Source organism: Anoplopoma fimbria, chromosome 2 (genome assembly GCF_027596085.1).
Source record: "Anoplopoma fimbria isolate UVic2021 breed Golden Eagle Sablefish chromosome 2, Afim_UVic_2022, whole genome shotgun sequence".
Classification (NCBI taxonomy): Eukaryota; Metazoa; Chordata; class Actinopteri; order Perciformes; family Anoplopomatidae; genus Anoplopoma; species Anoplopoma fimbria.
In genome coordinates this window covers 32,809,420-32,881,508 of record NC_072450.1, presented here as the reverse complement: position 1 = coordinate 32,881,508, position 72,089 = coordinate 32,809,420, and the positions used below count along the sequence as shown (strand labels likewise).

Here is a 72,089-nt window from a genome sequence, read left to right as displayed (position 1 = left end):
GCTCTCCCGTTCGCCGTGGAAACAGCATCCACACCATCAGCCAATCAGCTTCTAGAGCCGACCTGAACAGAGGAAGCGTGGCTGGATCGGTCCGAAGTCCAACAGTGACCATACTGCCCAAACACCGGCTGGAGCACATACCTAACAGGTCTGACACACACTGATACATTGGTTTAGCCAATCAGATTGTCTTCAGACAAGAGGCAACCTCTTTTCTTTTTTCTTTTTTTAAAATGTATTTATTTTTTACAGAATGGCTTTTATGTGATGTCGTCGTTTTAATGTTTCATTTTCATTTGGTCTTAGTATTGTATCTTATATTCGTTTACTATATTTGACCTATTTCACTTTATTTTATTTATTTTATTTATTTTATTTATTTTTTTATTTATTTTATTTATTTTATTTATTTTATTTATTTTATTTATTTTGTTCGTTTATTCGATTGTCACTTGTTATTTCATTTTTTTTGCTGGCTTGTCTGTCGAAGCACTTTGTAAACCTTTGTTTTTAAAAGGTGCTATATAAATTAAGTTATTATTATTATTATAATAATTATTATTATTATTATTATTATTATTATTATTATTATTATATGATAGATATATACAATTTCACTGATAAATGGTGAAGATATGGCCAATAGGGATGTCTTAAACTACATCGTGGTTTTAGGGTGCGTTCACAACCTAACCTGCTTGGCTAGGTTAGAACCAACTCTGTTAGCCAGCTTTAGTACTGTTTGGTCTCGTTTTTTTTCCCTGCAAATAATTATCCTGTTAATGTCTGTTTTAAAAGTGTCGTTTTTGTCATTGGTACTTTCATACAGAATGCAGAATAGGAAAAAGTAACGCAATTTCTCTCAGCGTTCCCACCTAAAATAGAGGCATGTGTGTTCAAAAACATGCACTATAATAATAATAATAATCAATCCTTTATTAGTCCCACAATGGGGAAATTATTTCTCTGCATTTAACCATCCCGGAGGAGCAGTGGGCTGCAATGAAGCGCCCGGGGAGCAACTTGGGGTTAGGTGTCTCGCTCAAGGACACCTCGGCATGTTGCCGGTAGAGGGGCTTGAACCACCAACCTTGTGGTTACGGGACAAGCGCTCTACCTCATGTGCCACAGCCTATAGTGTGCAACAACACGGGGGCGCCAAAGCAACACACTTTATTAACCCTTTCGACCTTGGCAAAGGCAGCCAGACCAGATCCACTCCTTCAGGTTATACCTTTTAATATAGATCCTTGTCCCCAGAGGCTTGCTGTTTACCAGAAAGGAACTGACTCAATACATTAGCTTACAGTAGCTTCAACTGTACAAAAATGGACCCACCTCTGGATTGATCATTTTGAACAGCTTAAAGCTTTTTCAAACGTCATAATGTTAGTGCTTCTCGTCAAAGTGTTAATAGTGGCAGCCTATACTGTATATATTACAATATTACTTTGACTATTTTATTGTTAAGATTATTACAAAAGTTTAGGGCAAGAAAAATTATTTCAATATAAGGTTGGAATTCTAATACATTTATAAATATTTGAAAAACTATTTGACTTTGAACTCCGAATTCTGACTTACAACTCTGAACTAAAATAAATTTTAGATTATAGATTTATAGATTGTAAATAATTTCATCCAACGTTTAATTAAAATGGTGACTTCTTTGATTTGGTTTTTGGAATTTTGCAATTTTGATTTGAAAACAATTCATTGTTCATTTTATTAAAACCTGGGTTTTTTTTTCTAAATGCCGTTCAGTTTGTTTTTTCAAAAATATTTGACTTTGTGAACTGTTTTTTGGCATGAAAAAGGGACCAATTTAAAGTGAATATTGGCTTAAAGGACATACTCTTGTTGCATGTTTAAAAAACTTTTGTCACTGCTGAAAAATATAAATCATAAATCAGTTTTTTTTTATGTATTCATTTAAGTTTTGAACCCTATTTAATGACCCACTACAGTGAACAATGTGTCGCCTTACATGTTGTCAAAAATTGTGGCAATGCATTGCAAACATTTTCATGAAGCGTTATGCAATGATAACATACCAACAATAATATCACATGCCAGTCATCTGAGCTCATTCTCATGTGTTGTCCTCTCTTGTAACAGGCCCCGCCCCTTTCTTGGTGGCCCGAGTGGCACCTGCAGGTCCAAGTCCTACCACATGGGCTACAATCCCCGGCTCGCTTTTCTGACGACATCCACTCTGACCCCCTGTACAGGAAGGCCATACGCTCCATACATCCAGTGGAGGCCGCCGGGATCATCGCTGCCCAGAGTTACGGAGGCCGGCGTGGTCACACCACCCGCTACGTGATCGTCAATGAGCACGAGCCCAGGAAGAAGCTGCTGCGCTCATCCACGCGGATCCCACGCCATTACCTCATGGAGGAGCCTGCGGAGATCCTGGAGCTGTACCCACGCAACGTTAAACGCTACACGCCCCGCCCCGCTCACCACAATGCACATCCTCACCGCGCCCACCCATCGCACCAGCATCTGAGCGAAGAGGAGGAGGAGGAGGAGGAGGAGGAGGAGGAGGAAAAAAAAAGCAGGAGAAGGATGGCATCGGGGAAGGCCCACCGTCCCCGATCCCTCTCCGACCTTCACCAGCCGGCACACTTCTACATCGGGGACCGCGTAGAGGGCCATGCGTCTGCGGTTAAAGAAGGTCACGCTCGAGCTCGAGGAAGGCAAGGAGCGCAAGAACCGAATGAAGGGGAGGAGGAGGGTGAAGTAGAAATGGACTGTGGAGATTTAGAGCCAAACTCCCAGGTCCGGGCCAAGGTGAGAGGAGCAGACTCGCTCCTCGTGCGAACCAGGCGTCACATCCATTCCCCGGGGAGACACTGCCAGTCCCCAGCCAGGACCCGGCACATGGAGTCTTTGGCGAGGCCCAAGACGAGACCAAAGCTGGAGACCCCCGTGACCGAGTCGGACTCGGCTTCCCTGGCCTCCAGCAGTGACCAGCAGAACAGCAGCACTGACCAGTACATTCAGGTCATCCACAACAAGGAGCACCACCTCAAGACTGATGCCAGACAAGGGAAGATGGGCAAAAGAAGTCCAAAACCATCATTGATCTAAATGTCGTTGAATCGAATGACCTTGTCTGCTCCAATGTATGAAATCTTTGCTAAAAATGATGTATTCTGTTCAAATGTTTCTCAGAGTATCAAAGATATATACATATATATATATATATATATACACACACACTACTAGGGGTTAATAGGCTTCAACGCTTTGAAAGCACACAGAGATGTCCGTGGTTTTGTAACATAAACAGCTTCATGTACCTCCGATAATGAAATGGGTTATTGTAGCATTGTGTATAACAATGAAACCAGACCACACTGAATCTATTATATATATGTATATACAGTGGGGGAAATAATTATTTGATCCCTTGCCGATTTTGTAAGTTTGCCCACTGACAAAGAAATGAACGATCTATAATTGTTATGGTAGGTTTATTTTAACAGTGAGAGACAGAATATAAAAGAAATAATCCAGAAAATCACATTATATAAAAGTTATGAATTGATTTGCATTTGATTGAGTGAAATAAGTATTTGAGGAGGAGAGCAGTATAATAATATAATATATATATATATATATATATTTATATATATATATATATAAATATATATATATATATATATATATATATATATATATATATATATATATATACATATATATATATATATATATATATATATATATATATATAAATATATATATATTATATATAATATATATATATATAATATATATATATATATATATATATATATATATATATATATATATTTATATATATATATATATATATAATATATATAATATATAATATATATATATATATACACATACATTGAACAAGCTGCCTCTCGGATGGAGTTGAACACTACATTTCCCAGGTGTCTGTGCGGCCAAACATGCGAGGACTCCAGCTGCAGGTGCGTGACGTCATCAGGCGCTGTGTCCATTCAAATAAGACACATGGTACTTTACGCTGACATAAATGTTCTGCTGTGTGGACAGAAACAACATAAATGTTCCTCATACTGAATAAATGAATAACGCAATGAAAACGTTACAATATGGTACGTGTTCATGAACGCGTATACCAGCTATATAAAGCTATTATATATTCTGAAGGACCGAGAAACTACTATATATATATAAATATATATATATCCATATAATATATATATATATATTATATATAATATATATATAGATATATAATATATATATATATTATATATTATATATATATATACATATATATAGATATAAATATAAATTATATATAATATATATATATATTATTATATATATATATTCATATATATATATATATATATATAATATATATATATATATATAGTACACATACATTGAACAAGCTGCCTCTCGGATGGAGTGAGGTGAACACTACATTTCCCAGGTGTCTGTGCGGCCAAACATGCGAGGACTCCAGCTGCAGGTGCGTGACGTCATCAGGCGCTGTGTCCATTCAAAATAAGACACATGGTACTTTACGCTGACATAAATGTTCTGCTGTGTGGACAGAAACAACAGAAATGTTCCTCATGGGGTCACTGAATAAATGAATAACGCAATGAAAACGTTACAATAGTGGTACGTGTTCATGAACGCGTCGGTGTGAGAGACCAGCTTTTATTCTGAAAAGCTGAGCCGGAAGTCACTTTTCTTCTGAAGGACCGAGAAACTACAACGAGGGACACGTCCACCTGAGGACAGGAGACAGACAGGAGACAGGAGGAGACACACAGGAGCCGTCTGCACGTCCACCTGAGCCGGTCTGTGTCAGTCTGTGTCAGTCTGTGTCGGTGGAGGATGCCCCGTTAGCCCCGTTAGCTCACATTAGCTCGGTTCATTCATTCATTGTGCTAACGCTAGCTGTAGCAGCGGCTGTGCTAAGCTAACAGGCTAACAGGCTAGCATGGAGTACGAGCAGAGGGCCCGGGCGGTGGGAGACTGTCTGCTGGGCTACCGGACCGACGAGGCCGGCTGGAAGGTCTGCAAGAGGTCGGTAAGTGTCCGAGGAGGAGTGACGTCACAGCAGGTGAGGCGGACACGTGGCCAGAACACACGTGACGTCAGAGGAGACACCTGACACTGCTCCTCTGGTGACTCCTGCTCCTCCTGCTCCTCCTGCTCCTCTCCTCCCTCCTGCTCCTCTCTCTCCTGCCTCCTGCTCCTCTTCTCCTCCTCCTCCTGCTCCTCTTCTCCTCTCCTCTTCTCCTCCTCCTCCTGCTCCTGCTCTCTTCTCCTGCTCCTGCTCCTCTTCTCCCTCCTGCTCCTCTTCCCTGCTCCTCTCCTCCTGCTCTCCTCTCCTCCTCCTCCTCCTCTCTCCTCTCCTCCTGCTCCTCTTCTCCTGCTCCTCTTCTCCTCCTCCTCCTGCTCCTCTTCTCCCTCCTCCTCCTCTCCTCTTCTCCTGCTCCTGCTCCTCTTCTCCTCCTCCTCCTGCTCCTCTTCTCCTCCTCCTGCTCCTCCTCTCCTCCCTCCTCCTCCTCTCCTCCTGCTCCTCTTCTCCTGCTCCTCTCCTCCTGCTCCTCTTCTCCTGCTCCTGCTCCTCTTCTCCTCCTGCTCCTCTTCTCCTGCTCCTCCTGCTCCTGCTCCCTCTTCCTCCTCCTGCTCTCTCTCTCTCCTCCTGCTCCTCTCCTCTCTCCTCCTCCTCCTCCTCCTCCTCTCCTCCTCCCTCCTCCTCTCTCCTCCTCCTCCTGCTCCTCTTCTCCTCCTCCTCCTGCTCCTCTCTCCTCCTCCTGCTCCTCTTCTCCTCTCCTGCTCCTCTTCTCCTCCTCCTCCTGCTCCTCTTCTCCCTGCTCCTCCTCCTCTCCTCCTCCTCCTCCTGCTCCTCTTCTCCTCCTCCTGCTCCTCTTCTCCTCCTCCTCCTGCTCCTCCTCCTCCTGCTTCTCCTCCTCCTCCTGCTCGTCCTCTCCTCCTCCTGCTCCTCCTCTCCTCCACCTCCTCCTGCTCCTCTTCTCCTTCCTGCTCCTCCTCTCCTCCTCTCTCCTGCTCCTCCTCTCCTCCACCTGCTCCTCCTCCTCCTCCTCCTGCTCCTGCTCCTCTTCTCCTCCTGCTCCTCTCCTCTCCTGCTCCTCCTCCTCCTCCACCTCCTCCTGCCCTGCTCCTCTTCTCCTCCTGCTCCTGCTCCTGCTCCTCTTCTCCTCCTCCTCCTCCTGCTCCTCTTCTCCTCTCCTGCTCCTCTTCTCCTCCTGCTCCTCCTCCTCCTCCTCCTGCTCCTCTTCTCCTCCTCCTGTTTCTCTTCTCCTCTTCCTGCTCCTGCTCCTCTTCTCCTCCTCCTCCTCCTGCTCCTCTTCTTTTCTCCTCCTCCTCCTGCTCCTCTCCTGCTCCTCCTCCTGCTCCTCTCTGCTCCTCTCCTCTCCTCCTCCTGCTCCTCCTCCTCCTCTCTCTCTCACCATGTCATCGTCTGCATACAGTGTGTCTCTTTAACCTGGTTCCTCTGCTCCATGATGGCTGACGGTCACGACCTTTGACCTTTGACCTGTTTGTTCTGACGTGTGTGTGTGTGTGTTTAGCAGCGCCGTCACTAGGCCGAGGTCAGCGCCGCTCACCGTAACCTCTGTTTCCTTTGGCAGAATGACGTGGTTGTGTCTTGGCGTCCCTCTTCAGAGTTCCCCGGGAATGTGTGAGGAAGACAACTTTTATTCTTTCTCATCTTCACATGTAGATAACACAACACATCACATGTAGATAACACAACACATCACATGTAGATAACACAACACATCACATGTAGATAACACAACACATCACATGTAGATAACACAACACATCACATGTAGATAACACAACACATCACATGTAGATAACACATCACATCACATGTAGATAACACAACACATCACATGTAGATAACAACACATCACATGTAGATAACACAACACATCACATGTAGATAACACAACACATCACATGTAGATAACACAACACATCACATGTAGATAACACAACACATCACATGTAGATAACACAACACATCACATGTAGATAACACAACACATCACATCACATGATAACACAACACACATGTAGATAACACAACACATCACATGTAGATAACACATCACATCACATGTAGATAACACAACACATCACATGTAGATAACACAACACATCACATGTAGATAACACAACACATCACATGTAGATAACACAACACATCACATGTAGATAACACACATCACATGTAGATAACACACATCACATGTAGATAACACATCACATGTAGATAACACAACACATCACATGTAGATAACAATACATCACATGTAGATAACACAACACATCACATGTAGATAACACAACACATCACATGTAGATAACACATCACATGTAGATAACACAACACATCACATGTAGATAACACATCACATCACATGTAGATAACACAACACATCACATGTAGATAACACATCACATCACATGTAGATAACACAACACATCACATGTAGATAACACAACACATCACATGTAGATAACACAACACATCACATGTAGATAACACAACACATCACATGTAGATAACACAACACATGTAGATAACACAACACATCACATCACATGTAGATAACACAACACATCACATGTAGATAACACAACACATCACATGTAGATAACACAACACATCACATGTAGATAACACAACACATCACATGTAGATAACACATCACATGTAGATAACATCACATGTAGATAACACACATCACATGTAGATAACACAACACATCACATGTAGATAACACAACACATCACATGTAGATAACACAATCACATGTAGATAACACATCACACAACACATCACATGTAGATAACACAACACATCACATGTAGATAACAACACATCACATGTAGATAACACAACACATCACATGTAGATAACACACATCACATGTAGATAACACAACACATGTAGATGTAGATAACACATCACATGTAGATAACACAACACATCACATGTAGATAACAACACATCACATGTAGATAACACAACACATCACATGTAGATAACACATCACATGTAGATAACACAACACATCACATGTAGATAACACATCACATGTAGATAACACATCACATGTAGATAACACAACACATCACATGTAGATAACACAACACATCACATGTAGATAACAACACATCACATGTAGATAACACAACACATCACATGTAGATAACACAACACATCACATGTAGATAACACAACACATCACATGTAGATAACACATCACATGTAGATAACACAACACATCACATGTAGATAACACAACACATCACATGTAGATAACACAACACATCACATGTAGATAACAACACATCACATGTAGATAACACAACACATCACATGTAGATAACACAACACATCACATGTAGATAACACAACACATCACATGTAGATAACACAACACATCACATGTAGATAACACAACACATCACATGTAGATAACACAACACATCACATGTAGATAACACAACACATCACATGTAGATAACACATCACATCACATCACATGTAGATAACAACACATCACATGTAGATAACACAACACATCACATGTAGATAACACAACACATCACATGTAGATAACACATCACATGTAGATAACACAACACATCACATGTAGATAACACAACACATCACATGTAGATAACACAACACATCACATGTAGATAACAATACATCACATGTAGATAACACAACACATCACATGTAGATAACACAACACATCACATGTAGATAACAACACATCACATGTAGATAACACAACACATCACATCACATGTAGATAACAACACATCACATGAGATAACACAATACGCAGAGCTGTGAGAGAATGTATGAGGGGTGAAAGAAACGTAAATTCACTGATTTAAAAAAAAAAAAAAATTGATTATGATTCTTTCTATAGAAAAACATTTTTACAGATGGGTGTATTAAATCAGTTCATCACTCATTCATTCGGTAGGTGCAGGCTGTAGATCCACGGATCATTAAACCATTCAAGCAGCAGTGTTATTTGTGCTGATGAGCCAGAACTATTCCATGAACTTAGATTTATTTATCTTTTAAAACCAAGAAATACGGCTTGAAGCTGAATATTTTGTTCGATAAAACGTGTTATTTTTTGGAGTCGATTATGTGAATCGTCTTTCAATAAATGTTGACATATGGACTTTGCAACACTTCTTATTTGTCTAATTTAGTTTGACTTTGACTTCAAATATATGCCAATGTACTGACAGCATGTTTGTGATTGGTCACATGCTGCAATAAACGACAAATGCCACTTTCTTTTTTCTTAAAAGATGAATGAGTGCTTTGAATTATGAATGATGAATGAGCGACAGGGAAAATAATGAAACATGGCTCTGTGTTCAATATCACAACTCATCACTTACATTTTTTCATACTTTACTTAAACTTGGCTTTCTTAACTATGTAAAATATCTAAATGTACTTATGAATGTACCGATACCAGTGTCGGTTTTTTAACATGCATCAAATGACAGACGGGTAGTTAAATGACAGACGGGTAGTTAAATGACAGACGGGTAGTTAAATGACAGACGGGTAGTTAAATGACAGACGGGTAGTTAAATGACAGACGGGTAGTTAAATGACAGACCCAATGTTCTTGTTTTCATGGCAGACTTAAGTCATGATTTGTAGCTATTATTTCCTGGTGACACTTTATAATAACCCTCATTATAACTGTTAAATTAAATGCTAAGTAAGCTACAATAATAGTTAATTTACTGTAACAAACAATTCAATTACAATTATTAACGCTTATTATTATTATTATTATTATTAGTAGTAGTAGTAGTAGTAATGCCATCATTTCTTTTATTTTATGTTACACTCTTAATGTTTAATTAATGGTTTGTAAGTCATTTATGTAAAGTTGATACTGATGTTGAAATGTCTGGTTTAATGGTTAATAAATACTTTGTAAAGCATCTATAAAGCTTATTTAGATAGAAGGGTTATTCATTTGTTTCTGGTAATTAAATTAAAAAACTATTTCTTAAATGTTTACACATACATTTTGTAATCATTACAATAAACAGTAAATAGGTAAGTGTGCTATTGTCTCTTTTATCAGCTAAAATACAATATATGGTTATTAAAGTAATTATTTCATATTACACAACTTGTTATAAAAGAAAAAAAAGAAATACGCTTTCAATTAGTAAACATCATTAGTTAGTGTTTATCTGTTTATCTGATGCATGTAACTGACAGCAGTGATGCCCTATAAGCTGCTCTCCTGACCATGTCCTCGTCTATGTTCCTCTGCAGTTATAAGGGGGAGGGGGTTGTCAACGGCAGCCCAGAGAAAGTGTGGGAGTGTCTGAAGCCAGTACCCAATGGGCTCCGAGTCAAGTGGGACAATAATGTCAAAAAGTTCGGGCTTTTGGAGCAAATCACAGAGGTGTGTTGCTAATTTCTCTTTTCTGATTACAGGATGTTTTGTCACGATCACACTGAATATCTAAACCCATGTTTCACGCCATACAGCAGACATGTTTCTTTTTGATTTTTAATCAAAGTTGTCTGAGTTATTTTAAAGCTGCACCAGGTGTCCTAACGTATTAGTTGCTTCGAATGGGAACAAAACTGTTTAAAAACCTATATCCTATATATCCTATAATGAGAGGTTCTGACTCAGACGCCTCTGATAATAAAAGTGTCGAGCCAGTGTCATTGATGGAAGAAGTACTTTGATCATTCAATTCAGTTTATTTTGTATAGCCCAAAATCACAAATTCTAAATTTGCCTCAGAGGGCTTTACAATCTGTACACATGCGACATCCTCTGTCCTTAAAATTATGACTACTTATAATAAAAGCTGCAATTATTATAGTATAATAATGATAAGAGCAGTAATAGTACAGGGAATATAAATAGTAATGTGACTAATAATAATAGTAGTAGCAGTGGGTGTCAGCAGGGCCTCAGTAGGTGGCACGATGACAGTCCAAATATAACCCCGATTCCTGGGAACCTGCGAGGCGAGAAAGCACAAAGACTCCAGGGTAGAAGCAAAGCCAATAAGCGTAATAGTACAGGCAATAATAATAGTAATGTGACTAATAATAATAGTGGTAGTAGCAGTGGGTGTCAGCAGGGCCACAGCAGGAGGCACGACTACGGTCCAGATATAACCACGATTCATGGAAACCTGCGAGGCGAGAAAGCACAAATACTTTGGTAAAGAAGCGAAATCCGTAATGTGCATAAATAGGAGATTAATACATAAAGATGGAGGGAGAGAAGAGGAGAGAGGAGCTCAGTGTATCCTAGGTAGTCCCCGGCAGTCTAGGCATATAGCAGCATATCTAGGGGCTGGACCAAGGCCAACCTGAACCAGCCCTAACTATAGACCTGAACCAGTCCTAACTATAAACCTGAACCAGTCCTAACTATAGACCTGAACCAGCCCTAACTATAGACCTGAACCAGTCCTAACTATAAACCTGAACCAGTCCTAACTATAAACCTGAACCAGCCCTAACTATAAACCTGAACCAGCCCTAACTATAAACCTGAACCAGTCCTAACTATAAACCTGAACCAGTCCTAACTATAAACCTGAACCAGTCCTAACTATAAACCTGAACCAGCCCTAACTATAAACCTGAACCAGTCCTAACTATAAACCTGAACCAGTCCTAACTATAAACCTGAACCAGCCCTAACTATAGACCTGAACCAGTCCAACTATAGACCTGAACCAGCCCTAACTATAGACCTGAACCAGTCCTAACTATAGACCTGAACCAGCCCTAACTATAAACCTGAACCAGTCCTAACTATAAACCTGAACCAGCCCTAACTATAGACCTGAACCAGTCCTAACTATAGACCTGAACCAGTCCTAACTATAAACCTGAACCAGTCCTAACTATAAACCTGAACCAGTCCTAACTATAAACCTGAACCAGTCCTAACTATAAACCTGAACCAGTCCTAACTATAAACCTGAACCAGCCCTAACTATAAACCTGAACCAGTCCTAACTATAACTACCTGAACCAGTCCTAACTATAGACCTGAACCAGTCCTAACTATAAACCTGAACCAGTCCTAACTATAAACCTGAACCAGTCCTAACTATAAACCCCTATCAAAAACTATATAGGAACCAGTAACTATAAACCTGCTATAGACTTGAACCAGTGGTAACTGTAGTCTGAACCAGTCCTAACTATAAACCTGAAACTAACTATACCTGAACCAGTTCCACAGAAGAACCAGCCTGATAACTGAAGGCTCTGGCTGAACCATCCTAACTTTTACATACTCTAGGAACCACAAGTAACCCTGCATTGATGGAGCGCAGCTCTCTAGTTGGGTAATATGGAACTATAAGTTCCTTAAGATAAGACGGTGCCTGGCCAGTTAGAGCTTTGTAGGTGAGGAGAAGGATTTAAGATAATTTTCTTGCTTTAACAGGGAGCCGGTGCAGAGAAGCTAAACTACTTAAGTAAAAGTACTAATATTGCGATTTTAAAAAAAACCTATGTAAGTGTGAAATCAAGAAAATGTACTTAAAATATGAAAGCAACAGCAGTCGTTGTGCAGACAAATTATAATTAGATTATTATTATTATTGATTTTAATGTTGTAGCGGTATGCAATAGAGCTAATTTTATTCATTCTAATAGCGTCGCTGGTGTAATATATACGGTGAAACAAAGCACAGTTTTCCATTAACTCACTATAAACCAATGTAGTAAAGTCAAAAATATGTCCTTCTGAAATACTATGGAGTAGAAAGTAGCATAGAAAAATGTACAAAAGTACCGTACTTGGGTTAATGCACTAATGCACAATGCTCAAAAACGGTCCACGTACTGAGAAGCTCCTGCCTGGTGCAGCTTTAAATGCATACATGTGACATGAGAGGTGTTATTCACGCTTTGCTCTTCTGCAGGACATCTCTATCTGCCGGACGGTCACGCCCTCAGCAGCTATGGGGATCATAGCGCCGCGAGATTTTGTGGACGTGATTTTAGTTAAGCGCTACGACGACGGCGCCATTTCATCAAATGGTGCGTAACGACTCGTCCTCGCCTCCTCTACTTCCTGTGCTGGTTTCCGCTTTTACCTTGAACACAAGGCTGTCTGAGATTTATTATTTATGTTGCAGATGCACTGACTGCATGAACGGAATAAATGGATTAAAAATAAAAGGATAAACATTTGACCTACATTAATACAATTATTTTTCTGTAAAGCGGTAACTGTTGGTGAATTCAGGAGACACAACTAGACTGTCTGTACATATTATATTTCATATAAGATTTATTCTTTTACTGGGGTTTTTTTTATTGCTTATTTATAATACTTTTTTTTTAATTTCATTTTATTTTATCTCGTTTTTCTTTTACTACGTCTCTTGTTTTGCACTTTACCCTATGCTGCTGTACGCCTGCAAATTTCGTCTCTTATCTTATCTTCTCTTATCTTATTGTCTCTTATCTTCTCTTCTCTTATCTTATTGTCTCTTATCTTCTCTTCTCTTATCTTCTCTTATTGTCTCTTATCTTCTCTTCTCTTATCTTATTGTCTCTTATCTTCTCTTCTCTTATCTTATTGTCTCTTATCTTCTCTTATCTTATCTTCTCTTATTGTCTCTTATCTTCTCTTCTCTTATCTTATTGTCTCTTATCTTCTCTTCTCTTATCTTATTGTCTCTTCTCTTGTCTCTTATCTTCTCTTATTTATAATCTCTTATCTTATTGTCTCTTATCTTCTCTTTATCTTATTGTCTTTATCTTATCTTATCTTAGTCTCTTATCTTCTCTTATCTTATCTTATCTTATTGTCTCTTATCTTCTCTTCTCTTATCTTATTGTCTCTTATCTTCTCTTCTCTTATCTTATTGTCTCTTATCTTCTCTTCTCTTATCTTATTGTCTCTTATCTTCTTATCTTATCTCTTATTGTCTCTTATCTTCTCTTCTCTTATCTTATTGTCTCTTATCTTATCTTATCTTCTCTTATCTTATCTTCTCTTCTCTTATCTTATTGTCTCTTATCTTCTCTTCTCTTATCTTATTGTCTCTTATCTTCTCTTATCTTATCTTCTCTTATTGTCTCTTATCTTCTCTTATCTTATCTTCTCTTATCTTATTGTCTCTTCTCTTGTCTCTTATCTTCTCTTATCGTATCTTATCTTATCTTCTCTTATCTTATTGTCTCTTATCTTCTCTTATCTTCTCTGTCTCTTATCTTCTCTTATCTTATCTTATCTTATCTTATCTTCTCTTATCTTATTGTCTCTTATCTTCTCTTGTCTCTTATCTTATCGTATCTTATCTTATCTTATCTTATCTTATTGTCTCTTATCTTATCTTCTCTTATCTTCTCTTCTCTTATCTTCTCTTCTCTTATCTTATTGTCTCTTATCTTCTCTTATCTTCTCTTATCTTCTCTTCTCTTCTCTTATCTTATTGTCTCTTATCTTCTCTTATCTTATCTTATCTTATTGTCTCTTATCTTCTCTTCTCTTATCTTATTGTATCTTATCTTCTCTTAAAGCAGTAAAATACTCACTTAAAGTTTTCTTTCCACTAGTCTGAGATTTTCGGGCTATCTGGCTTCTTTCAAAGTTTGATCCGTGCATAAAAAAAAACAAAAAAACCCTGAAATCCTGCAGGCATTCTGTTTAGTTTGGGTGCTCACGTGGTATAATGTAGACACAATGTGTATGAACGTGTGTGTGTGTGTGTTTTGTGTCGTGTCAAACAGCCACCAACGTGATTCACCCGGGCTGTCCGCCCCAGTCGGGCTACGTGAGAGGATTCAACCATCCGTGTGGCTGCATCTGCGTCCCCATCTCAGGGTGAGTGCTCCGCCACCGCCGAGGCCTGTGTGTTTCCTGTGGGCACGCTCTGTCCAGAGTTCACGTTCTTGTGTGTTTTCTTTCTTTCTTTTTCTTTCTAGAGAGCCCAACAAGACCCAGGTGTTCAGCTTCTTCCAGACCGACCTGGGGGGCCTGCTCCCTCGCTCCGTGGTCGACTCCTTCTTCCCCTCCAGCATGGCTGAGTTCTACAGCAACCTGGCCAAGGCTGTCAAATCCCTCAAGGACCTTTGACACTTAAGAGTTAAGACCTCTCTCTCTCTCTCCCTCCCTCTCTCTCCCCCCCTTCAAACCTGAGCACTGCCGCCGCTGCTCAGGTTTGTTTGTATTTTAAACAGTCCAAAACTCAAAAGCAATCGGCAAACTGAGATTATCCATCGCTGACTTCGAATAGGTCCAATCCCCAGTTTTTTGTTTTTTTTGGTTTGTACATTCCTATATTGCAGGAGGAGTCCCAGAATCACAGCGAATACTCATGTCCTCTAAATCTAAATCTAAATGAAGATAGAAGTGGCGATCCGTATTTGTACATGTGTGATTTTCGGACCTCGCTGATGAGGCCCCAGACCCTCCCTCCTCTTCTGATCGCATACTTCAGTGTGTACTGTAAAACATGCATGTTGCATGGACCTTATTTACCCTACGCTGGTATCGGGTGGTTGGTTTTGGAATACTGGCTCATACCTCATGTTTAGTTGTTTGTGTTGTACTTGAACTGCCATTTGCTCATCTCCAGCCCGCCTGTAAACCGTGATAAATCTTTTTTTATTTTAATCCGTCACACTGAAGCACAGGTGGGATGGTATAGGTGTCCTCTTAACACTAAGGCAGCTTTTTTCCCCCGCCTTTTTTAAATAGAGCATGTTTTATGTTGCTCTATGGAGCAGAAAAAGTGTCTTCTCCTTTTTTTATTTTGAATGGCATCAGTTTCCAAGTACATTTCCCTTTTTTCCCCCTGTTTCTTCACATGCAGTCCCTGAACTCCTCATGCAGCCCAGATAAGAACTTAACAAGGCTTTTCTGACTAACTGGGCTCATAAACGTGGTCACCAGCTGACCTTTCACAATAAAAGACGATGCGGTGTGGGTCACATGTTATAGGATAACACTATTGTGTTGACATGACATGACTAACTGCTGTCTATAGCTGTTAGTGAGTGAGGAAGGGGGTTAGCTCCTAGGCCAATGTGTCCATCAAACTTGAGGCAAGCTTTTATTTTCTTGCCGTGCATTAATCTTGTTGCCTAGTGGCCAAAGAGCAGAATTACAACTTCTGGAGTCTCAAGTGACGCCATGGGGCCCAAAGAGACTTACATTGGGACAGAGACGCCTGGAACTCGGTGGATAAATATATATTTTTTAAGGCGAATCAATTTATGAACTATTGAATGGCCCTTATTTTAATAATTAGGTTCTAAAAGTTGGGGGGGGAGAAAATGGGGGGAAAAGTACTTGTGGAACTTGAAGTGGTATTGTGTATATAATAAGAGTACTTCCACTAAGACGCATGTAATACCTGGACAGAAGTCCATCCACACTGACCGCGAGCTCTATTTAATCATGTTGTCCTTTCATTGTCCGGGTCAGACAGACGGGTCACACACTACTACTACTGCACACTCAAATCACGTCCGTATTTAAGAACTCAACAATGTACAAGTCGCTATGGCGTTTATAATCGCAGATATTGCATATTTCAAATATTTCCATGTACGTTTTTTTTATTTTTTTTTATTTTTTTCCCCCACAACTGCCAGTAAGTTCTTCAGGTATTCAGGAAAAAAAAAAAAAAAAAAAAAATCGACCACAAATGTACTGTACTTCACCTTGGTTGGGGGAAATATGAAAATGCTACATCTCGAAAAAGAATCACGTCAGCCTTCCCTTAATCCCCTTTTATCACGGTTCCTTAACTTATGGATCCGTCTTTTATTAAATGGATGACAACGGCGCGTTTCTGCTCGGAGAAGGCTGGAACGAGGATTTGGTTGTGTAGTGAACTGTCGGTGGCCCCCGCTGTCTCCAGAGCCTTCATGTGTACGATAAGCCATACACAGAGTTATACGTGTTGAACTAGTCTTTCTTTAAGGTTCCGAGACTTACAACCTGTCACCTCTTTTAACCAGTAATATTAACGAAAGACCTCGTCATCGCATTCCACCATTTCCAGGTCACGTGTGTTTTAGGAGTTATGGCTAATGGCTCTTAAAGGCATTTTCCAAACCGTTGTGTTGTATCTCACCAGCAGCTTTTTTTATTACATTTCTAATTCCACAAGTTTTATCATTTGGAAAATACGTTTGCTGAAGAATTCCAAAAAATAAATTCTGCCCCCCTTATGTGTTTGTTAAAATGCAAGCAGCGAACATGAAACGCGCTGCTTCAGATTCTGAACCTCTACAATGACCGCGTGGTCAAAGAAGCGTGTCCACTACGGCACAAGCAGTCCCGGTTTAACCCCTTTAAACGGTTGAGTTGTTGTTGACTGTGATGAACACTAATGAGACCGATTCCTCAGAGTAAAACGTACTCCTCTGTGGACGAGATTCAGATACCAGTCCTACCTTTCTAAAGATGTGCTTTTTGCGGAAAGTTCTGGTCCAACAGTCACTTCGGTCACTTCCTGTCTCCTGCGTTACGCAACATCTTACCGACGTAACAGAACACGTGTTTTAAAAAAATAAAAATGACACGTCAGATGTTTCTAATTGCATTTTTTTTACATGTCTAGTGAGAATACATGAAAGTGTTAATCTTGTTCTGTTCTGCACCCTGTTAGTTTTGTATTTCACCAGCATTCAAACAATAAAGAACATCTTGTTGTCCACCACTTGCTCTTCTTTATGTAACGCCAACATTTTTGCACACACGTCAAGTTATTTAGAATTCTCAAGGCTGATATTTGCAGTGGTGCCTTCAAGGTATTCAGAGAAGGCCCTGCAATACTCAGATAAATAAAAAAAAACCATCTAATTAATTCTATAAATAAAATAAGATCTAAAATGACGCCGACTTGTTTCTGTTGTTTTTCGTCCACGCTTTGTGCGTTTGAGTGGTTTAATGTTTGGAGAAGAAAAAAAAAAATGCAACCAATCAGAGAGCGTATACGTTTGGAGTGACAATTTGATCAACCAAATCACATTTTGGGGTTTGTAGCCAGTGGGCGTGTCCTCTCGGAACGTTCCCGCTCCAGGGTGTTCTAGAAGAGCCGCTCGCGAAACCTAGCTTAATGCTAGTTAGCGATGGATGGACTCTGAAAATGGCAACAGGTGGAGAGGATATTATTCAATTATTAAAAGTATTTAAAAGTATACAGGAGGTCGTGGTTGAGTGAAACTTTGACATTTTTGGTCAAATTTTTGGTCAACTGGTTGAACTGGTTGAATTGGTCCAGATACGACCATGTTTCTAGTTAGTATTTAGTTTTATTTGTCGGTACAGAAGGGCCCGTTCCGATAGTTCTGATTCGCCACTGGATATCAGTGACTCTATAAACATTGTTTTGAATTGATATATTAAACGAGCCATAATAGATTAATATTTGTTTAGACATCGTGAATATATATATATATATATATATGTCGATGAATATAAATGATTGAATTTCTTTACGCATTGACATTAATATGCAAAAAAAAAATCTCCTGTGATCAAGATGTCCCATTGAATGATCATAATTTAAACTCCATAACATTGTTACGGCTGATATTGAAGGAATTGTTGAGAGGAACATAGTCTACATTCAAGATAGTGAGCAATGAGCAGCTTCCAACGAGGCCAAACAATAATAATATATCAATAACTCAATGACTTTCAACTTAACGCTCTGGGTTTGTTTTTTTTTTTTGGAAAAGTTTGGATCACGTGGGTAGGTTGCTAAGCCCCGCCCCCTAACGCTACTCCATCATCACCTGGAGACGGAAGAGACCAAAAAATAAATGGACTGTTCCTGTAAAGCCGGGTAGATCTTTATTCACTGTTACAATCATTCAAAGACATTCAGTAGCTCACGTAGCAGAGACGTGCTAATGCTAGTGACTGATATGCTAACCGTGGAGGCAATCAAACGTGGACGTAGTCTTCATCGAGAGCCAGAGTGAAGCTCTGACTGTTCTCCGTATCTGGGTTCATGGTGAAGCGAGTGGGGGTTTTTGGGAGGATGTGGGTGAATTGAATATTCCATATTTGATCATAAATGTTCTATAAATATAATAGAAATGTATTCTGAAGGCCAACATCTGTGTGCTATTGTTGTTTTTTTTTTTTTTTTATTTCTTTGGAAGAATCTTCATTTGTAAGTGTGTGTGTGTGTGTGTGTGTGTGTGTGTGTGTGTGTGTGTGTGTGTGTGTGTGTGTGTGTGTGTGTCACTCCCCCCGCCCTGCCTCCCCTGATCACCACGGTGACGGGGCCCTCAGGTAAGGCCTTGATCAGGCTCCAGGCCTCGAAGCGGGTCATGTCCTGCAGACTGACTCCCTGGACCTGCAGCAGCTCCTGTCCATGCTGCAGACCGCTATGCTCTGCTGCTCCACCTGGAACACACACACACACACACACACACACACACACACACACACACACACACACACACACACACACACACACACACACACACACACACACACACACACATCATTCAAATCTTTCTGAGTTACTTTTGTTTTTTTGGTATCGGGATCATTTGTGGTGTTAGTTGTTGTAATACTGAATTTGGCCACAAGAGGCTGAGCTGCACCACTAGCCCACGTTCTGACTGACAGTTGTGAATTACTCCATGTGCTCTAAACACACTATTACTGTCACCTTCTTTTGGAAAGAAATGCCCCCCCTTCAGTCAATAATCAGAATCACGAGTGTACCTGCAAAGATCCTGTTGATGACTAGAGGTCTGTCTCCGTGGATGGAGCCCTTTCCTCCCTCCAGAGTAAAGCCAACTCCTCCAGCTCCTTTCTCCAGCTCCACAGCTAGTGGAGCTCCCTGCTCCTCCACTGCGACACAAAACACAGCTGCCCAGATGTTAACGGGGCCCCCGCGTGAGCCACGGGACGTATGTCTGGGCTTCAGAAAAGCAAAGTGTCGGACTCACCTGCAGGGTTGGGCCCTTCGCTCCTGCAGCCGCCGCCGCCGCCGCCGCCCCTCCCCTCCGTCCTCCAACTCCTCCGCTCGCTTGCAGACGACCACCACCGCCTGCTCCAGGTCGCGGGCCTGCCGTAGAGCGGCGGTGGCGTCGGCGTGCGTGACGCCGCGCAGCGTCTGTCCGTTTATAGACAGCACCTCGTCTCCTTTCTCGATGGTGCCCTCCTGACCCGCCAGGCCGCTGGGGAACACCCTGTGGACCTGCAGCAGACAAGGAGAGGCTTTACGCTGAGAGGTCACCGCGGACCCTGGTACTGGGTCTGTATTACTTTATGTAGACCCGGAACACACAATTATAGCTTTAATAGTTTTTCTGTCTGTACATATAATATTTCAGTTATTGTGGATTTTTTTACTGTTTTTTTATTGCTTATTTATAATGCATATAATTATTTTTATCTTGTCTTTCTTCTACTTCGTCTCTTGTTTTGCACTTTACCCTACGCTGCTGTAAGCCTGCAAATGTCCCCCTCTGCGGGACTAATAAAGGATTATCTTATCTTCTCTTATCTTATCTCTTAAGAGGTGTAAGTATACAGCTCAACGAATCAGCAAATGCCACACATTTCGTCACATTTCCCCAGAGGTGTCGACATTCTTCATTTTTTTACAACCAGAAGAAAGAACATTGGCTTCACTTTTTAGAACCACATGTTGCTGCTCTGACCTCTTCTGAGAGCAGCTTTTTGGGGGGGATTCACACTCTGTCTTTAGGGGTGAAGAGGTGGAGAACTTCACACCACGGCCTTTCTGATCCTTCCTCCGCCCAATGCAGACCTCATTTCAGCAGATTTAGCTAGAAACTCCGGTATAAAGACCTTTCTGAGACTTTGGTGCGTAGTTGGATAGTGAATATTAAACGACAGTCCACTAGGTTACCATCATCATAGCCAAGCACAAAGTTTAACCTCGATAACACGATGGTAAAAAAAGCAAATGGACTGTACTTGTGTAGCTCTTTACTAGTCCTCAGCCACAGTCGCCACTATGCCCGTTGGCTTCCCAGTGAGCGCCGGCGGACGTTTTAACGTAGATTTCTGGTTCGAAAACTGGGTGATATTCAGTCTGAACCTCTAAGACCTACTTTCTTCGTCTTTTTCAACCGACTAAATTGGATAACGTGTCACAAAACGCTGATGATTTGCTCAGTTGTCGCTTAAAAGACGGACTACGCTGGTTACTGTAAACGTATTTAAGACGGTGAAACGTGGTCTACACAAAGACGCCATTTTATGTTTCATATCAAATGTTATAAATATAGAACTGTATAGACGTTGTGCTGCCAACAAGAAAATGTAAATGCATGTTAAATACGCGTGTGTGCGCTAACTGCTCGAACACGCTAACTGCTCGAACACGCTAACTGCTCGAACACGCTAACTGCGTACTTTATAAGTCATCAAACTGTCGGGTTCTATTGATGGAAAGCAAAATTAGCACCATCGGTATCATTTTATGCTGCTCACGATGCAGGCAAGGCTGCTAGCTTGTAGCGTTAGCGTGTTAGGTCGTAGCTTAGCACGTTAGCAACAGGAAACGTGTATAAGTCAGTGTTAATAACTTCTGTAGGCCTTTTCACAGCAACAATAGAAACTAGAACGCCTGCTGTTTAAGAATTTTGTGGGGGGGTTTTTGTGTCATGTTTTTCAAATAAGTTGAAAAGTGTTGCCATGACTACATATGGGGAACGGCTACATGTTTTTACTATGAGCATTTTTAGGTTTAAAAGTCGTTTAAAGATACAGTTGTGGTTAAAAAAAGACGTTAAAAAGTGAAAGTTTCTTCACCGACGTTGATTAAACATTAAACATATGTCAGCCATATTTGCAATATTTTGCCTTTCAACTGAGAAATGTGGTTTTTTTAGCACAATGTATATGAAATATGGTCTAAATGTCAAAGTTCAATCAGTGACCAAAGTCTTTCTGTTTAAATGCTCACCGGGTTTATTTCTTTATTTAGCTTATTGGTTTATTTTTTATTGAAACCTTTCTTAAACCCATTTCCTTATTAAAAAAAGAGGAATTTTTATTAATTTTGCAGATCGCTCCGTTATTATTAAGAAGGCATTTGTGTTCTGTGGTTGGGAACTGGGAACTGGGAACTCAGGCTTCTTTCAGACCAGCTGAAATCATGAGAATCAGCAGCACCACAATATATTCAACAGCGCTGCTTACTGTGAGTGCTTTGCTCTCCAGGTCAGAGCCTCCGGCGATGCTGAAGCCCAGACCAGCTCCCTCCTCTTTATGTAGAACCACAACATGGATGTCCACCAGTTGCTATGGAGAAAAGAGGCCCAGTTACTACTGCAGTGTATCTGTTCTTTACTGTCTTATTGCCACCAAGCGTCGTTCACAGCTGTACGGCCAAGGCCACGCTGGGTTCAGATGTTTTCACTACATCTAAACTTTAAAGCTGTGCAGTCTGTTTAGCTCCTCATTCTTTGATGACATTCACCTGATATCACTCATCTTTTCATTTCAACTGCTACAACCCTGACACACTGTTTAAAGAGCTAATTATTAAGAACATTCTCTTGCATGTCATATCATGAGTGGGTTTGTGTTTATATAATGTATGTCTTCTTTTGTGTGTGTATATATATATATATATATATATATATAAATGTATGTCTTCTTTAATATATATATACATATATATATAAATGTATGAATATGTATAAATGTATATGTGTTATATATATATAAAAATGTATGTCTTCATTTATATATATATATAAATGTATGAATATGTATAAATGTATATGTATTATATATATATATATATATATGTATGTCTTCATTTATATATATATATAAATGTATGAATATGTATAAATGTATATGTATTATATATATAAATGTATGTCTTCTTTGTGTGTGTGTATAACTATATATATATATATAAATACTATATATATATATATATATATATATATATAACTATATATATATAACTATATATTATATATATATATATATATATATATATATATATATATATATATATATATATATATATATATACACAGTACCAGTCAAAAGTTTGGACACACCTTCTCATTCAATGGATTTTCTTTATTTTTACGTGTTTCTACATTATTAGATTAATATTGAAGACATCCAAACTATGAAGGAACACATATGGAATTATGTGTTAAACAAACAAATGCTCAACAAACCAGAATATGTTTTATATTTTACATTCTTCAAAGTAGCTGAATGAGAAGGTGTGTCCAAACTTTTGACTGGTTCTGTATATATATATAAATGTATATGTATTATATATATATAAATGTATGTCTTCTTTAATATATATATAAATGTATGTCTTCTTTTATATATATATATATATATATATATATATATATATATATAAATATATAAATGTATGTCTTCTTTTATATATATATATAAATATATATATAAATGTATATATTATATATATATAAATGTATGTCTTCTTTATATATATATATATATATATATATATAAATGTATGTCTTCTTATATATATATATATATAAATGTATGTCTTCTTTTATATATATATATATATATATAAATATATATGTCTTACCTTACCTTCAGCGTCTCTTCGTCGAGCCCCTTGACTTCCTGGATCATCCTCTGTATTTCCTGCGAGGGGATGGCTGAGATGACGGAGTGAGCACAAGCGGAAGTGACTGCTGCCTCGTCGCGACACCCCGCCCCCCTCCTCTCGCTCGATGGTACACTCCCTCAGTGTGGCCAAGCTGAAAACACACATCCGAGATTGAGGATGTAATGTCAGTTACGCGGCGCTGAGCGCGGCATTTACCGTCTACGCTGCAATTGGTCAATTCTAAACTGTGCCACTGCTTCTCTGGTAAAACAGGAAGTGAGTTGTGTTTTTTTTCAACCTGAACCACTTCCCTATAAATACAAAAGAGGCCTGTGTGCCTTGCGGTGGTGGGTAGTCCCTGGTTAAATAATCAAGCTCTACATGTCAGTCTTACCTGACAGAGTACCCTCTGTCGGGGCCGTCCGGGGCCGGCTCAACCCGATGAGGGTTAGTGCTATCCCCAGCGGAGGAGTCCTGCGGGTTGGGGGAGTGAGGGTTTCCCTGGCGCATCAGCGCTTGTGAAACCTGGAACAAAAACAACATGGAGTAAAAAAAAAAAGAAAAGTAGTTTTTGTTATCATTTCTCAATTCAAGTATGGACATGAAGGGAACTGCTCAACCATAAGCCAAAGCGTCCACTGTTGAACATCCAGAATCCAGTTTACAGATCTGACTAGTTCACAGAATGCTTGTTTAGTCAAATCACTGATGGAAACGGAACAGTTGCAACGGAGAGCCGTGCAGACAACGTGCAACTGAATTCAAAGTTGGGCGCTTTTTATCCCATTGGCTTGTGTTGTACATTAAACCATCACATGACATGTTCAAAGTGGTTGGTTTGTATCAGTCACGTTGCGAGAATTGGACAATTTCTGTAAAACGTCTGTCAATCTCCATCTGGGACAGCTCGGTGTAAAGGAACCGTAGTGGTGTGGAACAAATAATACAAAAATACAGAATCATGTTGCAGCACGGACCGTGGCATCACCCATTGGTTGCTCGACTACGGTTTTAAAAGCCCTGAGTTCGGCATTTATCTGGTTTTTTTTGTTATACGCTAAACAAGCACAAACAAGTAAGGAAGTCCACTAATGGACGGGATGGATGGGTCAAACAATCACAGGATTTAGCATAAACATCAATCCCAAAAATAGTATTTGACTCTAATGGAGCATCGTTTACTAAATGAACATCATGCTGTGTTGAAGAAGACTTGAAACTAGAGATTGAGACCATAAACTCATGTTTACAATGTTTACTGAGGGAATAAATCAAGAGAGAAGTAGAGTCATTTTCTCATAGACTTCTATACAACCAGAGGAGTCGCCCCCTGGTGGACAGGAGAGAGAATGCAAGTTTTAAGACACACCCAGAGGTTCTGCCTGTATTTCAGTGAGCTTACTTCCCTAGATAATCTGGATTGTTGCTTTTACAACCTTGTGATTTCACCGATTGTGTTTCTTGACCCAATAGAACTACATTGAAATAATTCAAATTGAATAAATAAACTGAATTTGCCACATATGGACATGACCATAGTTACCTGGTTACTGAAGGCAAGCACTTTCCCTAAACTCTCCCCCTCCAGGCCTCTCAGAGGGTTACTGTCTGTGGGTGGAGCAGCGCTCAGAGTCGGGCTCTGCAGCGTTCCTTGGCTCTGGGCGCCGTCTTCCTCCGTCCCCTCAGGAGGACTTCCCTCCTCCACTGTGACGGATGACGCCGGGGGCAGCACCGCGCGCTCTGCGGACCCGGCGTGATCCACTGTTTCTAGCTCGGACTCCTGCTTTGTCAAAGAGACATTCCTGTCATCGTGGACTTGAGCTGAAGGAAAGTCCAGATCAGTGCTGATGGCGTCAGAAAGGGGGAGATCTGTGGGGGATTGGATGGAGGGAGGTTCATCATCATCATCATCATCAGAGGACTTGGCTGGTGTTTGACTACAAGCTTCAGAAGAGGAGAAGGTGACAGACACATGTGTGTCGTTTGTCTCCCTAACAGCTGCAGACTGCTTTTCCTGGATCTCTTCTGGGGTTTCATGGTTGCTCTTCCCATGGTCTCTACGTGAGGCAGGGGGGCTCTTGGGCGCCGTCTGCAGAGGAAGACAGGTGGAAGGGTCCACGTGCTTCCTGTTGCCCCCCTTTTCTGGACCATCTGGACTGGAAAAAGTCTCAAATGAGTGGATCTTTTGTTTGATTGACAGGTTGGCTCCAGAAGAAGAGGCAGATCTGACGGCGAAGTTTCTGCTGAAGCCCACAGCAGGCCTCTGCTCTGCAGGCCTCGCTGGGCTCTTCTTGTCCTGGTCATCGCGAATTTTCCTCAGACTCTTGCGAAACCAGACGGGCTTGGGCGCCACGGGGGGCCCCGACTTTGCTTCTGAAGGAGTTTCCGACGCGTTTCCGCGGGTCACGCTGGACGGAGGTTCTGAAGTCCCATCAGTGGCCGAGCCGTTGAGCTCGGACGCGTTCTCTTCGTCGCTCATGGCGGCGGGCTCGGTGTGGCAGTTGGCGGGCTGCGTTCGGTGGCGGTGGCGGTTGTGGATCTTGGTCTGCTCTTCAGGGGAGCTGTCTGAGAGGCGAACCCAAGGATCCTGAAGCTGTTCTTGGGCGCGCTGGTCGATACGAGCCTGCCTCCTTAGAGCTGCTCTCTTCGGCTGCGAGCAGAGCACAGCTGGTGAATCACCTGACCACCAACACAGAGGAAAGTAGGAAAGTGAAAAACACGTTCATGTCTCGAACTCAGGAATCGATATTGGTTGTGTCTTCACACTTAGAACTACACGATAGTTGTAATAGTTATCATCCAGGCCCTGCTTGTATTAATGAAGGTAAAAAAAACATCAAAAAACAATAAAAACAGGTTGTCATGGAAGTAAAACAACTTTGGTCCAACCGAAGCAAGTTATGGTCAACAATGGTCGCCAAACAATGTTGGTATTGTGCGTTTCTGAAAACCAAAGATACGTTGAACAACGACGTTTCTGAACCAGAAATATCTTCCATGAATACGTTCATATCAGCCATGTATCAAACTTTCAGGGACATGTAATATCAAGGGAGTTAACGTTGTACTACCTAGTTAAGGTAAGAAATAAATGAATGGTCTGTGTTCAAATTATAATGCAACAACATAACTTGATAATTAATAAATACCAAGCGCTGTTGGCAGACGTTCTAACAAGCGTAACAATGTTGTGTAATAGCCAACATTTACTTTTTGGTTGCACTTGTGACACACCCCCATCCCCCAAGCCTGTCTCGTTTACTTGACTCTGTTTTCTACCATTTTTCTTTCAATGTATCGGCCAATCAATATACTGCGTCACCTACTTGCTCGTTGTACTACTCCATAGTAAGACCCGTCCCTTTCACTGCAGCCTGCATCAACTACTAACTCTCACTTGCTGTGACTAAATGCAGAAATGTCCACATTCGATACATCTATGGTTTGCTGAAACGTGCAATGCCTGACGATTTGCTGTTTGCTGCAGCTCCAGTTGGGCTCCGTCATCTGATTCAATTCTAATTACTGACCCATAAAAACCCTGCCTTCGACAGGAAGTGGAACTTCAGTTGCTTTTCCACTAAAACACTGATAACCACAGCACCAAGTCGCCTCGAACTGCCCGACCAATCTGATGGTTCTAAAGTTGCATTCAGGCGCTAAAATGTAAGATGGTGGAACGCGTGTCCTACCTGTGTGCAGTCTGTCGTTGGTGCAGGCTACAGGACGAGTGAAATCTTCCTCGATCCCCTCCGACTCTTCTCTTATTCGTTCTCCTTCCTGCAACGCAAACAGGAAGTATTGTGTCACGACAGCTTCTCTTGTACCAACCACAAAGAGGTGCAACAACGCAGCCGGCTTCCGCTCAGACTTTCATCCACGCCACTGCAACTGCTTTCACAAGCCTTTCATTGAGTTAGCAAGCATGCCTATAAAGTAATGAACAAGCGTGATGCATACAGGCGGCAGTCAAACTGAGCTTTTTTGAGGAAGGGGGAGGCCTCGTCCAATGAGATGGGGCGGTTTAGTGAAGGTGGGGTTGTTACAACAGAGCACTATTCACAGTTTTGATGTGAATAGTGCCAAAGACTACCATTTGTAAACTATCTAAGTGACCAGATGCCACTAAGGTGAAGCGAGAATATTTTTATTGGTCATTTACATGAAGCAACCCCTTTTTTTTTTTTTATGAATTTGATGGAAAAATAAAAGCTACAAATATAATTGCATTAAAGCAGCTAAAGTGAAATCTCCCTGTTAGAACACACTTACAATGCTGCAACACTGAAACAATTGGCTCCTCCCCAATTTGGCCACATGACATGCATCGCTTTCATGCACCCCTCACCGCTGTCATGCACACAGACGTGTAAAATCATGCACCATAAGCATGACTGGAGCTTAAGATTGGTATTTCAGGCACTGTATTAATTTCAACACCTGAGCATTCAAAGCCAGAGATGCATACACACTTATACTACACGGCCAATGGTGTATATATATGTACACGTTAACAACGCCAATTCGTTTTTTTATAATGTTGATCATTAGTTCAGTTGTCCAACGTTAAATTATACTTGGTCAGCAAAATGTGTTCTACACGAAGATGTAGTTTCTAAGCATTAAAAAATGTATTGTAAAATGGCATAAATATGGAACTATATAAACATTGTGCTGCCAGAAAGACATAAAAAAAAAAGAGTGCGCTTCAGACTGCATATGACCAGTTTTACTAGAAATCCTTGTTGAACTCCTGGTTGGTGCTCACTGAGAGCCCTTAGGTTCTTGTATAGAATAGTAAGTAAGTAATATTAAGTTTTCCAAATGGCTTATAACTGATTTACCCGTTTTTAAAGCCCATTCATTAACCTTTAAAAAGGGGGCGCTTTATTAAAGCGGTGCAGTTTAACACTCACACGCTAAGCTGACGGCGTTACTTGTCATTAAATCATAAAAAGCCAAAAGGTGTTCAGCATACAATCAGCAGCAAAACACTGGAAGCCACATCACTTCACATACATTCCTTAAGAGTAACCTCAGGATCTTTCTCAAGGCCTTGTACAGACTGCTGAAGAACTGCCGGCAGTGGGAGGAGAGTACATTGATGGAAACATGATTAATATAGGGGGGGGCAGTACATACAGAGAAAGTAGCAGTCTCTCAGCGTGGACATGATAACACAGACTGTGATGCACATCCTGTTGTGGTCACTGTACCGAGATACTGTCTGATAAAACAGATGAGCTTTATGAGCAGCACCTCTCAACAGCTCTCCAATCCAACAGATTTATATTTGAGAGCGATGGAAGGGTAATTGCGATGTGTGTATATATATATATTCTTCAAACGTTGTGTACATCTCGACACTGAAATGGCAAACGTTCGAATAACACAAGAGTTCTGGAGATTTCTGACAGATTCAGACGAAGGATATTTTCAAATCTAATATTTCATTTCTCTGACTTTGCCAGATGGCTGCATCCATGCATACATGTCAGATCAGCAAGTTGCTAGCTAGTAATAATGGATGAAAACAAGGCAAATGACCATATTTACCCTCAAAGCAAAGCCTGACAGGTCAAGGGACAATTGCAAATGTGTGGCATAGTAGATAAATGTATACTCGTATTAAAATGAAAGTTTTTAAACAAAAAGAAATCATCGAGATGAAAATACTAGCAAATATACTCAAAGTGAAACCGTATTCAGAGTGTACCTGGCAGCTGGTGTGCGATGAGGACTCCAGTCCTCCATCTCTAACTGGGGATCCTCTGCTGGAGCCGCTGGAGTCTCCATTATAGCCCTCCTCACTGGTCACATCCTGAGGCCAGCAGTTCCGGCGTTGAGCAGCACGCACCCTACAGGTGGACTACAGAAACAGCAGCTGCGTTACAGGCATTGAAAGGTGACATTAAACATGGAGTGTCTGGTCAGGAATTTGACTTTAAAACATTCAAAAGAATGTGAAAAAAGAGGATAGTGCAAACGAGAGACATAGTACATAAAAAAAAAAACAATAAGTATTATAAATAAGCAAATGAGCTATATTAAAAACAGTTAAAAAAACACAGTAAAGAAGAGTAGAGAATCCACAGTAACTGAAATATTATATATATACAGACAGAAACTATTATACATATTGTATTGCACAGTGTATTGGTGTCATGTGGTCTACTGGGAGCAGAGCTGGTTGTGCAGCCTGACAGCAGCAGGATAGAAAAGTGACTTTAACTGTATAGTGACAATTTGTGTATTCCCAGGAGCAGTGTGAATGGGTATATATATCGACTGACAAGACTATTCATCTGGAATTTGATTGACATGCTACTGGAGATAGACGGACGGACAAACGGACGGATGGGTGGAGGCATGGGTGGAGGCATGGGTGGATGGGTGGAGGCATGGGTGGATGGGCTACCTTGTAGCCCCTTGAGGACGGATCCAGGGCCTGCTGACTGGACGGGTTGGCAGCAGCAGAGTTGTAGGGGAGGTTATAGTCTTCATCGGGGTACACGGGCACTGACAGTCTGTTGTCAGACCACGTCTCCCTCATAGACTACACAACAAGAACGGGACAAGACAAGACGAGAGAACCTCCACATCAAAATATGACATTGCTTTCATTTTCATAGATTTACCAGAAACAAACTGCATTTGGAGCCGTCTCCACGCAACCCGCAGCAGTTACCTTTGTCGTGTCGAGGCTGTGGACGCGGGCCGACGGGTTATGGTGGGTGTTGTGAAGGCCGTGTGTGGCGGGGCAGTGGTTGTGGTGGTGGTGGAGGTGGTGGTGGCCGTTGGTGTTGTCGCTGCAGGAGCGGGTCATGGTCTTCTGCGCCCGTCGAGCCGCCACCTGACTGAAACTCCTCTCCAGACAACGTTCACATCTGTGCCGGCTGTGAGAGCACGCCTCAGGTCGACGCAGCCCTGGGACCAGAGAGAGAAATAATATATTCACATAATAACATAACGTTATAATAAAGTTATGATGAAGACTAGAAACCAACTCCGTGGAAAATGTGCGCGAGGTTGATTCATTTGGAAATAGACACGTTTCTTGCTTTAACTTCTGATTCAAAATGAAGGCTCCATTCATGGCGTCAACTACTGTCCTCCCCAAAAACAGGAAGAAGATAGTGCTTTTGTTTTTTCCTGGTCGCTATTGGTAACCATGCCCCAGTTACCAAAGGCTTTCGACGTGACTTCCAAAGTTCTCAACGTCTCGGTTTCTGCTGGATCGATGTTGACCATTTTTCAACCCGTCTTTTGTTTGTTGACCTACTTTATGAAAGTAATAGTATTGTATAATAAGTGCAAGAGTTATTACTAAGGAAAAGCACCCATCTGCAAAGAAGTATGCACAATTTCACGTTCAAAATCTCTCTATAGGGTGTAAGCTGTAATCACATAAAGTTTGGCATATGTTGTTACAGGTAGCATAAACAATTTAAATCACAGCTGAGCTAAAAAAAAAGAAATGGAAGAAAGCTAAGACGTGTGCAAGGCAGCAGGAGTAAGACCAATACAACATGGGGAGATCTGACAAAGCCCAACCATGATCCTATGTGACTGTGGGGGGAAATGAACATTTCACCATCAATGCTCCACTGGCTCTTGTCCTTTCTCAGCTTGCTGTTTTCCACTGCCTGAGCGATAGCATCGTTGAGCTGCTGCTCTGATACCTGTGACACACGGAAGATCGGAATGAATTCAAGTCACCGTGATGAAAAGGTCCTGACGCTCACAAACATTTTGAAGGGAGACACATCTTCCAGGTTCATCGTCGTATTTCGATTTTCTACTAGAACGTGTTGACATGCTTTCATTTTCTCATAGAAGACACACAGCGTCTTCCTGCCTGTCAATGGACAAAATCACTTTTGAAAGGTAAGAAAGTTCTTTGATTCTATATGGGAACTATTCATTCACTTTATGGGATATATTGATATGTGTGGAGCACTTCTGAGGCTGAGGACATGAGAAGTGTTTCAGTGAGGAGAGGTCTGGATACAAACAGGGAGAAGAATAGTCCTTTTTCTTTATACATCTGTTTAAACAGATCATTTTACTTTAAACCTTTAAACCTGTCTTTTTCTACCATTTGTAAGAAAAATATATATATTTCTGCAGTTATGTTTTGTCAATTATGCTTTTTTAATCGCCCTGACGCCTTGTATTTTTGTCTAACTATTGTTAAAAACCAATAAAGCAGTGGCACTTTAAGGAACTAGATATTAGAGTGTGAAAGGCAGCAGAGAGCTAAAACAGGACTTCCTTTCCCCCAAATGTATCTTCTCAGGCCAGAGAGAGAGAGAGAGCGGCACAGGAACTCTCATTTCACAGAATAAATCTATTTTGTATTGTTCCTTTTAAAAGGTGATACCTACAGTTGGAGGAAAACACACGTTAGGCTAGTGGGTCTGTGGATTCTTGGTGTTTTATTGAAGAGGACTTCACATTCTACACCACACTTCAGCCTTCGTTTACACACGCACACACAAAAAAACCCAGTGTGTTATATACACATATATATTCATGTAAAAGGTCCGTAGAGTGTAAAACCTGAAGTCCACGTCTAAAAGGAGTTACCCTCCCCCTCAGAAGCGCCTGAGCTGCCTGAAACGGCTCCATTGAATTATCTCCTTCACTTCTGTAACTTTATGAGGTCACAATGTAACTTTATGAGCTCATAATATAACTTTATGAGGTCAAAACCAGATCATTCAAATAAAAGGTTGTTTTTGTGATAACTAGCAGATTTTAGTATGCCTTGTAAAACCGAGAGGCCCAGGGAGAAGACTTGTGCAAAACACAGTGTGAAACAAAGCACTAATCACGAAGATAATACATTATATTTATATATATATATATATATATATATATATATATATATCTGCTGTTTAATATAGAATTAAACAGCAGAACCTGGGCTACAAGAATATATACGCCATTTTTACATGCTCCAAACACCAACTAAATGACTTCAAAATCCATATAGCGCCACTTAGTCAACCCACTCGCCACATTCCTGCCTCTACCACTATGGCACTTTATGCAGTACACACAAACAATATCTCAAAAGAAAGCAGACAGTCCACAGATTCCGGACATATACATCTAATCCCTCGACATCAAACCATCAGCGAGATGTGAGCCAAAGAACACCAACAACAGAAATCGCTTCATCTAACGATAGTTGTAAATGTTCTCTTATCTTAGGTTTATTTTACCGGTGAATCGGTGTGTTTTTTAAGGGGTTAAATAAAAAGTAGAGCACAGTTCCCCTCAGTACAGCTTCACATTGATTTAGATTCAGTCTTGCGCGACAGACACACACACACTCAGTCGAGTTATATTTAGGCTAGGTGAAGGTAAAGGAGGCGGAGGCGCGTACTTTGGGGTCGGGGTGTCGGCTGATGATGACGTGGACTGGGCCCGGTGTGCACTGGCTCAGCACTGTGTAGACGTCATTCAGCACCATGTTGTAAACCACGGTGCCGTCGATCTCCATGATCTCATCCCCACATCTGGAAGGAGGGAGGGAGGGAGGGGGGGGGAGTTCAGGAAAAAGGGTTGAAAGAAGCAGAAAAAGAACAGCTAACTGTGTGTACACAGTGCACACGGTGTTAACCTGTTAGGCACAGAATATTTGCCAAATTATATATATATATATATATATATATACAGTACATCATGTAAAAATATACTCCTAATTGAATTAAAGTCACACAAAACAAGAAAAAACAAAAAAGATTCTGCACTTCAGTATCGGGTAATATTCTAAGCCCGCCCACTTTTGAGTGGTCCAATCAAATGCAAAGGATTGTAGTCCACGCACACATTTTCCTTTTCACTCGGAACTGAAGAACCCGGTTAAAAAGTAACCTACGTTGTAATAAAAAAATTTTTAAGATTAATAGTTATGTTGATAAAAAAAGATAAACATTAGGTCTTGTTAAACGCACGGTTAAGAAAGCAATTTCATACGAAGTTTAGGGATGGTTCCTAAATAGATTAAAACTGTAGAGTATAATGAATAAGTTTGAAAGGTACAGATGTATACTTTTATTTTTGTTTTACTTTGAAGAGTTATATCATAGTAACTCTAACTGAAGGGAATTATTGTTGAAACTCGTGTTATCTTAAGCAATTGTGAAGTGATTGAGACTGAATGTTTTTTATTTACTTGTTTTAAAATCCGCCAAGTTAAATCATTGAAATGTTATATTTCTAAAATGTGATTGACAGTGTGGAGTTTGGTCATTTTCTTAGATAGAGGTGTCTGAAGGTAAATTGTTTGCATACACATTACAGGTTAATAATAATAGCGACACATTGCATTCAAGGTTAATATAGAAAGTCAAGGCTGTAGAGGTAGTGGGGTAGGCTTACTGCAGTCTACCATCCATGTGGGCCACAGATCCTGGAGACAGGGTGTGGATGTAGATCCCCGGGCAGCCGTCACCAGACGGAACACAGCACAGTCCGATACCCAGACCAACACCAGCCTCTGGGAAATGGCATGAATATAAACTTTTATTACGATATGATTTATTATAATACTGTCTATAATTAAAGGTTTCATTTCAAAAGGAGTTTTTAGCATTTAGCAACCCAACAAACCACAGCAGAGCCATGGAAATCTGTCTGTAAAATGTGGAAAAACAACAAAGACTAATGGCCCTCATAAGCTAACCAGAGCCCGGATGGATGTCTAATAATAGAACATAATTGGTTTTACCGCTACATGTCAGTTTACCACCGTGAGGAGTGTGAGGACGTTTGGGAAGACGAAATCACAACCTGGGAGTTTGGTGTGTGGTTGTTTACCTGGGTGGTATAACCAAAAGATTCTATTGGTTTAATTATGGCAAATGTAGGATCCATCTTTTGACCATTTTTTTTTTTTAAATCTTAAAATTGCTTATGTTGTCAGCAGTAACAAAAAACAAAAGCTGCAATAATAAACCGACAGAATGTCCTCATTATTATTATCAGATGATTTTTTTTTTTACATTCAGAAAGAAAAATGACTTTGAGGAGAGCATATTAATTGTTTTTGTATGTTTTGTAGGTTTAGCATTTAGAATAATCCTAGAAATCCTTGTTGATCTCATTTATTTATATAAATCTATTTATAGGATATTAGTATGTAGTTATTTTATGCATAAGTAATGTTTAATTATTCTAGATGTTTGCTTATTTAGGTTAGATTGTTTGATTTATTAAGATAGCTTTTCTATTGATGGTCATTCGTTTAGTTTAATAATGTTTCTGTTGTTATAGGACCAGCATGCAACGGGGTGGGCCTATAGTTTTTTTACCAGCACATGAGAGTCAGCTTGTTTTGTTGGACCAAATAAATCATCAGCAACACGGAATTCTGTTTGGACATTAACTTATTTTGCCTGCGAAAAACCACAAACCCCCATGGTGCATCAGTGGCCCTTTGATTTAAGTTTGTTTTGGGATTTTTCGGACAATCGGCCACTACAACATGTGTTAAATCTGTGTTTATTGTTTTGAGAAATTCCAAAATGAATATACGATAATGCACTATAATTCAAACGAAGTTAAAAAACGGGCCTATTTCTTCGGTCTGACCTTTCTGCAGGATGATCTCCATCATGATGCGGTCTCCGGGCTTAGCAGGCTGACCCGGGACACTCCGTGTGTTACTGCAGCCGCTGTTCAGGTAGTTGTAGTCCCCCATGTCAGCGCTGGCCCTGGCCATGCCTGTGGTGGAGCTGAGGGAGCGTGACCTGCACAGCTGAGCTGCCTGAGCCTGACCACACAGGGCCCCCACACGCAGGCTGGTCCTCACCACCACAGTCAGCAGGCCCTTTCGGATTTGCTGCACAAAGACATCGAATATTCAAAAATTCCAGAAAGTTGATGATGTAATCTGTAAGAATAGTCTTTTTAAATAAACAAAGTTATTTTAGTATTTAAACGGAAAGACATTTTAAACCAAATTCATATTTCTTAAGACAATAATTATTGGTAAATCCTCTCGTGAACACTTTAAATAGCGTCTTTAAGGGAGGAATATGCTGTCACTACTTCACCACCCAACTAGGTACTCAAGTAAAGAAGGATCAAACGTTAAAGAACACTGACTGACTGGAAAAGTGCTCTTTCATTTCAGCACAGAGCCATCCGTTTGTTTACCACATAATTCCACATGTGTTCCTTCATAGTTTGGATGTCTTCAATATTAATCTACAATGTAGAACAAAATAAAAAATAAAGAAAAACCATTGAATGAGAAGGTGTGTCCAAACTTTTGACTGGTACTGTACATGCACACACTCTTATACTGTATATGTTGTTAAGCCGTGGCGGAAGAAGTATTTAGATGCCTTATTTAAGTCAATGTAGTAATACCTCAGTGTAAAAATAGTCTGTTACAAGTAAAAGTACTGTATTCAAAATATTGATTGAGTAAAAGTACATACATAATACCAGAAAAATGAAATGAAAATATTACTGTTCTTAGGATCAGAATGTAGCAGGCTTACTTTGAACTTGTGCAGGGCTTCATCATGAGTCAGCCCATGAAGTGACTCTCCATTCAGCTCCAGGATCTCATCACCTGTGCAGACACACAAACAGAAGATCATTAAAGGCTGTACAACTACTCAGAGACATGAAAAATGACACAGTTTAGAAATCTGAAATAGATAAGACTTATGGAAAAGAGATCCCATCATTTCTAACACATTTATACAGACTCTAAATCTCTCTTTTATTACACCTCAGCTAACATCTGGTTACCTTTCAGCTGGCATTTCCTCTATTCTGGTGATCCATATTCTAAGTCAGATCTAAATAGTTTTCTCTCCTGTGTTAACCATTAAGAACATGTGAAAAAAATGGATAATCTTTCTAAGTTTCTTAAACAGGCCTTATTATGCTATTTTCCGGGTGCATATTTTTATCTCACGTTACAGTTACAACATGTTTACATGCGTTAATGCCCATAATCCTCCTTGTTTTTCTCATCATTCTGTCCTGCAGCACCTCTTCTCACCCTCTCTCTGAAACGCTCCGTTGTAGCTCTTGCTCCTCCCCCCAGAAAGCAAAGTCTGCTCTGATTGGTCAACGGTTCACATTTCAAAAAACTCTTCCTCCAGAGCTTCAGCTCCGTCTCTCTCTTTATTTGTTTGAGGGCCAAACTAGCCGGAAGGAGTTTTACGTCACTTCTGTAACATTGTGACCTCATAAAGTTACATTATGACCTCATAAAGTTACATTGTGACCTCATAAAGTTACAGAAGTGAAGGAGAGAATTCAATGGAGCCGTTTCAGGCAGCTCAGGCGCTTCTGAGGGGGAGGGTAACTCCTTTTAGACGTGGACTTCAGGTTTTACACTCTACGGACCTTTTACATGAATATATATGTGTATATAACACACTGAAGAAGAGGGGGAAAGTGGAAAAGCATAATAGGACCACTTTAAATTTTTTATTTTGAAGTGTTAGTTAATGTAATACTCAATTTGGTCAGAAGAGGCTGAAGAGCATCACTGTCCCACGTTCTACAGAGGACTAAAAGCATTTGTGCTTTCTTCACAGTGAGCTTTAATTCCTCCATGCACTCGTAGGGCTCCCCTAGTTCTGTAAAATAAGTGAAAAGAAGTAGGTGCTCTACAATAATTAGTAATATAGAGCAGCCGGGTGACAATTGTATACAAAAATACTGTGACAAATCACACAAACACTTGTCCTAAAGTGAGTGTGGAGCTTCATGGACAGAACGTTGCCCCTCACCCTCCTGCAGCCTTCCATCAGCAGCTGCTGCCCCTCCAGGGAAGATGGTCTTCACATAGATCCCCATGGGTCCATACATGCTGTCCCTCCCACCCACGATACTGAAGCCCAGACCCTGGGAACAGCAGCAGAACTATTATTAATAGCATTAGCAACCATGGAATCATGATCATATCAGCAGGAACAGTTTCACATTTTCACCAATACTGGTACGTAACAGATAACAGAAGTAAACTAAGAGAAAGCTAGTTGAGAGTGGAAGTTCATTCTTGACCTGGGAACAGTAGATTATGTGAAGAACAGAAGATGATGGAAGAGTTTGCTCACATCACACTAAGCAGTGTGAAGACATTTCAGTTGTTCAGACAGCCTCCTTTAAGAGCTGCAGCGACACATTGAACTATTAAAAAAACTAAATAAAAGGCACTATTTGCATCCAACACAACTAATTACAGTCAAAGTGTTTTGCTGAACCAAGAGAAACGAAGAGCATGTAATGAATAATAAATAAATGTGAAATTGCACATGAAGAAGGGGTGGGTAAAGTATCTGCAGTTAACTTTCTGAAGACCAGTAAGAAGTAGATCATACATGTTGAAGAGCAGATGGGAGAGAAGAACGTTCGCTCACAATATGAAAGGAAATTCAGGGATGAGCTAAAGCGACAGTGGTGGTGGAGGAGGAGGTGGTGGAGGAGGTGGAGGAGGAGGAGGTGGAGGGCTCCTACCTTGCCATGGCCCTTCATCAGCACAACATTGCAGATTATGAAGGCTTGCATGTTGCTGCAGGAGTGTAGTAGCTGGGCAGAGCTGAGAGAGCGGGAGGAACGTTGAACAGGCTGAATGACACACACACACACACACACACACACACACACACACACACACACACACACACACACACACACACACACACACACACACACACACACACACACACACACACAGAGTTACACTACAGAGTATAGATCATAAATCAGCTTTAGCTAGTCAAGTGTACTCATTTCACCAAACTAAAATGGCCGTATATATATATATATATATATATATATATATATATATATATATATATATATATATATCTAAAACTTAGTTTGTCTCAGTTTAGGCATTGATTTTCTGAATCTGCCTTCATTTTAACCTTTGCTGTCTTTGTTTTCTTTACAGGAAGAGCAGAAGTGATCTGTCATGCAGCCTGTGAAGAATATCAGAATAATGAAATACCTGTGCGGCGTTGTGAGGAAACTCCAGCTGCTGGGACAGGGACTTCCTGTTTCCATAGAAACCAGCACTCCCATGAGGATGAGAGGTGTACAGGTCCGGGGTCTTCATGATGATGCTCTCCAGATCCCCGATCCAGTAAGGATGAACACCTGGTCATACACATCAGGTTTAAGGTCAATTCAATGATTAGTGAGCGAAGAGGAGGAGTCAGCTTTTTATTATTATACTCAAGCGGTTCTGCTGATACTGATATGACCTTATGAGTGTGTGTGTGTGTGTGTGTGTGTGTGTGTGTGTGTGTGTGTGTGTGTGTGTGTGTGTGTGTGTGTGTGTCGTCATGTTCGACTGGTCAAACCACTCAACCGCTCTAAACACTGAGCCACAGTCGCTGATATATATTGGATTACAGTGTAGAGGGTTTTTTTTTCCCTGAGAACTGATGGTATATGTTATACTTTGTATCATGATAAATATACACTGACGTTTACAATCCGTTTATCCCAATCTCACACCGTCGGAACTGTAAGTGCATGCATTTCTCACAATTAGGACCACATTTCCCATAAGCGGTGTGGCTTCCTGGTTCTGAAAGGATATTACTCCCTGGCCTCACACCTCCCTGAAGACAATAAACATATTAGAAGCCATTTCCCCATCACCGTGTCTCTCTTTCCATCATCTGTCTTTACTTTACACTCTAAAAGCTTCAGCCGCTCATCTGGACAGAACAGCAGCCTCCTCCTGTTGCTGCAGCCTCCCACTAAGATCAGACCGGCTCACAGTCAAGTTTATGCGAGCGTGGCTCAGTGGTAGAGCGGGTCGCCATTCAATCAGAGGATTGGCGGTACGAGCCCCCTGCTCCTCTGCTCCATATCGATGTGTCCTAGGCACTTAATTTGTCCTGCATGCTGTTCCTCCTGTATATGAATGGACATGAATGTTAGATAGAGTCCTGGTGGACAGGTAGCCCCTGTCATCAGTGTATGAATGGGTGTGAATGGTGACTTTTAAATCACTTCTTGAAACACATTTTTACAGAATGGCTTTTATGTGATGTCGTCGTTTTAATGTTTCATTTGGTTTTACTATTTTATCTTATATTCGTTTACTATATTTTATTTATTTTATTTTATTTATTTATTTTATTTATTTATTTTATTTATTTTATTTATTTTATTTATTTTATTTATTTTATTTATTTTATTTATTTTATTTTGTTCGTTTATTCGATTGTCACTTGTTATTTCATTTTGTTTCTTTGCTTAGTTTTATCCAAACGATTGTTCTTAATGTTTCTTCTTTGCTGGTTTGTCTATCGAAGCACTTTGTTAACCTTGTTTTTAAAAGGTGCTATATAAATTAAGTTTTATTATTATTATTATTAATATTATGTAGTGTTAAAGAGCTTTGTGTGGTAGGAAGAATAGAAAAGAGATATACAAGTACAGTGCATTTAGTATTTAATGGTGATTGTTAATATTACTATGAGTGAATATGAATGATACACACTGGTTGAGTTGGAGCGAGTCCTTGTTGTGGCCGTCTGTCCTGGTGGACTCTGCTCAGACTGCTCTGTGTCCCAGCTCCTCTCTTCATTCACCTCTGGGATGGGGAACTACACACACACACACACACACACACACACACACACACACACACACACACACACACACACACACACACACACACACACACACACACACACACACACACACACACACACACACACACACACACATTTATGTCAAAGGGACACAAAAAATTGCAACGTGACATTATAATATTTTCAAACAATGGCATACATATACAGCGGGTAAAATAAGTATTGAACACGTCACCATTTTTCTCAGTAAATATATTTCTAAAGGTGCTATTGACATGAAATGTTCACCAGATGTCGGTAACAACCCAAGTAATCCATACATACAAAGAAAACCAAACAAATAAGTTCAGAAGTTAAGTTATGTGTAATAAAAGGGAATGACACAGGGAAAAAGTATTGAACACATGTAGAAAGGGAGGTGCAAAAAGGCATGGAAAGCCAAGACACCAGCTGGAATCTATCAGTAATTAGAAAGCAGTCCTGCCCCTTGTCAGTGCAAATGAATATCAGCTGGTTCAGTCCCAACTGATGGCCTATAAAAAGGTGTCTCATTACCAAGGTGTCACACAAGAAACATCTCATGATGGGTAAAAGCAAAGAGCTCTCTCAAGACCTTCACAACCTTATTGTTGCAGAACATACTGATGGCATTGGTTCCAGAAGGATTTCTGTTCAATACTTATTTTACCCGCTGTAAGTATAATAGTGGGTCAGATAACAGTCCTGCTGAAGGATCGGTCTACCTTGAGGTGGTTGATGTTGGCCAGAAGTTCTTCATCTGTGTATCCAGGCAATGACTGAGGATCAGATGGGGAAATGAGAGCCGGATGTGATGGGTTTGCATTCAGACTTTGTGAAAGTAGAGTGTCCTCACATGTGGAAGTGTCCTAAAGTACAAAAAAACACCAGTGAAGATACACATTTATCCTTTGGCCCAACATGAGGCATGCCGATGGCAGAACGTACCGTTAAAGTCTAGCATAGGGCGGCATAAACTATAATATAAAGCAGTATTATTGTGTGGTTATAGTAATCGCAGTATTATGTAATGTAGAGTTATGGAATGTAGTTGATTAGTGTGTGGAAGGTACTATAGATTATAGTAATGTAATAAAGTAGATCAGTGTATAGGTAGTATAAGTGTTTACATGATAAATCAATGTATTTTTATCATGAAAACACATTTCAACTTCTCATCTGTTATTGTGCCGTGACTTTAAAGGGGCCATCTCTCCGTGGCAACAAGGATAATTATGAACTAGTCTCTGGAACCACGTGAAGGGGGGGGGGCGTTTCATTACTGAAGGGAGCCATTATGAGAAAAAAGGAAATCAAACAGAGAGAGTATTGAAAACAGAATCAGCTGAGCACAGTCGTCACATATTAGACATTCTTTCCTACTGCTCCTTTTCTCCATTTCTCCTTCAGGTTTTTCCAGCCTTCTCAAAGTGACTCAACTAGACTTGGCATCATGACGATGCGTTCACTGCACCCAGCAGTCAAGCTCCCACAGCAACAGAAATATTACAACGTCATAGGATACACAGCATGCTGAGTTCAGGGCAACACCTCTGCTCCACAAGGACACATCCGTCCGTGAGCATGGACTCCTCATTCTTGTTAATGCAATTCTAGATGTAAAGCTAATACTCCCTATATATGAGTAAAGATATGACATAAATAATACAACAAAATGTGTTTTCTCACAACATTTTTAAGATTTTACAGAGGACCTGATATGAAATGACAAAACTTTCCATGACTGGCTGGAGAGATTCCCAAACTGTGCTGCTCCTGTCAATGATGTCAGAGTGTTATTCCAGAAATCCCTGAGGCACTGCCAAGCCTACAAATGACATGTATGTGACTGCATTTATTCTTCTCACATTGTGCTTTTTGTTGACCAAATTCCCTTTTGACACATTTATTGTAATTGTTTATCATTTATTTAAATTCAATTTTAATTGCAGTGAGCTCACGAGTACTCCGGATAGTGAAACTTGTTCATGTCTTTATTACTTCCTACTAGAATAATGTGAAATTATGTGTAAACAATAACCTTTTTGCAACTTTGATTTGGAAAATTGCTCATAATCCACAATATTGATAAAAAAAATAGAGCAATTGAAAGGTATGAAACATATGTGGAAGGAGAGGGTGCACTATGAAATAGGGAAATTCCAAGATACATTGACCAACATTTAACAAATGTTCAGTGTACACACAGCATGCATCTGCTTTCATTAACAGGTCAAAGGTTAACAGCAGCATTGTGCTGTATTGGCCGTGTTCTCTGAAAGAACCAGGGGGAGGAGGAACCGTCTCACTGGTCAGCTGCTGTTACCTCACTGCTGGCTTTAATGGGAGCGCTCCTCATCCTCTCCCCAGACATCCAAGTACTGTTACCGTCTAGGAACTGTCCGTTAAAGGGTGCCAGCTTGTCTGTGCTCAGGAAGCTGCAGCCTCTGACGAGAAAACATACCAAAAGCTTACTGCATGGATCATTCAAATAGACATGATGGAGTTATCTGAGTTACACTGATATGGGATTTAGAAGTCCATATCAGTCTACAAGCCAAATATATCTGCACATTTATTTTTGGTGGGACACTAAAACCCACATTACTGAAGGTGTTTTCAGAATGATCAGATTAAGGGCATCCTGTGGAGTTTGTCAACACGAAATGTCAGAAGAAACACAGTAATGCGCCATGGAATATTTCTAAAAATCTGCTTTACAAGTATTGTTTGAGGAAGCAAATGCACTCGATACATTTATTGCATTTGGGCAACCTTGAAAGTGAATATAAAATTTGCATGAAAGCTCCCAATGGCACCTTTAAGTTCCGCTGTGTGGAAGCAGGTTTTCAGTATTTCAGTAGAATACAGGGGTTTCAGTAATCTCTATAAATAGACAAAAGGCACTGGGACTAGATTTTGGTATCAGAAGCGCTCTGGTTTCTGTTTGTTGTCCCAGTAGTATTGACTCAGACTTTGGAGGAGGCTTTGGTTGAATGCAGGTCAACAGAAAAGGAGCAGGGAGCGATGTAATCTGTGTCCGGCTATCGTCTGATGGCGATTTATCTTTTTATTGGTTTAAAATGAGCTCGTTAGCTGTCAACTCAAATTCCAATCTTCTCTTACTGATGATTGGATGCTTTTATATCCTGCTACACTTTTTTTTTCCTGCACTTAGAGTTGTGTTACTGTGTTGATGTTTTTTGTTTTTTTACCTGTGTAGGTTCCCTTCATTCCCTGGCTCCACATTAGTGTCTTTGTCCTCTGCCTGGATGCCGTTATCAGCCATTTGTGGTCCACACACGTCCTCAGCGGGCCCTGTGGCTACACACATCCTCCAGATACTACTCTCCTATAGCCACACACACACACACACACACACACATACAGACACACAGTGAACAAGCATAAGGGAACCTTTATACAGGCAGGTAGAAGGGCAGCATCATCAGCATATCAACCATCTGGCTGAGTGAGCTGACAGCAAAGACAGAGAACCAGCAGAAGGGTTTTATACGGGCCTTGTATGATTCAAAGGCTCTTTAGGGGACAGCACAGTCCGTGACCAGATTATTAAATGATATAACACCAACAGAATGTCTGTGATCTGTACATGGCTACATGTACATGTACATGTATGTCCTTTATGTCATTTACTTCATTAATGGAGCAACCACAAAGGTGAACATTTTATCATGTGAAACAAAGAAATCTAATAAATGATGAGCATGAATGACTTCTTGAAATGACTCTGTTCATTCATAAACTTCTGTTTGTGAGCATGTTAGCATGCTAACTTGCTGACTTGTTTGTTTCTTTTTTTTTTTTGAAGTAGCAGGCAGTCGCTTCAGTTTTCATTCATTTATTGTTTTGACTATTATAAATACAATTCATTCATACAATTCATTTTTATAAGCGAACCATATCACAAAGTGGAAAACCCCACCGCTTCTTGAGAGGACAACATGCAGAAAAATCATGAATTTCAATAAGATATTGCTTGATATGAATGAAAAATGTCTATCTATCAATCAACTGAATAAGCAAATGTAGATAACACTATGAATTTTACAATATGTGTCCAATCTGGAAATATAAGGTTGTAGCTACCTTATTTAAGAACTGCAAGCAATATATAAACTATAATAAACAAGTATCTGTTAATAACCACACAAGCAAGAACCCATAATAACACTTCCAACATGGCCAGGAGATCAGCAGGGCTCATTCATTCCCATACTAAAGGCAGCATGCTCTTCAGCTGTGTGACTCTCTCTGTTGGCTATCATTGTTAACTTTGGAATAAATGCTTCTTTACTACTCCGACAGGTTGAGATGCTGTAGGGCATTGGTTCCAAACCACTGCCGATTTGTCTGATTTGTCTGCTCTGAGGTTGGCAAAATTAGATTTTCAAATGCATTACTAAAATCGTATAAAACACTGGATAATTAATACAAAAGTCTGTATATAAAACTATTTCAAAAGATATAGTTTTTAGTTCTCACCCAACAATAGTGTCTCCTTAGTAGGTCACACTCATTTTATTTTGTAACGCTTTATTTAACCAGGGGGAGTCATTAAATATACATTCTTATTTACAATGGCGGCCTGTCTACACTCATATTATTAGCATTATAGTGTAGGATTGTTTACAAAAGACGGCTTCACTTTATTTATGTCGACCAAGCCGACGAGTTAAGGTCCTTAAAGACAGCTGATTTCAGCGAAACACACTTACTCATTTAATACACTCTGTCAGGGAGGAAAGCAGGAGCCGTATCGCTGTTGGAATTCATTTAGAATGCAGATGAGTAACAGTTATCTGAAAATAATAATCACAAGTATCCTCCATAACCACGTGTACACTGAGAATATAATAAAGCTCTTCATGGAGCTGGCTGTTGAAAGGATAGTCATAGGCTACACTGCCCTAAAACAATCTTAGGTTTGGAGCAGCAAAGTAATGGCCTGATGTATCAGGTTCACTGGTGTGAATGAATGATGTCATCTGCAACATACGTATCTCCTTCAAAGCGTGGAATAATAAAGATGATGTCTCTGATGGTCCTGAATCCATTTTGATACTTAAAAAAAAAGTACAAAAGTTCTACAGTGAGTGTAGTGAGTTCTACATGTTAAGAGTGTGCAACCCTGAATCTGTGAAGTACTCCTTAAAGTACAATGTAATTGTTGAATGTTTATTTTGATATTTCAGAATTCTGCTTAAAAACTGTGTGCCGATTTAATGGAAACATAATCACACATAAATGAAATAACTAAATGTTAGTGTAAGCTGAATACATGTTGTACAAACAGCACAGTGCAACAAACCCCGTCTTTGTCTGTATGTTTGACATTCGGGGCCGGTCACAGCTCTCAACCTACCAACACACCAACACACCAACACACCAACACACCAACCTACCAACACACCAACCTATCAACCTACCAACACACCAACACACCAACACACCAACCTATCAACCTACCAACACACCAACACACCAACCTACTAGGGATGGGAAGATTCACCGGTTCGCACCGATGCATCGTCATAAAAGCTCACGATGCGATGGCCCGGATCAAAAATGGGTGCATCGGATACAATGTGGGATGAACCGCGATGCATCGTACCTAAAAATTTTGCATCGGTATAATCCGGTACAATTGTATATTTCTAGATTCCCCCTCTCTAACTGTTTCCTAAACGCGCTCTCATCTCCACTGCTGTCAGTGGCAGATTCTCGTGAAGTGTCGCGGCCAAGTATCGCGCGAGTTGAAGGAGTGTTCGGGAGAGTTACAATGGCTGATGAGGAGTTATACGTCCCTAAAGCTTGCAATAAGTCCAAGGTTTGGCAAAACTTTGGCTTTGCAAAGAAAGATGGAAAATTGGATAAGACCCATGCAATATGCAAAATATGTCGTGCTGCCATAAAGTACACAGGCAGCACGACTAATTTAGGTACTCACCTGAAGAGGCGACATGGTGAGACGTCTGCCTCATCCTCCGATTCATCTATGGCTACAGTGGCTGCCTCAACAAGTACACCTGCGCAAAGTATTTCCACCTTTTTTCATGCCCCGCTGGCTACCAACTCAGCTCGATCAAAGGCAATAACCGAAGCCATTGCCTTCTTTATTTGCAAAGATATTCAGCCTTACAGTGTTGTTGAAAACGAGGGCTTCCAATACCTCCTAAACATTCTGGAGCCGAGGTACCACATCCCGAATAGGAAGCTTTTCACAGATAAAGAAATCCCTCTTCTGTATGAAAAAGTGAGGCATGAAATAGCTAAATCGTTGAGCAATGCCAAAAGAGTTGCTATTACAGTTGATGGTTGGACGTCTCGCGCCACTGACTCCTATGTCACCGTAACGGCACATTACATCGATGAAGAGTGGGTTTTACAAAACCACGTCCTTCAAACCAGACCGTTCAACGAGGCTCACACAGGGAATAATCTGGGACTTTTACTGAAGGACGTTTGTTGCACATGGAACATCGCAGACAAGAACCCAGCGTTGGTCACGGACAACGCAAAAAATATGTTACTGGCTGGAGTTCGTGCAGAGATAAACCCCCATGTGCGATGCATCGCGCACACGCTCAATCTGGCCTCACAAAAATCCCTGAAGGTGGACAGGGTGTCAGAGCTTCTGGTGAAAGTGAGGAAGATTACAACTTTTTTTCACAGAAGCCCACAAGCAACTGAGGTTCTACGTGAAATGCAGGCCCAGTTACACATGCCAAATCACAAGCTCATCCATGATGTTCCCACAAGATGGAACAGTTCACTTGACATGTTGGAGCGTTTTTGGGAGCAGCAGCCTGCTGTGTTTACACTCTTCTGTCAAGGAAGATAAAGAGGGGAGACGGATTAGCCAGCCTGACAGAGGAAGACATGACACTGATCCCAGAGGTCATCAAATTGATGTCCCCTCTGAAAGTGGCAACAACACTCCTCAGTGAGGAAAAACACCCCACTATCTCAATGATCTCCCCAATACAGGCCAAACTTCAGAAGCATTTCCAGCCAGATGAGAGCGATCTGCTGGAAATTTCTGTGATGAAGGAGCGATTCCGACAGGATTTTGATGGTCGCTACACGTATCTCCAAGACCTCCTCTACTATGCTGCAGTGCTCGATCCACAGTTCAAAGACCTGGCTTTCTTGGAAGACCACGGCACCAAGGACATGGTATTCACGAAGCTAACAGCAGAGGTGGTGATGATGGAGGAAGAGGTAAGAATATACTCCATAAACCGTAGCTAAACTCTCTATTTGTTACTTGAATTTACCTGTGTCTTCTTTGAATTGGAAAAAGAAATCTAGCAGCTAGTCTCCTTTATACTGATTTTTGTCAGGCAAGTGACAGTGGCACACTCAATGAGGGCCAGGCAGAGGTTGACAGAAGCCCAGAGGAAGAGAGAGGTTTGTTCTGATAGGAACTGTGCCAAAAGTTATAAAATAATGTTTTAAGATGCATTTATTATATATATATATAGTTATAAAGTATTATTTAAATAATATATATGGAATGGAACAAAAGAGCACTGTGGATTATCAGTTGTGTTAAAAAAAATGTCAAAATTATGACATACAATACTATCTTACAAAGTTATGACTTACAATACTATCTTACTATATTATATATATAGTAAGAAAGTATTGTAAATCATAATTTTTACATATTTTTTTAACACAACTGATAATTCACTGTGCTTTTCTGTTCCATTCCATAGATGATGTCCCCCCCAAGAAGACAGCCTTGAACCAGATGTTTGGGGATTTCCTCACTGCGAGAGCACCAATGAAGACCACAAGGGAGAGGGCTAGGGCAGAAATCTTAAAGTACAGAGAGAGGGATTCTTTAGCTTTGAGTGGTGATGTGTTGCAGTGGTGGAAAAAACAAGTGGATCTTCCACTGCTTTCAGCCTTGGCAAAGAGCTACCTGTGCATCCCAGCAACGAGTGTACCCTCTGAAAGAGTGTTTAGCACGGCTGGGGACATAGTTACAGCACAGCGCAGTTTGCTTCATCCTGATCATGTGGATCAACTCATATTCCTTAAGAAAAACCTGAAAATAGGACAAATTAGTTAAATTTAGTGTGTGAGGCAGTTGATCCACATGTTTAGGATGAAGCAAACTGTGTTGTGACTGTCAGGTATAGTGAAAAAATGTTACATTCAGAACACACTTATGCACATACACACACATACACATTACACATACATGTTTTCTTTTGTCAGAAACCTTGTTACTGATTTGTTGTCTGACAAACAAAAATGTTACATTCAGAACACACTTACACACATACACATAAATGTTTTCTTTTGTCAGAAACCTGGTTACTGATTTGTTGTCTGACAAATAAATAAATCATTATGTATCATATTAAATTGCATAGAATTGTATTATTTAGCATCGCATCTTGTTGAATCGCATCTTGTTGAATCGCATCGTGTCGAATCGCACTGCATCGCAATAGGGGTGAATCGTATCGTATCGCATTAGTAGCTGCTTTTATGTATCTTGAATGTATCGGATCGTTGGCAGTGCATCGAGATGTGTATCGCATCGTCCTCCTGATGGAGATGCACATCCCTACAACCTACTGTACCAACACACCAACCTACCAACCTACCAACACACCAACACACCAACACACCAACACACCAACCTACCAACCTATCAACCTACCAACACACCAACCTACCAACACACCAACCTACCAACCTACCAACCTACCAACCCACCAACCTACCAACACACCAACCTACCAACCTACCAACACACCAACCTACCAACACACCAACACACCAACCTACCAACACACCAACCTACCAACACACCAACACACCAAACACACCAACCTACCAACCTACCAACACACCAACCTACCAACACACCAACACACCAACACACCAACACACCAACACTACCAACACACCAACACACAAACACACCAACACACCAACACACCAACACACCAACCCACCAACACACCAACCTACCAACCTACCAACACACCAACACACCAACACACCAACCTACCAACACACCAACACACCAACACACCAACCTACCAACACACCAACACACAAACACACCAACACACAAACACACCAACACACCAACCTACCAACACACCAACACACCAACACACCAACCTACCAACACACCAACATACCAACCTACCAACACACCAACCTACCAACACACCAACACACCAACCTACCAACACACCAACACACCAACCTACCAACACACCAACACACCAACCTACCAACACACCAACCTACCAACACACCAACCTACCAACACACCAACACACCAACACACCAACCTACCAACACACCAACACACCAACACACCAACCTACCTACACACCAACACACCAACACACCAACCTACCAACCTACCAACACACCAACCTACCAACACACCAACACACCAACACACCAACCTACCTACACACCAACACACCAACACACCAACCTACCAACCTACCAACACACCAACACATCAACCTACCAACACACCAACACACCAACACACCAACCTACCAACACACCAACACACCAACACACCAACCTACCAACAGTGCTACTTTTTAGCAGTAGCACTAGTACAACTAGTGCTACTACTACTACTACTACTACTACTACTACTACTACTACTACTACTACTACCACTAGTACAACTGCTGCTACTGCTTCAACTGCTACTATTGCTTCAACTACTACTTTTACTACTCTCAGTCTGGACCACAGTGGTGGACTGACCTCCAGTGCCGCTAGTATGGCCAAATAATTACTATGAACACAGGCAACAACACTGATCTTATATCATCCTCGGTTTAAAGATGGCTGAGAAAGTTCACAATCACTCTCAGAATATGCTTTGATTGTTTTTCTATCACAAACTGCTGCAGCCGTACCTTGATGCTGAAGGACCTCCTCATGCTCCTTTTGTTCTCCCTGAGTGTGGTGGGGTGATGCAGCTGCTTTTCTGCCTCCGTGCCTCCTCTCTTCTCCAGGGCTGAGGGCTGGGTGGTGTTCCAGTGTCCGTTCCCTGTATCTCTGCACCGTGTTTGATCCCCAGCAGTCACGTCGGCCCTGCAGCCTGGGCCCCATGTCCTGCACTCATCTGACACTTCCCCAGCATGCCTCTCTTCAGGACAGTCATCATTAGTTTTAGAGTGACACAGGATCAGGGACCTGGAACAGTCAGTGAAAGTCAGAAGGTCAGATTTATATAGTTTTTCCTGTTCCGATGTGAGGGTCTTGGGACAGAGGACGTCTGATGTGGTAAAGATTGTAAAGCCCTCTGAGGCAAATTTATAATTTGTGATTTTGGGTTATATAAAATAAATTGAATTTAAAATTGGATTGAATAAATAGCAAGACTATAAAACTGGGTAATTTACAGTACATGTTGCATATTAGAACTAAAAAAAGTCTTCATAAGTCAAAACTAAATCCCATATTCTTGACTCTGAAATGACATTACAACTATGAGCCATCCCTCCCATACAGCACATGACCCTGACCACCATGTCAACCCGTTTTTCACTCTGATCTTGTTGCAGATACAGGAAACTTAGATGGAAAAAGGCCAACCCATTCTTTCCACTTGTTATTTACCAACGAGGCCGCCTTTAGAGTCTGTATGAGATGCACAGGGCTTTCCACTAACTCCAATGTAAACCCATCCATGTCATTTAATGACGCTCTGAGCAACTACGGGAGTATAAAGAGCGGGAAAGTCCTTAGGGTGGATGGTTGGGTCAAACACAGACTTTCACCCAGCTGTTCATCTCCCATGTGAAACAAGTCAAGGTTGACTAAAAGGAGTTACCCCCCCCCCAGAAGCTCCTGAAACGGCTCCATTGAATTATCTCCTTAACTTCCGTAACTTTACGAGGTCACAATGTTACGGAAGTAATTTGCATAAACCTCCGATAGTTCAGCCCGCCATCAAACAACAAAAGAGAGAGACTGAGCTGAAGCTCCGGAGGAAGAGTTTTTTGAAATGTGAAACGTTGACCAATCACAACAGAGCGGGCTAGCTGACCAATCAGAGCAGACTTTGCTTTCTGGAGGGAGGAGCAAGCGCTACAACGGAGCATTTCAGAGAGAGGGTGAGAAGAGGTGCTGCAGGACAGCCAGGATGAGAAAAACAAGGAGGATTATGGGCATTAAGGAATGTAAACATGTTGTAACTGTAACTTGAGATAAAAATATGCACCCGGAAAATAGCACAATAGGGCCTGTTTAAGCAACTTATGTATCTGTTATGTAACTATGCAGCATTAGTGAAGTACAAGCGTACTTATTTTACGTAACAAACAGCTATTTCAAGTCAACTTAAAGCATCAGTTAACCTACTTTGGAAGTTTATTTTGAAATAAACTGCATGCATGTAACAAGTGGAAACTGACTCTCCGTCCCCACCACGTCCAAAACCGAAGCTAGCTGCCAATATAAAGGGTAACCTAACTGTTGAAAGCTTCCTGTGCAGTCCTAGTCATAAGCCTCTGAGTGGTCTGGTACCTGGAGAGCATGGCCAGTTTCTTGGAGCGCTGGTTGTGGCTGCTGGTTGGGATGTTGTTGCCGCTTTCCCCCTGGTCCCTGCGTCTCCTTTCCATCCTCCTAGCAGCCGCTGTGCTGGCTCTCCTCCTCTGGTGGGAGTATCTCTGAGGCATGGTCGACAGCGTGTGTGGATGTGTGTGCGCCGGGAGCTCGGGAACCATCACACTCCTCCCAGCCGGCCCGAAGCCTAATGGAGAGGGACGCTCTGGAGGGCAATTAGAAAACTCAGTTAGGACAGTCTGAATGCATCTGTGTGGGAGTAAGTGTTCTGAGAAACAGCCAGTGGAGATAAAAAACGCTTTTCTTTCCCTGCTTTGAAAAAAATGGCAAAGTTTTCCCCGGTCCTCATGACTGCAGCTTAATCAGACTCCAGCACACACACACAGTCATGTTTCATTTCAACCCTAACCCAATTCTTCACCCTATAATATAATGATACACGTCAAGAGGACATGCATTTTGTCCCCACAAAGAAGGCGTGTCCCCACAGCGTGACAGTGTAAACAGACAAATAACAGCAGCTGGTGACATAATGGAGGCTTATTCTAAGTTCAATTAATATTTCAATGGACACGCAGCCTGTACCAGATGAGAGCAGACGGTGGTGTTGGTCATGGTGTACTGGTCCCATCAATGAGCTGGAGTGAATGATGGTCCGTACACTCTAACGCTTCACGCTCTACAGTGCACTATAGGATGACCCCCCGGTATGCATTATACATTTTAGTGGAGATGGCCTCTCCCATTACCCATGAACACTTAGTGAACAATGTGCAGAGGCTCTTTCACTGAAACCCATAAGGCCTTTTGGTCTGACATCATTGTGTGACTGGTCAGAAGGTCTGAGCTGCTCTTCAGGTGACCGTTGGTGCTTGGATTGCCCTGGACATTTTTTGCGGTTGGGATCATTTCACATTGACTGGATACTAATTAGCTCATTAAACCTTTGAGAGTGCCGTTAGGTTAGGTTTTAGTGATCAGATGGCATGATGATCTCTGTCTTTTGAGACGGTCATGGAGTCAGAACGTGTTGGACCGTGATCGATCGTAGCACGCCGTCCTTCATCATTTGGTGACCGGGCAGGAGGTGAAAACCGACTCTATGCTCTCGCTTGACACAACCGACAACATCATTTGGTGAATGATAATTAGATATTTCAGCAGGAAAATATACCCCAGAACCAGTTCACATGAGCAAAAGAAGAAATGGAAGCAAGCTCATAATGCAGCATAATGCTTTATTGAACTTTGAAGTATGATATTTCTTGCTTTGATGTTTAAAAATATGTAACATAAAAACGTAGTTAATGTGTACAATTCTACTTTTGACGTGAGGAATTGTGCAAAGGCACATTAAATGAGCAGTGATAGGATACTTCTTGGGCCCCTGCTCAAGGCCCCCACTGCAGCATCCACTTTGGGAGCCACTGCTGTTTCTATATGATGGATTGGTCCTGTGTGAGGCTGTGGGCGGAGTCTATATATGTGGCTGGTTCCTCTACTCAAAAACTCACTCGACTCCCTGACACAAGACACATGTTTCTGTGTTTGTCTTGCTGTAGAGAAATGTTGTATTATGTGTGATCTAGCTGCATCTTTAGTTTGATGAACTTAGTAATAGACAAGATAAATAAATGAAAGTCAATTAGTCTTATTCAGATGTAACATTTATTTTGCAACTCAAATCAAGCTCAGTGAGGTCAAGTCTCACTCTGGACTCTGGTAGAGGTCTGGTTCAGGTCACAGCCTGGAATCTACATGAGTGCATAGGTAGGGGACATAGAAGGCCTTATGTGTGCACTGTGTTATGGAATCCATATTATCCTAAATACACAGGAGAAGTTTGCCCTCACGGATTTCTGCCAGAAAGGGTTTACATGAACCTAAAACTAGATCTTCTCCTAAACATAAGCAGGTAGGTTTGTTTCCTAAACTTGAGGAGATTTCTGGAAAAAGTCCTCTAGGCAAACCTCTGCCATGAGCTTAAAGTCCTACTTTGTTTGTAAATCTCACCCAGTTCAGTGGAGGGAGAGAATATTCCAGCATGCTGCTGGAATATAACAGAGCTCTTCAAACAGTAGATACTGTATATGATGTACCGACCACAAGGGAGCCCGTTTGAGCTCCAGCTCTACCGCTCAAAAGAAAATAATTCGTAATAACCATTATTCTCATGAAACTGATATTTGATTAAACGTTTTTTTTTTTTAAGTTTATTAGTTAAGTTAGTTTTAGCTTCATTACCTAATAAAAAAAAGTGAATCAGATACATATCTGAATTGCTGAATAAATAAACCAGTAAAACCCACAGGATCCAGTGAGTATTGAAGACAGACTTTCTTTTCTGGTGAATCAGTGGCTCTGATCCTGGAAGTGTGTTAGCAATTATAGAGCATTAGTCTGCTTGTTGTTTCGGCCAGATAGACAGGAAACCGAGACATGGATCTCCCTCCCTCCCTTCCTCCCTCCCTCCCTTTTCACAGGCTTATACACACTCCTGGATGTGGGCCAGCACAGTGGGAACACTTACAGTAGTAGGATGCAAATCAATAGTCAATCATTACATTCATTTTGTGCAGTAGTTGGGTATGAATGCAAATGTGCATTGAGATAAAGTCTGGTCAAATCTGCAGCACCATAGCAACCGTCTCTGTTCTCCATTCCGGTCTTTGAATTTGGAGAACAGCTCTGGGGCTAGAACTGATCACCAAATGTGTTGCACACGTTTCACGTTGGAGCAGCCAGCTCGAAGTTGCACACTTTAAAAAAAAATGCATCGTAGTTTGAGAGGTACATTTACTGAGACACGGTACTTACAGTTCTCCTCTATCATTGTTTTTCAAATGGAAATGCCCACGCAGCCTTTAGCAAAAAGGTTACCAAAGTAAGCTAATAAATAAGGTTATGAATGACGTGAACGCTAGCACCAGCTGAGAAACATTAGCTGTGTTAAGTTTGGAAATAACTTTAAGGGTAAGTTTGGATTTTTTTTGAAGTGGGGTTCCATGTATGCAGCCATGTTTTTCAGTGTTTTTCCAATAAGTTCTGGTGCGATATAATGGGTTTTCAGACAGAGAGGTGAAGTGGCTGGGCTGGAGATGCAGGAAAACATATTTTAAAATGGATTTTCACAGCTTTATCTTGCTGTCCGACAGCCCTTATGATGGGGGAACTGAAGCCGTTATAGCCCTCGCTTCAAGCCACCAGACTCCATTGACAAAAAACAGTCATTTTAACTTGCAGTCCAATGGAGGTGGCTGCATCTGTCGGTTCATTTGTTTTGGATTCAAACTAACATGTAACACAAAAGCAACTCAAAAAGTAACTGTTTTGACATTTGGGCACACACACTCTCTATTCTGTTGATGTAACGGCACACACACTCTCTATTCTGTTGATGTAACGGCACACACACTCTCTATTCTGTTGATGTAACGGCACACACACACTATTCTGTTGATGTAACGGCACACACACTCTCTATTCTGTTGATGTAACGGCACACACACACTCTATTCTGTTGATGTAACTGTTGATGTAACGGCACACACACTCTCTATTCTGTTGATGTAACGGCACACACACTCTCTATTCTGTTGATGTAACGGCACACACACACTCTATTCTGTTGATGTAACGGCACACACACACTCTATTCTGTTGATGTAACGGCACACACACTCTCTATTCTGTTGATGTAACGGCACACACTCTATTCTGTTGATGTAACGGCACACACACACTCTATTCTGTTGATGTAACGGCACACACACTCTATTCTGTTGATGTAACGGCACACACACTCTATTCTGTTGATGTAACGGCACACACACTGTTGATGTAACGGCTGTTGATGTAACACACACACACTCTATTCTGTTGATGTAACGGCACACACACACTCTATTCTGTTGATGTAACTCTATTCTGTTGATGTAACGGCACACACACTCTCTATTCTGTTGATGTAACGGCACACACACTCTCTATTCTGTTGATGTAACGGCACACACACTCTCTATTCTGTTGATGTAATGGGTGTGAAAGAGTGCACGTGCTCACATAACACTGGCTGCCTGTAGCATTGGTAAGGCAGCGACCCAGGGCCGGCCTGAAGGAACAGGACCTGATTGAGAGAAACCAGAGGGCGGGGCGGCTGCTCAGCTGAACAACGCGAGTGTTGTTTGGAGTGTTCACTGGGGATTCTTGTTTCCAGTCTGTGAAAAAAGAGCCACCTGAAGCCAGTCATGCTATGAATAACCCATCACTGAGATCATCTGCGGGCTCAGTCTAAAAGGAAGATCTTGAAGGATCTCCCTCGGCTCGGCTGGCCTCTGTTGTCGTGTCCGTTTTTGAATGAAAGTGCACGCTGTGTAAAGCCATGTGGTCGTATGTCAGCTGGCCCAGTGGGCCTATGTGTGTGTGTGTGTGTGTGTGTGTGTGTGTGGGGAGAGCGGAGGAAGCCCTGCCCATCCACTGCTGGCCTCACTGAGCTATTTGTGCTCTAAAGGTCGCCTTGGAATGGACATACACAATGTTATGTAATTTGTGTTTTCATAAAGGACCTCTATGTGCAAGTGAGCTCCGTAAAACACACACACACACACACACACACACACACACACACACACACACACACACACACACACACACACACACACACACACACACACACACACACACACACACACACACACATTTCACTCATTCAGCCCTCAGGCCAAAGAATGCATCATTTCATTTCCCTGCTCTGCGACCAATTTCGATAGTTACACAATGCTCAGACAAACAACATTTTCTCTCTTTACTTTGCTTTCAAAAAAGTCTTTAAAGTCATTAACGTCAACTTGGATCACACGGTTCCAATAATTGAATACACTGTTAATGCATAATATATTACATAACATAAACCCGTCAGAGTTCGGAGTGGAAGTCCTACTCACCGTAGTCAATCATGTTGTCTGCATTAATCCAAACAGAACTTCAGCTCAGAAACTGATGCATCCTCCCAGAGCCTGGCTCCCTCACTGGGATTCATCTGTGGTAGTAATGTGCCTGTACCTCCTTCGTCCTCCTCCTTCCTCCCTTTTCCTCCCCCTCTGTCTGGAGAACACAACAGTGTGTCTCAGTAGAAGCAGAGCTCCCCAAAACCACTGCCCCTTTCCTGTGAGCCGGCTCCAGAGAGGAAAACACACGTACTTAGCTGGGCCTGACCTCACACCTACAAGGGCTTTAACAAGGTTCTGTGTGTGTGTGTGTGTGTGTGTGTGTGTGTGTGTGTGTGTGTGTGTGTGTGTGTGTGTGTGTGTGTGTGGGTACAAACTAGGATGAATACCTTCTCAGTGTCCCACATAAACACACACTCCTTATTTGAGTATATGTGTGTGTGTGACTCTGGTTTTCCGTGTGGATCAGTGCAGTTTGACCTGCAGTGCTGGTAAGTGAACGTACACTCAGGGTGAACGGAGTCTGTTTTAGACTTTGATGGGAGCCGAGGCCTCTACTAGGTTTTCGATATGGATAAATAATAAATGGGGGCTATTTATAAACTATTCTGTGTCACATCTGCTGAGACTGTTGGATTGTGATCCAGCCCTGTCTCCTGGAAATGACGTTTCCATACAACAAAGCTGTCTGCAACTGGGAATTCACCAAGAGCTGCTGTTTCGTGTCCCGTTTGGACCAAATACTTTTGTTACCTAAACATAACCAAGCCCGTTTTGTTGTTTTGTTTTGTATCAATTTACAACATTAACCACTTGTTTCATACTGTTTTACACTGCTTCAAAATGTTTCGCTCGGTTTCAAATGTGTGTGCGTCCATGTGTCTGTCCACGGCTAATCTCATATTTTGGGTGTCCGGTTCTGGCTGCATGCTTGAGGAGTTTTCGTGGTTTCGGTCACACTTTCTCAGAATATTTCTTTATTACCGTTTTTATACTGCCACTGATACCGCCTGCTACTCACCTCTCTTAGGGGCTGCTAGTGATAACACAGCTGAGTGCGTCGCCGTCCCCAGACACCACTCTGAGCCCACAGTGGGGGGGGGATAACAGTTTGCGGCGCGTAACAGCTAACAGAACTAGCAGTACTCACACTGCTGATCCTCGCCGCAATTCAGCTGCAGCTCTGCGGGCAGATAGCTTGGTGAGTTCAATTTTGTTTGCTGGTTGCCTGCATACATCACTGCTTGTTTTAGACTTGGAGTGAAGCGGGTTTATGACGCCTCACAGCCTATTGGTGTCCAGAAGTGGAGTTAGCCAGTTGCAGACACTCCTGGTGGAGGTCCTTACTCTACTGAATGCACCTTTTCTAGTTGAATAGCTGATCATTTGCATCAGTTTCCAGAACAGAAATCTGAACATTGGATAAAGAGAAGCTCAACATTTTCATTTTGTTGACATATTAGAGTCTATCTCTTTGTATCACTCCATAAATCAGAAAGTACATATGTCTGTCACAGTTCTGCCCCATACTCCCTGTCGCTCTGCCTCACACTCACCTCTCAGCCACTCCCACCTCATCAGCTCAACCACACTCACCTGCCCACACAGCTGCATCTGCTCTGTCATCAACTCACTCTGTAGTTAAGCTCCTGTCTCACAAACACTCACTGCCAGATTGTTCTCCGCACTACGGCAGGCTCTCCAGCGCTCGTATTCGGACTGATCCCCTGTTGCCAACCTCGCCTGCCGCCTCAGCCTTCTGTCCTTCTGTTTGTACCGTCCTGAATAAAGACTCATTCCAGCTAGTCCTCGTGTCTGTCACACTGCATCTGGGTCCCTTTGTACACCCGTTACAATGTCATATACTTTTTATGAATTAAAATAAAACATTTTGGAGACACTACCGGTGAATAGGCTAATATATTAACTCATAAATATCACTGTGAAACTTCCCAAGCTGATTACTAGCATTAAGACTTTTTTATTTTTTTATTTTTCTGAAATGTTATGTTTAAACATACAAATGTGCATTTATACTGAATAAATTTGACCTAAAATAAAGCTGATTTCATTGAGCCAATATGAATATCACGGTTTTCCATAATCAGGATTTATGCTGTGTATTTATGATCCATGATTAGAAACAGAAAAAGAGACTTGTGTTTAAGACCAACATTGGAGCAGTTTCTGGACAAACAGCTGATGGGCACAGCAACTGTCTGCAGTGTCGCCAAAGTCTTGCTTTCAAATAGTTGTTTCGAGATTTTGAGCACCGTCTCAACACACAGAACACAAGCACTCATTGAAGGCTTGCTCACTAGTTTACCAGGAAATAAGATGCAACGCATACGGAACGCAGCTTATTTCAAACATTTGCATGTTCTTTAAATATATAGCAGGAAAGGAACATCATACCAGGCAGCAGCTCGGTGGCTGAGATAACAGTGGCGAGCAGCTTCGGTAGTCTCTCTAAGACCTTCAATATTCTCCCAGGCTGGTCTCCAGACACTGTACCAGGCTTCTACCCATCCAACATGTGTGACTGATCTCTTCAAAGCTTTGTTTCCTTCTGATAAATGAGTCAGAATTCCTCTGTGTGAGGGAGGTTGCCATGTATTTTGCTGTGCCTCCCTCTAGTGGCTCATTATTATTATTATTATTATCATCATTTAAACTCGTCACACAGTCGGCACAATGTGGACTCAGCTGTTGACAAAGAATGGCTCTAAATAAGACTGCACTTTGCTACATTCTACTAAAAAGAGAGTTGTAAAAGAACAACCAGCTGATTACTATTTCAGGTAATCATGCTTTTTAAAGTCCAACATATTGACAGTTTATATATGTACAGAACATATCTTTGGAATTCATTTGTTCTCAGTATGAACTGGCTGGTGACACAGAGACCCCTGATTGATGGTCATCAACCCCATAGAGGAATTATTATTAATTAGGACAAAGGTATATATTCCATCTGAAGGTGGATTGTTGTTTGCCTGAAATTGGAGAACAAATTGTGAAATGATCTGCATCAAAACAGAAGTAGAATCTTATCAAAGACATCAAGTTCATAACAACATGGGACTTCAAGATAAATCAGGCTTCATAAAGTCTTCCTCTAAAATCTGCCATTCCAGGCAAATAACTGACATCTACATTTTTCTAAAGTCAGGTGCTGAGAACTGTCCTGATTAATCCAGCACTGAGAGTACTGTGTATGACCATCAATATCAGCAAATGTGTTGCCGCAGATGTGCACCCACTGTGCCCATAGAGGGCGGAGCCTGTGTGAGTCTGAACCAAGATTACAATATTGTAATCTAAGTTCTAAGTAGAGGTGGAGCCCTCTGCTGCTAAATATGTGATATAGAACTTTAGTTTGAAGTTTACAATGTTGCTTGTAAATGTTATTATTATATATATATACACACAGCGGGTAAAATAAGTATTGAACACGTCACCATTTTTCTCAGTAAATATATTTCTAAAGGTGCCATTGACATGAAATGTTCACCAGATGTCAGTAACAACCCAAGTAATCCATACATACAAAGAAAACCAAACAAATAAGTTCAGAAATTAAGTTATGTGTAATAAAATGGAATGACACAGTAAGCGTGTTCAATACTTTTTCCCTGTCTCATTTCATTTGATTACACATCACCTCATTTCTGAACTTATTTGTTTGGTTTTCTTTGTTTGTATGGATTACTTGGGTTGTTACCGACATCTGGTGAAAATGTCATGTCAATGGCACCTTTAGAAATATATTTACTGAGAAAGATGGTGACGTGTTCAATACTTATTTTACCCGCTGTGTATATATATACAGTATAATGATGTAAGAGTAGATGTAACTTCTTTCTGTCTGTGCTGGATGGCTCAGATGTCTCACCCACATTGATCTAATAGCACTAATAAGCAGGCTCTTGTGTACTGTACTGTGTGAAGGAAATGGACCACACCTCAGAGGGAACAGAGCGTAGAAAACATCCTCAGTACACAGCCTGAGAGCAGGAAAGCCTCGGTGTTCTCTCTGGCCCTGACCTGACTCTGTTTCACTTCTCTCTCTGCCTGAGCTGGAATACACTAAATGTCTGGGTAGATTTGGGCCTATGCTTAAACAATACTACACTCCCTTCCCTCTTCATGATCTCAGATTGTTAGAGACATATTTCTTTGTTTTGATTACAAATAATATTCTTTCAATTTGCTTATATAGTTAGGCGATCCAAATATATTCTTTTGACTTATGAATGGATGTTAAATTCGTATACTGAAAAATTCCTTTTTTGGAACTATTATTAATCTGATGATGATCAGCTGTGACAAGAGGAAGGGGTGGGACTAAGTCTCGTTTTTTTTTTCTTCGTTTTACTTCTTGTAGAACGGGGCATCGGTACAGTCTTTGACCTCACGTTAGACTAATAATGTTTTGTTACGTTTTTTGAGTGTAAATAAATCGATCAGATGACTGTTTGAAAAAAATAAAAGGAAACGGAAAGGAGACGAGAGAATGTTTAAGATGCAATATTTGGATGAAAGGTCTGATGGAAACAAACAATGGAAGGAGATGATCAATAAACTGTTATCCTAAGGGGAATGATGGCTGAAGAAAGTGCTAATATGGAAAATGAATTAAAAACTTGCACCCGTAAAATGAATGAAGTCAGATTATCGTTGGCTGATGGTGGAAACACTGAGAGGGTGTTGAGCGGTGTGGAACAATTTAAGATGACACTCAATGAATGTAAATATGCTCCTGTTGCTGTCCAACTGCTTTTACCTGCTGAAATAAAGGACAATGAGACAATGGACTGGTATGAGCTCAAAATGGAGACATTTACGAGCTCCTTATTGGAAGTGGATTCATGGGAAACTTCTTCAGATCCTCAGACGCTTGTTGAACCTCATGATAGTATTTCCAATGTGTCTAAACTGTCCAAGCAATCCACATGTTCAAAACAAACACGACGGTCGGTTAGCCACCTCCTCGTCGATATCTTCAGCTCGTCTTGAACTAGCCACGGAGAACGCCGTGCTACAAACACGTATGACTGCATTAAAACTGAAAAGTGCTGTGGGAAATGGAGAGAAACAGATTACAAGCTGAATTGGAGAGAACTGAACTAGAGGCAGTGGACATAGCTTCCCTCCTGACAAATCCCAGTATTTGATGGTGACCCTTTAAGTTTTCAAACATTTATTCGGGCATTTAAGCATGGTATCGAAAGTAAAACTAGTAACGATGAAGATGGACTTTACTACCTTGAACAGTACACTAGTGGCGAACCTAAGGAACTCGTGAGGAGCTGTTTTCGCATGAAACCAAACAGAGGATGAAGATTCACTTTGGAGATGGAATGAAAATTGCAAATGCCTACATGGAGAAAGCTCTCAACTGGAGCAATGTTAAATCTGATGACGGAAAGGCATTACGTGCCTATGCCCTTTATCTTAGAAGGTGTAATGCTATGAAGGAATTAAAGGGCATGGAATAAATGGATCTCGTATCTACTTTAAAGTTACCATATAGGCTAAAAGAATAGAGGAGAACTACAGCATATGAGCTTCTGGAACAAAACCAAGAGAGGGGCAGATTCTCTCACCTTGTTGCATTTATTGAGAAACAAGCCAGCATTCTGCAAGATCCGCTCTTTGGTGACATATTCACGTTTCTATAACCAAAAACGTAAACAGTAAAACTGCAGGTCAAGCCAGAAATCAACAACCTGAAAACCTGTTTATCAATGTGCATAATGATAACTGTTGCATTTGCAGCACGGGCAAACATTCATTGAAAGAATGTGAAATGTTAAAGGTTCAGCCACGGGATGTTAAGGTGCAAATGTTGAAAGAAAATGGCACCTGCTTTGGTTGTCTAACCAGGGGACATATGAGCACCCTAGCCTACTACACATGGACAAATCTGCAAATAATGAACCAAATGATAGAATGACCAATCAGACAAAAAGTGCGGTCAAACTCTTGTGTCATTGGAAAAGGAGGAGGATATCGGGGCTGGAAAAGATTGCAAGCTGGCAATAGTACCAGTACAAGTGAAAGCTTCCAAAGGTAGCAAAAGAATATTGACTTATGCATTTCTTTACCCTGGCAGCACAGCAACATTTTCTACAGAGAATCTAATGAGACAACTCAATGCGACAGGAAGGAAGGCTAAAGTTCTTCTGCAAACAATGGGTTAGTTATTATAACTGGACTACAAGTGGGTGATTTGGATGGCAATAACTTTATTGAGCTTCATAAAACATACACTCAAACAAAGATACCAGGGACAAAGGGAAACATTTTCTCTCAAAATGACCTCGGCAGGTGGCCTTACTTGAAGGAGATAAAACTGCAAGAAGTTGATGCGGATGTGGAACTCCTAATTGGAGTAGATGTACCAACGGCAATGGAGCCCTGGCAAATCATAAATAGCCATGCCAATGGTCCCTACGCTGAAAGAACCCTGTTAGGATGGGTGGTAAATGGACCACTCAACGCATCGGCAGCTGTGGATACATTTGGAATACCAGTGGCATTTCGATTGAACAACTGGAAACACTTCTAGTACGTCAGTCAGTACCACCACGATTTCCCAGAGAGAGACTATGAGGGAAAACCTCAAATGTCAGTTGAAGACCGCAAGTTCCTGAATCTGGTATCGAAAGTGGCGTTTCGTTACTATTATTTACCTTTGCCACTCCGTAATAGTGATGTCATCATGCCCAACAATTACCATGTAGCAGAGCAGCGAGCACATTATCTAGCTAGGAAATGAAAAAAGCTGCAGAGTTTTGATTTGGACTGTTTAACGTGTGAGTCAAGAAACAAAGCCCCGTAAAGTGGAACAATTTCTCTGACATGACTGCTTCTCTCGGTAGTGTTTATCATTTTTGCCCTCTCTATACTTCTTCCAGCCACATCCCCACTTCTATTCTAACGCTGTATTGCCATTGCTCCCTTTGTCCACCAGATGTCCTCAGACTGTCCTCGTCCTTGTCATCTGACCCACACTACCTCCTGATGCCTCACTCACAGACATTTTGAGCCCTTAAAGAACACTTTCAATAATTTTCTTAACTCTGCAGACTTCGCCTAAGGGATTTACCCACAATTCATTACCAGTGGAAGATGGGGTCTTTCGCTCCTCAATTCCCTGGCTCGTGACCCGTAAATCGATCTCAACACTCCATCTTGTAAGCTATGGAGCTATGAGCTATGAGCAAAGATACACCAGTGTATCCTTTGAGGAAGTGTTTTTGGCACGACTTAACAAATAAAAGAGGTGTGACACACATATGTAACAATGTAACGGATCCTTTTTGTTTTTTATAAATTGTATTTATTTAAGATGATCAGACGAGCGACCAAACGTTCTGCCGTTCAGTTTGTGTTGCTCCTCACATTGCACCGTTTCTAACATTTAAACTTATACTTGCTGATACTTATGTTTTTATACTGAATGTAGCCTACATCTAATTTAACTGCTAAAATGGAATGACACAGGGAAAAGTATTGAGCACGCTTACTGAAATGTATTTAATACTTGGTACAAAAGCCTTTGTTGGTAATGACAGCTTCAAGATTCCATTTTATTACACATAACTTAATTTCTGAACTTATTTGTTTGGTTTTCTTTGTATGTATGGATTACTTGGGATGTAACCGACATCTGGTGAACATTTCATGTCAATAGCACCTTTAGAAATATATTTACTGAGAAAAATGGTGACGTGTTCAATACTTATTTTACCCGCTGTATATATATAAATATATATATATATATACATACAGTGTAGCTGTAGATCTTTAGTCTTGTTCTTTCATTAAAGAAGTCTTAGCAGCAAGTAGGAAACACAGCTTGTTTCCACGACCTGGTCGTAATATCAGCCACCCTCCACCTGGCTTCAGGACAAGAGGAAGTTAGGTTAAAAGCGAACCCTCTGCCTCCTCTCCTGGTACAAACAGGATATGTGAACAGTGCTCACGTCACAGGGAACTCGTGCACACTCCCACAGAATGGAGGGATGAGGTGATCCCTGATAAGATCAGAACAGCGACTGCAGTGACTGAAGCACAGGCCAGGGTAAATATTTGTGTTTGTGTGTGAGGACAATGGCGGGCAGGGCGGGGCAGGGACAGGATATGAAGTGTGTATTGTGAGTGTGTTCATGTTAACAATGTGTACACCTTCTGCTCTTCATGAGGAAGCTCTCTAGCTACACTGAATCCAAAAAAAGATCCTGGAAGCATTGTGGCTCAGAGGTCAGTGTGTGGGTGTGAACGTGTCCAAGCCAACCATATATACCCTGCAGGCAGGACCAGAAGGAACGGGGGTCCCAACAAGGCTAAGGTAGTCGGTCCTGTGCTGTGACAGGAGCCAAAGAAGGGCTCGGCTTGGAATTAAAAATGGACTTGACAGACAGCCAAGTTTCCACATTGTGGTGTGTGAGGGTGTTTTCAGCAAAATAGAGCAGATGTCAAGGCTTGGGAGCAACTGTTTTAGTTCCATCACCTGCAATAACAGCAGAGGATCACCTCCCAGGTGTAACATAAAGGCCTCCACTGAGTTCAGCCTCTCCTCTCCGCAGTGACTGTGTGCAAGGAGCTCCTCCATGTTTTGAGACACATCAAAATATTCTGCTTTAATGTAATTATTTTCTGTCTGATAAGGTTGAACAACGTTACAGAAGCCATCTCTTACTTCACTGAACTCGACATCGTTTGGGCTGGAGGGGCTTTAAAGTACACGTAGTTTAGGTACATTAAAGGCGCATCATTTTTAGTTTGAAACCAAAAGAAAATGAACCGACATCATGAACAGAATGTGAAGAGGTTACAGCGTTGACGTGATGCCAAAAATGTCTGTGTGTATTGTGTTGCAGAGATATATCTAGGGGAATTAGCATGCTAACCAGCTAGCCCCTGCCCGTCCTGTCTCGATGCACAGTAACGTTAGCTCTGTAGCGCTCGGCTACATGTTGTGGTATATACTGACTGTCAGGAGTATGTCTGTTGACTTTTGAAGTAGCGTTATGCTGTGGTCATAAACAGCATAACGCTAGGCTGGTGTTGCATTGACTGGCTCCTCTTTCCACCGGCATAAACAGATGCTCACTAGCACCTGTGCTACCTGTGCTATCTGTGCTACCCGTGCTACCCGTGCTACCTGTGCTACCTGTGCTACCTGTGCTACCTGTGCTACCTGTGCTATCTGTGCTACCTGTGCTATCTGTGCTACCTGTGCTACCCGTGCTATCTGTGCTACCTGTGCTACCTGTGCTATCTGTGCTACCTGTGCTATCTGTGCTACCTGTGCTACCTGTGCTATCTGTGCTACCTGTGCTACCTGTGCTACCTGTGCTACCTGTGCTACCTGTGCTACCTGTGCTATCTGTGCTACCTGTGCTATATCTGTGCTACTTGTGCTACCTGTGCTATCTGTGCTACCTGTGCTATCTGTGCTACCTGTGCTATCTGTGCTACCTGTGCTACCCGTGCTACCTGTGCTACCCGTGCTACCTGTGCTACCTGTGCTATCTGTGCTACCTGTGCCTTTAACCGTAACTATGCAGGCCCCTCTAGCACACGGACAGGAGCCCGTTTTATCTGTTATAGTAAAAGAAAAAAGTACAGACGTCGCTCTTGTTTTTATACAAGTGTACTTTTATTCCAAAAGTGGTAATTTAATAAAGTCTTGAAGGGCAGAAGTGGATGAACCAGGTTAAAGAGGCCGGGATCATTTCATTGGTCAGCACTTCACCTAATTTTGCCCCAAAACAATGCAAGGGTCTCTTGGCTACGGCCCTGCTGCCGTTGTGTAATGGTGATCACAGGTCTAAATGTGGCCTCTAGTGCATACAATGGGGTGAGCCTGCTGCTAACAGCCTCTTCTTGTAATGGAGAAATAACGCACTCAGTCATTTAATCTGCCAAAGTAATACATTATGCATCCAGGATCAGTTTGCTCTTCTCAGGTTACTGCCACACACCTGGAAACCTTGTCCGCTACTAGCCTGCCTAGTACTGTGGTGTATAATGGCACATTTTTAAATAACAAGTATTAAACAGAATATCCCAGAACAGTTTTATCTATCGACGGTGAAAAAGAACTCCCCCCCCACTAGCTTCCCTTTCCCCTCAGAGACTGACGGATGGGGCTCCCCCGGGGGGAAAGGATAGGCAAGTGTTTCCCTCCTGCAGCAGGAAATGGGCGAAACCTTTGCCTGAAATTATGACTCCAGCATTTAGTTTGTGCGAAGGAAGCCACTCCTGATAGCACGGGCTACAGGTTTCCTGTTGCGGGCAGACTGAGAGCTGAGAGCCTTTCAGCTTTGAGTCATGCCACAAGAAAGGCTGTGAAGAAAGTGTTTAACACTGCTGTATAAGGAAATGTAGCTCTGCATGCAGGAGGGAGGATTTGTCAATTGCAGTGTAATCTCCAGTTTTGGTCTGTTGATTATTAAGTTGTGTGACTCGAAGTAAATACCACTAAGTCAACTTTGCGTCCGTTTTATCCTCATGGTGATATTGTTTAGGTTAATGCCATGGCTTTCTTATCTCCATAAGCCTCACGGAGAGTAAAAGCCCTGTAAACCTTCTCCCTGTTTACCACGTAGTGCACTATTATGAGCTCTCAAATGTATCGCCTCTATAGTGCCGTAATATAAAGGAGACACTACTTTATGCCAACCATACCACGGTGCAATTGACCCTTCGTAAGTCCCGCCTTCCGACTTTTTTATAGATATTTGCCTTTTTAAATAGAAATGTATGACATTGAAGTCATGGTGTGGCGTAAATCCTGAATATCATTTGGTTAGGACTCTCTCTGTAGCTTTGTTCTCCTATTTAAATATTTTGTTTTCTCTTTGTTTGTTTTATATGGCAAAGTTTTATGATTATTGACTAATAGGTGCTGCAGTTTATTTTGTGACCTTTATTCCTCCATATATTCCTTATTTCATTGGACTTTTTACATGTTTTTATTATATTTATATATTTATTATATATATATATTTATATTTGCAAATTATTTCATTGGACTTTTTACATGTTTTTATTTTATTTATATATATATTATATATATTATATATATATTTTATATTTGCAAATGATTTCATTGGACATTTTACATGTTTTTATTATATTTATATATATATATATATATATATATTTTATATTTGCAAATTATTTCATTGGACTTTTTACATGTTTTTATTATATTTATATATTTATATATATATATATTTTATATTTGCAAATTATTTCATTGGACTTTTTACATGTTTTTATTATATTTATATATTTATTATATATATATTTTATATTTGCAAATGATTTCATTGGACTTTTTACATGTTTTTATTATATTTATATATATATTATATATATATTTTATATTTGCAAATTATTTCATTGGACTTTTTACATGTTTTTATTATATTTAAATATTTATTATATATATATTTTATATTTGCAAATTATTTCATTGGACTTTTTACATGTTTTTATTATATTTATATATTTATTATATATATAATTTATATTTGCAAATTATTTCATTGGACTTTTTACATGTTTTTATTATATTTATATATTTATTATATATATTATATATATTATAAATATATTTTATATTTGCAAATTATTTCATTGGACTTTTTACATGTTTTTATTATATTTATATATTTATTATATATATATATTATATTTGCAAATTATTTCATTGGACTTTTTACATGTTTTTATTTTATTTATTATATATTATATATTTATATATATATTTTATATTTGCAAATGATTTCATTGGACTTTTTACATGTTTTTATTATATTTATATATATATTATATATATATTTTATATTTGCAAATTATTTCATTGGACTTTTTACATGTTTTTATTATATTTATATTTTATATATATATTATATATATTTCATATTTTTATTTTTATTATTTTATATATTTATTATATATATATATTATATTTGCAAATTATTTCATTGGACTTTTTACATGTTTTTATTATATTTATATATATATTATATATATTATATATATATTTTATATTTGCAAATTATTTCATTGGTTTTACATGTTTTTATTATATTTAAATATTTATTATATATATATTTTATATTTGCAAATGATTTCATTGGACTTTTTACATGTTTTTATTATATTTCTATATTTATTATATATATAATTTATATTTGCAAATGATTTCATTGGACTTTTTACATGTTTTTATTATATTTATATATTTATTATATATATTATATATATTATAAATATTTTTATATTTGCAAATTATTTCATTGGACTTTTTACATGTTTTTATTATATTTATATATTTATATATATATATATATTTATATTTGCAAATTATTTCATTGGACTTTTTACATGTTTTTATTATATTTATATATTTATTATATATATATTTTATATTTGCAAATGATTTCATTGGACTTTTTACATGTTTTTATTATATTTATATATTTATTATATATATATTTTATATTTGCAAATTATTTCATTGGACTTTTTACATGTTTTTATGATTTTATATATATATTATATATATATTTTATATTTGCAAATTATTTCATTGGACTTTTTACATGTTTTTATTTTATTTATATATATATTATATATTTATTTTATATTTGCAAATTATTTCATTGGACTTTTTACATGTTTTTATTATATTTATATATTATTATATATATATTTTATATTTGCAAATTATTTCATTGGACTTTTTACATGTTTTTATTATATTTTTTATATATTTATATATATATATATATTTTTTATATTTGCAAATTATTTCATTGGACTTTTTACATGTTTTTATTATATTTATATATATATTATATATATATTTTATATTTGCAAATTATTTCATTGGACTTTTTACATGTTTTTATTATATTTATATATTTATTATATATATATTTTATATTTGCAAATTATTTCATTGGACTTTTTACATGTTTTTATTATATTTATATATTTATTATATATATATTTTATATTTGCAAATTATTTCATTGGACTTTTTATATATATTTTATATTTGCAAATGATTTCATTGGACTTGTTTTTATTATATTTATATATATATTATATATATATTTTATATTTGCAAATTATTTCATTGGACTTTTTACATGTTTTTATTATATTTATATATTTATTATATATATATTTTATATTTGCAAATTATTTCATTGGACTTTTTACATGTTTTTATTATATTTATATATTTATTATATATATATTTTATATTTGCAAATTATTTCATTGGACTTTTTACATGTTTTTATTATATTTATATATATATTATATATATTATATATATATTATTTTATATTTGCAAATTATTTCATTGGACTTTTTACATGTTTTTATTATATTTATATATTTATTATATATATATTTTATATTTGCAAATTATTTCATTGGACTTTTTACATGTTTTTATTATATTTATATATATATATTATATATATATTTTATATTTGCAAATTATTTCATTGGACTTTTTACATGTTTTTATTATATTTATATATTTATTATATATATATTTTATATTTGCAAATTATTTCATTGGACTTTTTACATGTTTTTATTATATTTATATATTTATTATATATATATTTTATATTTGCAAATTATTTCATTGGACTTTTTACATGTTTTTATTATATTTATATATATATTATATATATATTTTTATATTTGCAAATTATTTCATTGGACTTTTTACATGTTTTTATTATATTTATATATTATATATATATATTATTTTATATTTGCAAATTATTTCATTGGACTTTTTACATGTTTTTATTATATTTATATATTTATTATATATATATATTTTATATTTGCAAATTATTTCATTGGACTTTTTACATGTTTTTATTATATTTATATATATATTATATATATATTTTATATTTGCAAATTATTTCATTGGACTTTTTACATGTTTTTATTATATTTATATATATATTATATATATATTTTATATTTGCAAATTGATTTCATTGGACTTTTTACATGTTTTATTATATTTATATATTTATTATATATATATTTTATATTTGCAAATGATTTCATTGGACTTTTTACATGTTTTTATTATATTTATATATATATATATATATATTTTATATTTGCAAATATTTCATTGGACTTTTTACATGTTTTTATTATATTTATATATATTATTATATATATTTTTATATTTGCAAATTATTTCATTGGACTTTTTACATGTTTTTATTATATTTATATATTTATTATATATATATTTTATATTTGCAAATTATTTCATTGGACTTTTTACATGTTTTTATTATATTTATATATATATTATATATATATTTTATATTTGCAAATTATTTCATTGGACTTTTTATGTTTTTATTATATTTATATATTTATTATATATATATTTTATATTTGCAAATTATTTCATTGGACTTTTTACATGTTTTTATTATATTTATATATTTATTATATATATATTTTATATTTGCAAATTTCCCCGCTGCGGGACTAATAAAGGATTATCTTATCTTAACCTGGGAGAACATTCCTATCATTTCTTGATCTCTGCTGTCGTTCATCCTCGGCTGTTTGGATGAATGAAACGATAAATTCATCAGAGCTTACGTTTGTTTAGTTAGTTTATCAGCGTGAGGCTGCCAAAAACTGCAAAACTCATTTCCTAACACCACCCACGACGCCAGCCTCAGCCAACACCATCCAGAGTCACGTCGGGGTTTACCTGCTGCTGTTAGAAAACAGATCGGCTCTGATCCACCTTCAAATCCATAATGCGTTTCATTAAAAGAGGATTTGGGTTCGGTGAGATGACGTCAGCCCAGATCTCCTGGCGGCTTCAGTGCAGACGCAGTGTGACCTGGGTGGAGCTGCAGAGGGCCGGAGATCACAGGATGCTGCTCCGTGCTCCGGGATGTGAGGCTCAGGACGGATGTTAGACTACGGAGCTGCTCCCGGGAGGTTAAAAACATTCTTCAATAGCAATTAATCACAATTAAGGCATTTCTGCTTTGGCTGACTATGACTAATCAACTATTAAAATTGTTGTCAATACAGTTTCTGTTGATCAACTAATCAATGAATCAATCACTTGGCAGAGAAGTAACCATGATGTAGTAAACAGTGGCGGAAAGTAACTAAGTACTGCGTAGGTACTGTACTT

At 39.8% G+C, this 72,089-nt stretch overlaps 2 protein-coding genes and 1 pseudogene across 2 annotated transcripts; 2 read left to right on the top strand and 1 right to left on the bottom strand.

Moving 5' to 3' along the window:
* LOC129098941 (transmembrane channel-like protein 3) overlaps positions 1-3,137 on the top strand; it is a 10,107-nt pseudogene extending 6,970 nt beyond the window's left edge.
* Positions 3,138-4,610: 1,473 nt separating this feature from the next.
* On the top strand, positions 4,611-16,376 carry stard5 (StAR-related lipid transfer (START) domain containing 5). Its single transcript, XM_054614807.1, has 6 exons — positions 4,611-5,077; positions 6,648-6,697; positions 10,373-10,505; positions 13,012-13,129; positions 14,831-14,924; positions 15,026-16,376. The coding sequence occupies exons 1-6, from the start codon at positions 4,988-4,990 to the stop codon at positions 15,174-15,176; spliced, it is 636 nt and encodes a 211-aa protein (XP_054470782.1). The 5' UTR covers positions 4,611-4,987; the 3' UTR covers positions 15,177-16,376.
* Positions 16,377-18,894: 2,518 nt separating this feature from the next.
* On the bottom strand, positions 18,895-56,958 carry il16 (interleukin 16). Its single transcript, XM_054615364.1, is given in 27 exon segments — positions 18,895-19,472; positions 19,800-19,993; positions 20,066-20,277; positions 22,254-22,355; positions 23,661-23,798; positions 23,800-23,830; positions 24,074-24,204; positions 25,223-26,358; positions 27,372-27,459; positions 29,396-29,548; positions 30,098-30,235; positions 30,368-30,606; positions 31,274-31,361; positions 33,074-33,206; positions 34,072-34,189; positions 35,284-35,533; positions 36,201-36,274; positions 37,452-37,566; positions 38,179-38,289; positions 38,675-38,823; positions 40,184-40,289; positions 41,021-41,164; positions 42,622-42,742; positions 43,511-43,647; positions 50,240-50,519; positions 51,855-52,098; positions 56,837-56,958. Coding segments are annotated over 27 exon segments (4,887 nt in total). The 5' UTR covers positions 56,850-56,958; the 3' UTR covers positions 18,895-19,230.
* Between the last annotated feature and the right edge of the window lie 15,131 nt (positions 56,959-72,089).

Excerpts from the sequence above, each read along its gene's own strand:
- stard5 (XM_054614807.1), top strand. The coding sequence starts at position 4,988 with ATGGAGTACGAGCAGAGGGCCCGGGCGGTGGGAGACTGTCTGCTGGGC. Across the intron at positions 6,698-10,372 it reads TCAGAGTTCCCCGGGAATGT|TTATAAGGGGGAGGGGGTTG; the intron begins GTGAGGAAGACA and ends GTTCCTCTGCAG. Across the intron at positions 14,925-15,025 it reads ATCTGCGTCCCCATCTCAGG|AGAGCCCAACAAGACCCAGG; the intron begins GTGAGTGCTCCG and ends TTTTCTTTCTAG.